General features: G+C 47.2%; 1 protein-coding gene across 1 annotated transcript; it reads left to right on the plus strand.

Moving 5' to 3' along the window:
* Window positions 1–3581: 3581 nt before the first annotated feature.
* Window positions 3582–35298, plus strand: LOC121005454 (homeobox protein NOBOX-like). Its single transcript, XM_040438226.1, has 8 exons — window positions 3582–4101; window positions 13750–13856; window positions 25927–26135; window positions 26366–26451; window positions 26788–27038; window positions 27237–27483; window positions 34365–34580; window positions 35267–35298. Exons 1-8 carry the CDS (start codon window positions 3582–3584, stop codon window positions 35296–35298), a joined length of 1668 nt encoding a protein of 555 aa, XP_040294160.1.
* The last annotated feature ends 36791 nt before the right edge of the window (window positions 35299–72089 follow it).

The following is a 72089-nucleotide window of genomic DNA, read 5'->3' on the forward strand; positions in this document are numbered from 1 at the left end:
TTTTTTGACTGACAACGGTTCACGGACCCATTCAAGTCAATGGGTCCATGAAAGAACACGGATGCACACAAGATTGGCATCCGTGATCTGTGGCCGTAGGTTACTTTCATACAGACGGATCCGAAGATCCGTCTGCATAAAAGCTTTTTCAGAGCTGAGTTTTCACTTTGTGAAAACTCATATCCGACAGTATATTCTAACACAGAGGCGTTCCCATAATGATGGGGACGCTTCTAGTTAGAATATACTACGAACTGTGTACATGACTGCTGCCTGGCAGCACCCGATCTCTTACAGGGGGCTGTGATCCGCACAATTAACCCCTCAGGTGCTGCACCTACAGGGTTAATTGTGCATATCATAGCCCCCTATAAGAGATCAGGGGCTGCCAGGCAGCAGGGGGCAGACCCCCCTTCCTCCCCAATTTTAATTTCATTGGTGGCCAGTGCGGCCCCCCCTCCCTCCCTCTATTGTATTATTTTCATTGGTGGCACAGTGTGCGGCCCCCCCTCCCTCCCTCTATTGTATTATTTTCATTGGTGGCACAGTGTGCGGCCCCCCCTCCCTCTATTGTATTATTTTCATTGGTGGCACAGTGTGCGGCCCCCCCTCCCTCCCTCTATTGTATTATTTTCATTGGTGGCCAGTGTGCGGCCTCCCCTTACTTAGCAATATTAGAAGCATCATACTTACCTGCTGCGCTGTCTGTGACCGGCCGGGAGCTCCTCCTACTGGTAAGTGACAGATCATTAAGCAATGCGCCGCACAGACCTGTCACTTACCAGTAGGAGGAGCTCCCGGCCGGTCACAGACAGCGCAGCAGGTAAGTATGATGCTTATAATATTGCTAAGTAACCATGGCAACCAGGACTGCAGTAGCGTCCTGGTTGCCATGGTTACCGATCGGAGCCCCAGCGATTTAAACTGGGACTCCGATCGGAACTCTCCACTGCCACCAATGATCGGGGATGGGGGGGGGAGAGGGGAGGCCGCACACTGTGCCACCAATAAAAATAATACAATAGAGGGAGGGAGGGAGGGGGGGCCTGGGGGGGCCGCACACTGTGCCACCAATGAAAATAATACAATAGAGAGAGGGAGGGGGGGCCGCACACTGGCCACCAATGAAAATAATACAATAGAGGGAGGGAGGGGGGGCCGCACACTGGCCACCAATAAAAATAATACAATAGAAGGAGGGAGGGGGGGCCGGGGGGGCCCACACTGGCCACCAATTAAATTAATACAAGGGAGGGAGGGGGGGCCGAGGAGGTCTGCCCCCTGCTGCCTGGCAGCCCCTGATCTCTTACAGGGGGCTATGATACGCACAATTAACCCCTTCAGGTGCGGCACCTGAGGGGTTAATTGTGCGGATCACAGCCCCCTGTAAGAGATCGGGTGCTGCCAGGCAGCAGGGGGCAGTCATGTACACAGTTCTTAGTATATTCTAACTTGAAGCGTCCCCATCACCATGGGAACGCCTCTGTGTTAGAATATACTGTCGGATCTGAGTTTCACGATCTAACTCATATCCGACAGTATATTCTAACATAGAGGCGTTCCCATGGTGATGGGGACGCTTCAAGTTAAAATATACCATCGGATTGGAGAAAACACCGATCCGATGGTATAATAGGGACTCCTGACTTTACATTGAAAGTCAATGGGGGACGGATCCGTTTGCAATTGCACCATATTGTGTCAACGTCAAACGGATCCGTCCCCATTGACTTGCATTGTAAGTCCGCACTGATCCGTTTGGGTCCGCACGGCCAGGCGGACACCAAAACGACTTTTTTTTCATGTCCGTGCATCCTCCAAAAATCAAGGAAGACCCACGGACGAAAAAATGGTCACGGATCACGGACCTACGGACCCCGTTTTTGCGGACCTTAAAAAAAAAACGGTCGTGTGCATGAGGCCTAAGACGCACCTAGGTTTTAGAGGAGAACAATAAGAAAAAAATATTTTTCATTACACCTCAGGTCAGACCAGCAATCAGACCCCCAATAATAATCAGACCTCAGATCAGACCCCCAATGGCTCAGATCAACCCACAAACCTTTAGCCATCTATCAGCCCCCCATGTCAGCCATAAGCCCCCCCAATGTCAGCCATAAGCCCTCCCCCCAATGTCAGCCATAAGCCCTCCCCCCGTGTCAGCCATAAGCCCTCCCCCCGTGTCAGCCATAAGCCCTCCCCCCGTGTCAGCCATAAGCCCTCCCCCCGTGTCAGCCATAAGCCCTCCCCCCGTGTCAGCCATAAGCCCTCCCCCCGTGTCAGCCATAAGCCCTCCCCCCGTGTCAGCCATAAGCCCTCCCCCCGTGTCAGCCATAAGCCCTCCCCCCGTGTCAGCCATAAGCCCTCCCCCCGTGTCAGCCATAAGCCCTCCCCCCGTGTCAGCCATAAGCCCTCCCCCCGTGTCAGCCATAAGCCCTCCCCCCATGTCAGCCATAAGCCCTCCCCCGTGTCAGCCATATGTCAGCCCCCCGTGTCAGCCATATGTCAGCCCCCCATGTCTGCCCCTCGTGTCTGCCATATGTCCCCCAGGTCAGCCCCCAGCCCAAATAAAATAAAATAAAAAAAACACTTACCTCTCCTGCTCCTGGTCACCATCGCGATCCTCTTCATTCTGCTGTCGGCTGTGTATAGCGGGGCACAGTGTGAGGTCACAGAGCGACCTCACGCCGTGCGCAGCCCTGCACAGCCGATAGCCGAGCCGTGGACCAGGAAGCGGTGAGTACAGATCCTTCACCGCTTCCTGGTCCTTCTGTACTAATGAAGCGCTTCATTAGTACAGAGTTAAAGACTGTCCTGATCGCCGCGGCCCGGCAAACCATCTTCCAGGGCCCAGTCCTGGGCTGCGGCCCAGCGGTTGGGGACCGCTGCTGTACAAGACTGAGCCCCCAGCTAGAGTGAGTTCTGTTACAGCGCCACCTAGTGGTAGAGAGTATGTATGTATACACAGGTTTCTGCTATGGTATGACCATGACGTGTGCATAGACCCTTACAGGAGGGATAATTCACTCATCCTGCAGATAGCAGCAGCCCACGGTTATACTGCCTCCTGCTCATAGGGGTGGGATGAGGTCGGGTATGGCTGCACTGGAGGGGGCACATGGGGGTGGGGGGGAACGGCTATTGCTATAAGATGTGGTATGCCTGAGGCTTCGTTTGCATTCTGTAGCTCCTTAAAAGATGGAAATCTAAAATTCGCCCCAGTACACTTGCAGGCTTGTGTTAAACACCGTTTCATATCCTCTGTTTGCTACATTTGAGAAAACCCGCCTGCTACAAACGTGGGACCACTGACGTTGAATACGTGCCCCTGGATGCTGTCATGAGCCACGTATGAGGTGTCAATCATGTGGAAGGTTTGAGCTGTCCGTAGACCTGAATGACCGCGGATTCGTATGCTGCAAATCTGCAGCAGTTTTCAGTAGCAGAAAAGTGGACGAGTTTTTATAAAATCTCTTCCACGCAATGCAAAAAAATATACACCACAATTTGATCTGTAGAAATCTGCTCCTAAATCCGCTCTGTGGCCATAAACCTGGCAGTGCAGTAAAGATACCAACATCATGGTCAACTCTTGTTCTCTAGATTCAAAGGAAGAGCCGTCTCTGCTGTGCACAGAGCAGGAAGGAGAAGAGTCGTCCGACTACAACACAGTGATTGTAACCGGACAGAGGGATCCCCTGGAGTCATCAGACCCTGGAGAATTCATCCTCCACGCCCCACAGAGGTTAGCAGCTGATGGCGGACACTGTCAGCGGAGCCTCCTGGCGGTATATGGGACGCTGCCTGATGCCTCCTCGGGTGGATATTATAGTAACTACAGTAGAGCGGCTCCTCAGGAGCCTCGGTTCTTTACTACAAGAGAACAGTACCAGCCAGTCAACCTGAAAATGGCGGGTGCCTTCCCGACAATGGCTCCCATGCCACGGCGCTCTACTCGGTGTGCAGCCTCCTGTAAACTGCCAGCATTTGTATGTGACACAGGACTGGAAGGAGAGCGACCGAAGACCGAATGTCTTGGAGAAAGTTTTGATGAGATAGCAGAACCGAGCAAGAAGAAAAGTCGTACCCTATACAATATCGGTGAGCCCTGTAGATGTAACTTACACTAGAACCTAGTATAATACATAACTATATACATTTATATAACTACTATAATACATGAATATATACACTTGTATAACTACTATAATACTGCTCCTATGTACAAGAATGTAACTGCTATAATACTGCTCCTATGTATAAGAATATAACTACTATAATACTTCTCCTATGTACAAGAATATAACTACTATAATACTGCTCCTATGTACAAGAATATAACTACTATAATACTGCTCCTATGTACAAGAATACAACTACAATAATACTGCTCCTATGTACAAGAATATAACTACTATAATACTGCTACTATGTACAAGAATATATCTACTATAATACTGCTCCTATGTACAAGAATATAACTACTATAATACTGCTCCTATGTACAAGAATGTAACTGCTATAATACTGCCCCTATATACAAGAATATAACTACTATAATACTGCTCCTATGTACAAGAATATATCTACTATAATACTGCTCCTATGTACAAGAATATAACTACTATAATACTCCTCCTTTATACAAGAATATAACTACTATAATACTGCCTCCTATGTACAAGAATATAACTACTATAATACTGCTCCTATGTACAAGAATATAACTACTATAATACTGCTCCTATGTACAAGAATATAACTACTATAATACTCCTCCTTTATACAAGAATATAACTACTATAATACTGCCTCCTATGTACAAGAATATAACTACTATAATACTGCTTCTATGTACAAGAATATAACTACTATAATACTGCTCCTATGTACAAGAATATAACTACTATAATACTGCCTCCTATGTACAAGAATATAACTACTATAATACTGCTCCTATGTACAAGAATATAACTACTATAATACTGCTCCTATGTACAAGAATATAAATACTATAATACTGCTCCTATGTACAGGAATATAACTACTATAATACTCCTCCTTTATACAAGAATATAACTACTATAATACTCCTCCTATATACAAGAATATAACTACTATAATACTGCTCCTAGGTGCAAGAATATAACTACTATAATACTCCTCCTTTATACAAGAATATAACTACTATAATACTGCTCCTATGTACAAGAATATAAATACTATAATACTGCTCCTATGTACAAGAATATAACTACTATAATACTGCTGCTATGTACAAGAATATAACTACTATAGTACTGCCTTCTATGTACAAGAATATAACTACTATAATACTCCTCCTTTATACAAGAATATAACTACTATAATACTGCTCCTATGTACAAGAATATAACTACTATAATACTGCCTCCTATGTACAAGAATATAACTACTATAATACTGCTCCTATGTACAAGAATATAACTACTATAATACTGCTCCTATGTACAAGAATATAACTACTATAATACTGCTCCTATGTACAGGAATATAACTACTATAATACTGCTCCTATGTACAAGACTATAACTACTATAATACTGCTTCTATGTACAGGAATATAACTACTATAATACTGCTCCTATGTACAAGAATATAACTACTATAATACTGCTCCTATGTACAAGAATATAACTACTATAATACTGCTCCTATGTACAAGAATATAACTACTATAATACTGCCTCCTATGTACAAGAATATAACTACTATAATACTGCTCCTATGTACAGGAATATAACTACTATAATACTGCTCCTATGTACAAGAATATAACTACTATAATACTGCTCCTATGTACAGGAATATAACTACTATAATACTGCTCCTATGTACAATAATATAACTACTATAATACTGCTCCTATGTACAAGAATATAACTACTATAGGCAGACCTAGCAGGACACATGTAGGAGAGCTCTCCTCCTTACCACTCTGCTAACTGGTAAATTCAGCGGTCTAATTTGCTCAAGAATGGGAAAAGTCGGTAGATATATACCCAGAGAGAAACCTGAAGTCAGCAAACCGGAGCGCGGTGCCTCAGATATGGATAAATATCTCAACAAGAAAACTACAGCTCCTGTGCCGGCCGGTCCTAAGATGGTGCTGCCGGAACTAGATGTCTGGGGCAGGGATTCGGAGGGAGAAGATGAAGCTGCTGCAGAGCACACAGCAGGCCCCACATCACAAAGTGCTGCCCCGATATCCAGGCAGTTCCTGCAGCAAGCTCTATCAGCAGCCCTGGCCCCAGTGATTCAGGATCTGCAGGAGATTAAAGCTGACCTGAAGCATATCGGCACGAGGGTGGAAACACTGGAAAGTAACCAGGCGTCCATCTCGAATTACATCAGAGCTGCAAGCAATCACACCATGGCTCTGGCAGCCTCACTGGACACTGCATACTCCCTCATAGAAGACCAGGAGAATCGGAATAGGAGGAAAAACCTCCGGATCCGCGGCCTGCCTGAAAGCACCCCACATGAAGGCTTACCAGAAGCTGCCGGCGCCATCTTCTCCCTGCTCCTGGGAAGCTCCAGAGCGGCCGAGATTCAAATAGAAAGAATCCATAGAGCGCTCAGGCCGAAGCCAAAAGAGAAGGAGAACCCCAGAGACGTGGTATGCGGTCTCCTGAGGTATGTGGACACCGCTGCCCTAATGCAAGCTGCCAGAAATATGAAGGAGATCATATATGAGGGGGCTAAAATCTCTATCTACCAGGACCTGGCATCCTCCACATTGAATAAAAGGAGGGCGCTGCGGCCCCTCACTGACCATCTGCGCCATCACAAGGTGCCATATAAATGGCTATTCCCCTTCGGCCTCACATTTGCTGTAGATGGGAAGCGCTGCACCATTCGCCTGCCACAAGATCTCCAGGCGGCCTGGGAGCTGCTGCAAACAGATCCACTAGATGTACCATCATGGCTGCCGTCTGCAGAGATGGGAACACAGCTGCCAGATCTCCCAGAGGCCTCAGGATGGCTTAAAGCTCCACAGAAGAAGAGGAACCAGCACAGATCTAGAGACACTTGAAGTCCTAGAGACTATACAGAGGAGTTATCTTACCTCAGATGAAGTTCTCCACAGACATCATAGAGGGACAGGTTCTTACTTGATTATATCACATCTTAAGTCTGCAAGTATACCTGTCTGTCATGAGTCCTGAATTGTTCCCGTTCTTGTTGTAATCTGCAGAGCAGACATTCTGCTTTGCAATGTTATTTTACTGCATTCAACCTAGACCATAATATGTAAGGTGCTATCCCGCACCAGTTCAGCAGGTGGCGCAATGTGGACACCATTATGAAGATATGGTTCCACTGTGTACCCCCCCTACCTACCAGGGTTATCTTGGCACAGACCTGGTACATGTGCCTGATTAAATGGCTGTTCATGCCCGCTTCACTGCAGCTAAGTGACCTGCTGCGGTGTTGCTGGCATGGGAGCCATTGCACTGTTATACTTGTCATGTTGACAGAAACTTTAGTTGTGATGTTACTTGTTCACTCCCTAGATACGGTCGATGTGAATAACTGGAGTTCTCCGGCTCCAAAGTCACCCCATTTTCTCAATGATGTCGTCAATTAAATGTACAACGTATAATGTAAGGGGCTTTAACACCCCACAAAAGCGCTCTCAGGTCATCCGTCTGCTAAAAAAGAACAATACAGATATTTGCTTCTTTCAGGAGCTGCATTTTAGAGAAACAAATGTACCTAAAATTCAGAACCCATACTTCCAACACTGGTATTTCAGTGCCTTTGAGAAAGCAAAAAGAGGAGTGGGTATTGCAATTTCTAGAAAAGTACCATTTACATTGATATCTACCCTGACGGACCCTGAGGGCCGCTTCATTTTCGTGAAAGGCCTCATAGGTACACAAAAAGTCACACTCGCTAGTTTGTACAGCCCTAACCGTGGCCAGAAACAATGGATCAAGATCACACTAAGTAAACTAGATCTGTTTGCAGAGGGGATTAGATTGATTGGGGGAGACCTCAATGTCACACTGAATCCTTTGATTGATTCTTCTGACGGCTCCTCCCAATTGACCCAATCAGCACTGGGGTGCATCAATAGGTACATATCAGACATGAATCTGCTGGACGTCTGGCGACTAGCCCACCCAGATACTAGGGACTTCACCTTCTTCTCGGCCCCACACAAATCATATAAAAGATTAGACTATATCCTACTGTCAAGCAATGCCGTGGATATGGTGGACTCGGCTGACATAGGTGTTGTGTCCGTCTCTGACCACGCCCCAGTCTCTGCTGCCCTCAGATTTTCCAGCTTGCCTGCCTCAGTTAGACAGTGGCGCTTAAACGAGACGCTGCTAGATAGACAAGCAGATACCTCAATCCTGGAGCAGAAACTAAAGGACTTCTTTATAGATAATGCGACACCAGGTATGCCCCAGACGACACTGTGGGAGACGCACAAGGTGGTTATCCGGGGAGAGTTAATAGCCTTAGGTAGTAGGGTTAAAAAAGAGAAACAAAAGATCCTACACGATCTCTTGGTTCAGATAGCAGATAAAGAAGCGGTCCATAAACGGTCTAGAGCAATAAAAGTCCAGACTGAACTGACCCAGCTAAGATCACAACTAAAAGACCATTTAAACATTCAAAACGCAAAGGCTTATCAATATGCCCAATTTAAACACTACTCACACGGGGATAAAGGTTCTAAACTGACGTCCTCCCTTATTAAACAAAGGAAAGAGTCCATGTTCATACCCAATATCAAATCCAGTACTGGAAATATGCTGCATAAAACAGCTGACATTGCAGAAGAATTTCAAAAATTCTATAAGCAACTATACGGCCTGTCAGACCCTAATCACCCAGATCCATCAATACCAGAAGCAACAGACTTGTTTTTGAAAGGCCTCAATCTACCCCAGATAACCTCCCAAGAAAGTGACACATTATTAGAGCCAGTCACCGAACTAGAAGTGAAAAAGTTACTAGCCTCTATGCCCATGGGTAAAAGTCCTGGCCCAGATGGCTTTCCAGTGGGCTATTATAAAAAATTCTCAGATATATTAATACCCCACCTGGTAACGTGGTGCAATGCACTCCTAAATGGTGAAACCCTTCATAAACAATCACTGGAGGCCACGGTAACCATCCTCCCCAAACCGGGGAAAGATCCCCTTCTCTGCGGTAGTTTTAGGCCAATCTCGTTACTTAACGTAGATATAAAAATATGGGCCAAACTTCTGGCGACACGTCTGGGAAATCTACTTCCTAAACTTATCCACCCTGACCAATCTGGCTTTGTTCCAGGGAGGGAAGGGAATCATAATTCCTGTAGGTTAATCACAGCAATACAGTGGGCCAAAAAGAAAAACCTCCCCTTGGCGCTGCTCAGTGTGGATGCGGAGAAGGCCTTCGACCGGGTGAGCTGGGACTTTATGAGGAGGACTCTACTGAGGTTTGGAATCCCGACGAGATTTCAGGAGGCAGTCATGTCGTTGTACAAGGATCCGAGTGCTAGAATCAGGGTCAATGGCACATTGTCCCCATCCTTCCCTATTCGCAACGGGACACGTCAGGGCTGCCCCCTATCTCCTGCCTTATATATATTGGTCATGGAGACCCTTCTTCAGGCCATTAGAGACCATGTAAATATACGTGGTGTGAAAACAGAAAATGACGCCATAGAATACATTAACGTGGCATATGCTGACGATCTACTGATCATGGTTTCTAACCCGGTCGAGGCCTTCCCGCATCTTTTGACACTGTTTGAAGAGTATGGTAGGCTATCAAACTACAAAATGAATTATACCAAGTCAGAAGCTTTAAACGTTAATGCTCCGGCGAGCTCCATAGCCATTTTGAAATCAAATACACCATTTAAATGGCAGTCCTCCTGTGTTTCCTACCTAGGAGTTAAGATTTCCGCCTGCACGGAAGATTTATTCCGGCTTAATTATACTCCCCTAATATCAGAGGTCCAAAACCTGCTCCAATCGCTACGCCTCCCTTATTCCTCTTGGATGGGAAGGAAGAATATACTAAAAGCGTTTGTCCTCCCAAAAATTATGTACGTACTACAGATGTTGCCAATATTTTTACCTAACTCATATTTTACAAGGATTCGCAGGCTTTTTATGACTTACCTATGGGGCGGCAAGAAGGCTAGGGCTCCTCACCAGAGGCTGATACTGGGGCGTGGTCATGGAGGTATAGCACTGCCGGATGTCCAGACATATTACAGGGCCATACACCTGAGGAGGTGGTTGCAGCTTTATTCCCCTGTCTACCGCACATTGGGCACGGAACTGGAACTAATGCAGCTCACCCAACCACAGAAAGCAGCACTATGGGGTCAGGCAAATGCATCACTCCATTCACATGTCCTCTTAAAGGGCACTAGCCTGGTCATTAAACAGCTCAACAAGACACATGGGCTCCTACAGAACCCCCCTAGTATAATGCCAGCAGATCTCATACCACACTCGATTCAGCCTCCAGGATCTCAGGTCTCGCAGATTTGGCACAGATTAAGAGATTTCTCCACAGCTGACTTTATAGGAAAGGTAAACGGCACTTTACCGGATCAACATCCCCTTAGCTTAGCCTGGAGTACATTTAACTTTCTAGACCTAATAACTATAAAATCTGCTGGGAAACAACTAACTACTCAGAAGTCATGTGTAATGACCCCGACATGGTTGGAAAAATTAGCAACCCCCCCTTCCCCTCAACGCAAATTGATATCCACTATATATTTGGCCTTGATCTCACCACAACGTCGCATTACTCCACAATATGTCCACACCTGGGCTAATGACCTTAAGGTTACCTTTTCGGAGACAGATATTCTCCGTATGCACGCACACTCGCATGGCTTCTCCCGCTGCGTGAAGATCCAAGAGCACTCATATAAGGTCCTCACACAGTGGTACCTCACCCCTAAACAACTATTTCTTAGTGGTCTGAGTGATCACGACAGGTGTTGGAGGTGTGGGGAAGAGAGTGGCACTCTTCTACACATTTTTTGGTCCTGTTCTAAAATAAGAGGATACTGGGATGACGTCTCTCGGACCATTAATGAAATTCTAAACACTAACCTGACATTAACCCCAGAGTTGGTTCTTTTATGGCTTCCAACAAAAGAACTATCGCCATCAAGGAACAAACTTGTTATACACTTGATTCAAGCTGCCCGTCTACTTATCCCCCAAAAGTGGCTGAGTAAAGAACCCCCCACCACCTCTCAGTGGTTAAGCAAACTAGATCACGTTCATCGTATGGAAGAGCTAGCGGGCTGGGAACTTAGGGCACATGAGAAGCACAAAAAGCTATGGGCCCCATGGATTACATATAGATATGCGAATGGTACACCAACATCTTAAACAATTTTCAACAGACAAACAACTTTGAAAATGTCCCCCCAGATAGGAACGACACATTAGTGAGAATAGAGGGTGCTAAACCTTCTTCCTCCCTTTGGAATCATCAAAGGTTATCTTAACAGCCTCAGACCGTATCTGTCCAGTTCTAAGGACACCCCCCCCCCCCCCCCCGTCCCCCATCCTCCCCCCCCCCTTTTTATATGTTTGTTTGATCTACCTACATCAGGTCACACACCAAATGTCAATTAGTTGGTTCTAGATGACCTTGCTCTGAAGACATGCACTTTATATATGTCATATGTATACTATGCACTATACTGTCAAAGTACGCTTTAGACTTGTCTGTAATAACTCTGATTTGTGCATCAATGTATGTAAACATCTCTTTTGATATGCGTTTCAATAAAAAGACAATTGACAAAGAATATAACTACTATAATACTGCTCCTATGTACAGGAATATAACTACTATAATACTGCTCCTATGTACAATAATATAACTACTATAATACTGCTCCTATGTACAGGAATATAACTACTATAATACTGCTCCTATGTACAAGAATATAACTACTATAATACTGCCTCCTATGTACAAGAATATAACTACTATAATACTGCTCCTATGTACAAGAATATAACTACTATAATACTGCTCCTATGTACAAGAATATAACTACTATAATACTGCTCCTATGTACAAGAATATAACTACTATAATACTGCTCCTATGTACAAGAATATAACTACTATAATACTGCTCCTATGTACAAGAATATAACTACTATAATACTGCTCCTATGTACAAGAATATAACTACTATAATACTGCTCCTATGTACAAGAATAATTTTTTGAAAAGGAAAAACTAAAATATCACATGGACATAAGTAATCAACCCCTTTACTCAGGCAGCCTCGGGTCTTCTTAAAGGGAACCTGTCACCTGGATTTTGGGTATAGAGCTGAGGACATGGATTTCTAGATGGCCGCTAGCACATCCGCAATACCCAGTCCCCATAGCTCTGTGTGCTTTATTGTGTAAAGAAAAACTGATTTCATACATATGCAAATTAACCTGAAATGAGTCAGAGCTTGAAAATATGACTCTTCTCTGGTCACACAAGTAAGATATGACTCTTTTATGTTAATTTGCATATGTATTAAACCGTTTTATTTACACAATAAAAGCACACAGAGCTATGGGGACTGGATATTGCGGATGTGCTAGTGGGCATTTAGCAACCCATGTCCTCAGCTCTATACCCAAAATCCTGGTGACAGGTTCCCTTTAAGGATGATGCCACAAGGTTTGCACACCTTCTCTCCATCTGCCAGGTTGGATGGGGGGCCGTCATCCAAGTATGATGCTGATGTGAGTCAAACCCAGGATTGGAGCCTCCACAGACATAAGGTATAAGGGAAAGATCCTGCACCTGTTCTGTGTTTAGAGCCGCACCTGGTTTTGGCTCAAAATCACTGATGGAAATCACTGACCAAAACACTGACGTGTGAATGAGGCTTTACTGAGGAGAAGCTTTTTCTGGACACTGCCATAAAGCCCAGATTGATGGAGGCTGCAGTGATGGTCGACCTTCTGGAAGTTTCTTCCATCTGCACACAGAATACTTGGAGCTCAGCCAGAGTGACCATTGGGTTCTTGGTCACCTCTTACCAAGGCCCTTTGCCCCCAATTACTTGGTGGAGCGGCAGCTTTAGGAAGAGTCCTGGTTGTTCCAAACTTCTTCCATGTAATAATTATGGAGGCCTCTATGTTCTTGGGAACTTACAGTGGAGCAGAAATATTTTTTTTTATCCCCTTCTCCAGATCTGTTCCTCCTGTCTCTGATCTCTACAGGCAGTTCTTTCCTCCTCATGGCTCGGTCTTTGCTCTGATCTGCACTGTTAGGTCTTGTATAGACAGGGCTGTGTCTTTCCAAATCATGTCCAATCCGCTGAATTTACCACAGGTGACTCCACTCAAGGTGTAGAAACATCTCAAAGATGATGAAGAGAAATGGGAGGCCTCAGAGCTAAATGTCAAGTGCCAGAGCAAAAGGTCTGAATACTTATGTTCATTTGAATTGTTAGTTATTTTCTGTTTAATAAATTAGCAAAAATTTCTAAAATTCTGTTCTCACTTTCTCATTACGGAGTATCGAGTGTAGATTGACGGGGGAAACGTCATTTTTTATTTTAGCAAAAGGAGCAACATAAACAAAAAGTGAGAAAAGTAAAAGGGTCTGAAGACTTTCTGAATGTATTGTAGAACCTGTGTCATTTCTCCACTAATGTCTCTCCATCTTTATCATTCTGTCCATTCTCTGGACCATCGTGTAGATCAGGTGCAGGAGCTGGAGCGAATATTTATGGAGGACCATTACCCGGACACTGAGAAGAGAAGAGAAATTGCTGACATTATTGGGGTCACTCCACAGAGAATAATGGTAACTGTCATGCTTGATTACACTGATTGCAGGGGGGAGGGGATGCTTATACTTTATTTTTTTTCCAGGCTATCCCCCTACATCATGTCCTACCCTGGCTGCGTCTTACAAATTTGCAAATAGTGTTTATTAGAGAGCCACTACCGTTTTGTGTTTGCAGCTTTATGTAGACTCATGTGTCTCCATGGTTACAGACTACAAACTGTGTAGTCTGATCCTGCAGCCATGTGCTGCTCTTCTGTTTTTTATGAGGAAGGAGGCCGACCAAATGGAGCAACACAAGACTGCAGCATCAGACACAGGGCTTTGTTTGCACTCTGTAACCTTAACCCCTTCAACCGCGGGCCTGTTTTCACCTTCCTGCCCAGGCCATTTTTAGAAAATCTGACATGTGTGACTTTATGTGGTAATAACTTTAAAACGCTTTTACTTATACAGGCCATTCTGAGATTGTTTTCTCGTCACATATCGTACTTCATGACACTGGTGAAATGGAGTCCAAATTATTATTTTTTATTTATAAAAAAATACCAAATTGACCAAAAATTTTGAATAATTAGCAAATTTCCAAATTTTAATTTCTCTCCTTTTATAATAGATAGTAATACCTCCAAAAATAGTCATTACTTTACATTCCCCATATGTCTACTTCATGTTTGGATCATTTTATATTTTTGGGACGTTAGAAGTTTAGAAGCAAATCATAACATTTTTAACAATATTTCCAAAACCCAAATCTTTCAGGATCAGTTCAGTTATGAAGTCACTTTCTGGGGGTTACATATTAGAAACCACCCATAAATCACCCCATTTTAGAAACTACACCCCTCAAGGTATTTAAAACAGATTTTACAAACTATGTTAACCCTTTAGGTGTTCCACAAGAGTGAATGGCAAATGGAGATGAAATTTCAGAATTTCACTTTTTTAGCAGATTTTTCATTTTAATCCATTTGTTCCAGTAGCAAAGCAAGGGTTAACAGCCAAACAAAACTCAAAATCTATTACCCTGAATCTGGGGTTTACAGAAACACCCCATGTGTGCTCAAGAACTGATGTATGGGCGCACAGCAGGCTTCAGAGTGGAAGGAGCGCCATATGGCTTTTGGAGAGCGGATTTAGCTGGAATGGTAATTGGGAGCTATGTCGCACGTGGCCCTACAGTGGAAACCACCCAAAAATCACCCCATTCTGGAAACTACACCTCTCAAGGAATATTTCAAGGTGTGTAGTGAGCACTTTGACCCATCGGGCGTTTCACAGAATTAGGAAACGCTTGGCTGTGAAGTAGCGCCATAGGGCTTTTGGAGGACAGATTTTGCAGAATTGGCTTTTGGGAACTATGTTGCATATAAAGACACCCTGAGGTACCCCTACAGTTGAAATCCCCCCAAAATGACCTCATTCTGGAAACTACACCCTGCAAGGAATATTTCAAGATGTGTAGTGAGAACTTTGTCCTCAAAGGTAAAACATGGAATTGGCTGTGAAAATGAAAAATTTCAATTTTTTTTCAAGAAAAATGGACTTTAGCCTCAAATTTTTCCCTTTCAAAAGGGGGAACTGGAGAAAATGTACCCCCTAATTTATTGCCCATTTTCTCCTGCTTACAGCAAAACCCCCATATGTGCTTGTATACTGCTATATGGGCGTACCACAGGGGTCAGAAGGAAAGGAGCACCAAATGGCTTCTGGAAGGCAGATTTCACCGGAATAATTCACAGGCGCCATCTTGCAATTGAACAGACCCTGAGGTACCCCTAGAGTGGAAACCCCCAAAAAGTGACCCCATTCTGGAAACAACACCCCTCAAGGAATATTCCAAGGTGTGGAGTGAGCACTTTGACCCATTGAGTGTTTCACAGAATTAGGAAACGCTTGGCTGTGAAAATAAAAAATTATTTTTTTTTCTCCAGAAAAAGTAGCTTTAGGCCTCTTTCACACGGGCGTTGCGGGAATTTTTCAGCGCGAGTGCAAAACATTGTAATGCGTTTTGCACTCGCGTGAGAAAAATCGCGCGTGTTTGGTACCCAAACCAGAACTTCTTCACAGAAGTTCGGGCTTGGGATCGGTGTTCTGTAGATTGTATTATTTTCCCTTATAACATGGTTATAGGGGGAAAATAATAGCATTCTGAATACAGAATGCATAGTACAATAGCGCTGGAGGGGTTAAAAAAAAAAAAATGTAACTCACCTTTGTCCACTTGTTTGCGCAGCCGACATCTCCTTCTGTCTTCTTTGCTGAACAGGACCTGTGGTGACGTCATTCCAGTCATCACATGATCCATCACATGATCCATCACCATGGTAAAAGATCATGTGATGGACCATGTGATGACTGGAATGACGTCACCACAGGTCCTGTTCAGCAAAGAAGACAGAAGAGATGCCGGGCTGCGCGAACAAATGGACTAAGGTGAGTTAAATTATAATTTATTTATTTTTTAACCCCTCCAGCGCTATTTTAGTATGCATTCTGTATTCAGTCTCCATCCCGATCGTCTCCTATCAACCGTGCGTGAAAATAGCACCGCATCCGCACTTGCTTGCGGATGCTTGCGATTTTTCACGCAACCCCATTCATTTCTATGGGGCCTGCGTTACGTGAAAAACACACAAAGAGGAGCATGCTGCGATTTTCACGCAACGCACAAGTGATGCGTGAAAATCACCGCTCATGTGAACAGCCCCATAGAAATGAATGGGTCGGGATTCAGTGCGGGTGCAATGCGTTCAACTCGCGCATCGCATCCGTGCGGAATACTCGCCCGTGTGAAAGGGGCCTTACACCCACATTTTTCACTTTCACAAGGGGTAGCAGGACAAAATGCACCCCACATTTTGTTCCCCATTTCCCCCCGAATACGCCAACACCCAATATGTGCTCATAAAATGATGTATGGACGCATGGCAGGGTTCTAGAGTCAAACAGATAAATATGGATTTTGCTGACCTGAATGGGCAGACATGGATTTTAGCTGCCATGTCACATTAAAAAAAATTCCAGAGGACCCCAGAAATGAAAAATCACAAAAAGTGACCCCATTTCGGAAAGAGCACCCCCGTACGAACATTTTAAGTGGTGGAAAGGGTACTTTTTACCAAACAGGTGTCTCACAGAAAAGATTATGTAGTGGTTGTTGGAAAGTGGGTATGCAAGTGAGGTGGACTAAATCAGAGATATGGAAATATTACAGGGAGCATAAAGGATGAAATTAAAAATCCATGGATGAGTGGTAGGTTCGGAAGCCTTCTTTCATGCAGAGGCCTGGTTTATCAGGGCAGGTGTCGCACTGATAAATGGTGTCCTTTCGTATTCCCCTTTTGTAACAAACCCGACATCTTTTTTGGGTCTTTTCCCTCTTTGCTGTTTGTGGGGCTTCACCAGGGAAATGTTGTCCTGGTACAACACGGGCACCATGACCTCCTGAAGTACTCGGGCCCTCCCCTTCCTGACTTTGGAAAGTTAGGGCCTTGATTACCGCCTCTTGGAACTGAAGGAAAGTTCCTGTCTGGCCTGCAGTTCTATGTAAAATGTACGCATTGTACATTGCCATCTGTACAATGTATACGGCAAGCTTTTTGTACCACACCTTAGTTTTACGCATGGCACTGTAGGGCTTTAGAACTTGATCGGACAGATCCACCCCTCCCATGTGCCTGTTGTAATCAAGGATGCAGTCAGGCTTGTTGACAGGGGTAGTGGTACCTCCAACTTGGGCAGGAGAACTGGTGTTGGTGTGAATGGTGGTTAGTACAAGGACATCCCTCTTGTCCTTGTACTTAACCGCCAGCATGTTCTCATGGCGGAGAGCCTTACTGTCGCCTTTTCTGAGTAGTTGCCCTACTAGGGATCTAGGGAGCCCTCTCTGATTTTTTCGCACTGTGCCGCAAGCCACAGTACCTCAGGCTTTTAGGGACATGAATAGGGGTATGCTGGTGTAATAGTTATCTACATAGAGGTGATAACCCTTATCCAGCAGTGGGTGCAGTAAGTCCCACACAATCTTGCCTGTAACTCCTAGGACGGGGGGGCATTCAGGGGGTTGTATCCGGGAATCTTTCCCCTCATAAACCCGGAACCTGTAGGTGTACCCGGAGGTACTCTCGCACAGCTTGTACATTTTTATTCCGTATCGTGCCCGCTTGCTGGGCAGGTACTGGCAAAATTTAACCCTTCCTTTAAAATGTACAAGGGACTCGTCTATGCTAATTTCTTTTTCTGGGGTGAACACCTCTGTAAATTTTGAGTTGAGGTGCTCCAGAAGGGGTCTTATTTTAAATAGATTTGGGTCATTTGGGGGGGGGGGGGGGGGGGAAGGGTGTCACTGTGCATTATCATTGTAATGTAGGAATTTCAAAATGGATTTAAATCTTGAGCGGGACATGGTCATATTGTAAATTGGAGTGTGGTACAAGACCTCTGAACTCCAATATTGTCTCATTTCAGGTTTTTTACAAGGCCCATATGCAGCAACAGCCCCCAAAACTTCATAATGTCTGCTGCATTTACAGGGGTCCAACCTAGGGGTCTAGCATATGTCGGGTTTTGAGAAATAAACTGCTGGGCGTACAAATTTGTTTGGGTCACCATCAAATTTATGAGATCGTCAGAGAAATAGATTTTGAAAAAATCTATTTCTGTGAAGCCCGTGCAGTCAATCTGGATTCCAGAGTTTCCCAGAGGGTCCCTCATCACCGGATGACGATGATGATTAAGGAGTTGAGGAGAAGAGGAATGTGGCATCCTCTTCTCCCTCACTTGCAGACTCCGTTTCAGAGGCAAGGATGGCGTATGCCTCTTCAGCGGAGTACATTCTCTGGGATGAATGGGACATTTTTATTTTTATTGGTGTATGTAAAGTGAAAAGTGTCAGGGGGGTGTATGTAGTGATTTAACACGTGAGGGGACTTGTAATGAATTAATTAAAATAAAATTTATGATAAAGAAAAAAAAAAAGAGAAAGAACAGATAAAAAGATAATTGAAAGAATTAGATAAAAATTTTGAAAAAAAAGGCTCCAAAAAAAAAAAAGCCCCTTAACCTGAGCAGTCAGTAATTGACAGTACTGACCGGCGCTCAGCAGGTGCAGGACCCACGCACGCAGACTGCACGTGTGTGGGTTCAAAAATCTAAACTAGTACTAACTAAAAGTGACATATATATATACACGGCTCAAAAAAATAAAGGGAACACAACAATAACACATCCTAGATCTGAATTAATTAAATATTCTTCTGAAATACTTTGTTCTTTACATAGTTGAATGTGCTGACAACAAAATCACACAAAAATTAAAAATGGAAATCAAATTGTTCAACCCATGGAGGTCTGGATTTGGAGTCACACTCAAAAATAAAGTGGAAAAACACACTACAGGCTGATCCAAGTTTGATGTAATGTCCTTAAAACAAGTCAAAATGAGGCTCAGTAGTGTGTGTGGCCTCCACGTGCCTGTATGACCTCCCTACAACGCCTGTGCATGCTCCTGATGAGGTGGCGGACGGTCTCCTGAGGAAACTCCTCCCAGACCTGGACTAAAGCATCTGCCAACTCCTGGACAGTCTGTGGTGCAACGTGACGTTGGTGGATAGAGCGAGACATGATGTCCCAGATGTGCTCAATTGGATTCAGGTCTGGGGAACGGGCGGGCCAGTCCATAGCATCAATGCCTTCGTCTTGCAGGAACTGCTGGCACACTCCAGCCACATGAGGTCTAGCATTGTCTTGCATTAGGAGGAACCCAGGGCCAACCGCACCAGCATATGGTCTCACAAGGGGTCTGAGGATCTCATCTCGGTACCTAATGGCAGTCAGGCTACCTCTGGTGAGCACATGGAGGGCTGTGCGGTCCTCCAAAGAAATGCCACCCCACACCATTACTGACCCAATGCCAAACCGGTCATGCTGGAGGATGTTGCAGGCAGCAGAACGTTCTCCACGGCGTCTCCAGACTCTGTCACGTCTGTCACATGTGCTCAGTGTGAACCTGCTTTCATCTGTGAAGAGCACAGGGCGCCAGTGGCGAATTTGCCAATCTTGGTGTTCTCTGGCAAATGCCAAACGTCCTGCACGGTGTTGGGTGGAAGCACAACCCCCACCTGTGGACGTCGGGCCCTCATATCACCCTCATGGAGTCTGTTTCTGACCGTTTGAGCAGACACATGCATATTTGTGGCCTGCTGGAGGTCATTTTGCAGGGCTCTGGCAGTGCTCCTCCTGTTCCTCCTTGCACAAAGGCAGAGGTAGTGGTCCTGCTGCTGGGTTGTTGCCCTCCTACGGCCTCCTCCAAGTCTCCTGATGTACTGGCCTGTCTCCTGGTAGCGCCTCCATGCTCTGGACACTACGCTGACAGACACAGCAAACCTTCTTGCCACAGCTCGCATTGATGTGCCATCCTGGATAAGCTGCACTACCTGAGCCACTTGTGTGGGTTGTAGACTCCGTCTCATGCTACCACTAGAGTGAAAGCACCGCCAGCATTCAAAAGTGACCAAAACATCAGCCAGGAAGCATAGGAACTGAGAAGTGGTCTGTGGTCACCACCTGCAGAACCACTCCTTTATTGGGGGTGTCTTGCTAATTGCCTATAATTTCCACCTGTTGTCTATCCCATTTTCACAACAGCATGTGAAATTGATTGTCACTCAGTGTTGCTTCCTAAGTGGACAGTTTGATTTCACAGAAGTGTGATTGACTTGGAGTTACATTGTGTTGTTTAAGTGTTCCCTTTATTTTTTTGAGCAGTGTATATACGTGTGTGTGTATACATACAGTGCTGCCCATAATTATTCATACCCCTGGCAAATTTTTAATTAAAGTTACTTTTATTCAACCAGCAAGTAATTTTTTGACGGGAAATGACATAGGTGTTAGTGATGAGCGGGAGGTGCCATATTCGATTTAGACGAAATTAGCGATATTCGCTAGAATATTTGTCTCATATTCGTCTAAATCGAATATTCGTCATTATTCTAGTTATCCCGATTAATATGCGATTTAAATAATCGCGTATTGCGATTTTAACTTAAGGTAACTTTCCTATTGGTTTGATATCTATAATTAGCGAAGAAGACGAATATGACTAATGTATTCGTCATATTCCTCAAAACGAAGATAACGAAGTATTCTCCATCTTCGTTTTAGCTCCATATTCGTCAACTTCGCTAATTCTAGCAATCAAATAGGAAGGTTGACTATAGAGACAGCTGTGTTTAATTTGCTATGCGATTATATTACTTAATTTTTTTTTTATAAGTAGAATCATTATAATAATCAAGTATTTAACTATTCAATTTTTTTTTAAAAAAAACAAAGTATTATAATCGCATAGGGAATTAAACTAAGCTGTCTCTATAGTCAACTTTCCTATTTGATTGCTAGAATTAGCGAAGTTGACGAATATGGAGCTAAAATGAAGATGGAGAATACTTCGTTATCTTCATTTTGAGGAATATGATGAATACATTCATCATATTCGTCACCTTCGCTAATTCTACCAAGCCAACCATAATAAACCATAACTTGAAGTAATCGCATTGCAATTTCAACTAGCTCCAGACGCAGTCAGTAATTGACAGTACTGACTGGCGCTCAGCAGTGTGGGTTCAAAAATCAAAAATACTACTAACTAAAAGTGACATATACAGTACAGACCAAAAGTTTGGACACACCTTCTCATTCAAAGAGTTTTCTTTATTTTCATGACTATGAAAATTGTATATTCACACTGAATTCATCAAAACTATGCATTAACACATGTTTGTTATGTATATAATTCCACAAGTGTGAAACAACTGAAAATATGTCATATTCTAGGTTCTTCAAAGTAGCCACCTTTTGCTTCGATTACTGCTTTGCACACTCTTGGCATTCTCTTGATGAGCTTCAAGAGGTAGTCCCCTGAAATGGTCTTCACTTCACAGGTGTGCCCTGTAAGGTTTAATAAGTGGGATTTCTTGCCTTATAAATGAGGTTGGGACAATCAGTTGCGTTGAGGAGAAGTCAGGTGGATACACAGCTGATAGTCCTACTGAATAGACTGTTGGAATTTGTATTATGGCAAGAAAAAAGCAGCTAAGTAAAGAAAAACGAGTGGCCATCATTACTTTAAGAAATGAAGGTCAGTCAGTCAGCCGAAAAATTGGGAAAACTTTGAAAGTAAGGGCTATTTGACCATGAAGGAGAGTGATGGGGTGCTGCGCCAGATGACCTGGCCTTCACAGTCACCGGATCTGAACCCAATCGAGATGGTTTGGGGTGAGCTGGACCGCAGAGTGAAGGCAAAAGGGCCAACAAGTGCCAAGCATCTCTGGAAACTCCTTCAAGACTGTTGGAAGACCATTTCAGGGGACTACCTCTTGAAGCTCATCAAGAGAATGCCAAGAGTGTGCAAAGCAGTAATCGAAGCAAAAGGTGGCTACTTTGAAGAACCTAGAATATGACATATTTTCAGTTGTTTCACACTTGTTTGTTATGTATATAATTCCACATGTGTTAATTCATAGTTTTGATGCCTTCATAGTCATGAAAATAAAGAAAACTTTGAATGAGAAGGTGTGTCCAAACTTTTGGTCTGTACTGTATATATATATATAGCTAGCTAGCCCCAAAAAAACACAAGTGCTGATCAGCACTTGCCAGTCACAGCTCGCACACTGAAAAAGTGGTGCAGAGCCCAAAAAAAGCCAACCAAAAGCCAAAAAATGCCAAAACCCCCCCCAAAAAAAAGGACGGAGAGGGGGGTTAATGGGGAAGGGGGAGGGCGGGACAGGGAATGGGGATCTGAAACAGCTGCAGATGAGCCAAAGATCACTACAGAAACATATAGAAACATAGAATGTGTCGGCAGATAAGAACCATTTGGCCCATCTAGTCTGCCCAATATACTGAATACTATGGATAGCCCCTGGCCCTATCTTATATGAAGGATGGCCTTATGCCTATCCCATGCATGCTTAAACCCCTTCACTGTATTTGCAGCTACCACTTCTGCAGGAAGGCTATTCCATGCATCCACTACTCTCTCAGTAAAGTAATACTTCCTTATATTACTTTTAAACCTTTGCCCCTCTAATTTAAAACTGTGTCCTCTTGTGGTAGTTTTTCTTCTTTTAAATATGCTCTCTTCCTTTACCGAGTTGATTCCCTTTATGTATTTAAAAGTTTCTATCATATCCCCTCTGTCTCTTCTTTCTTCCAAGCTATACATATTAAGGTCCTTTAACCTTTCCTGGTAAGTTTTATCCTGCAATCCATGTACTAGTTTAGTAGCTCTTCTCTGAACTCTCTCTAGAGTATCTATATCCTTCTGGAGATATGGCCTCCAGTACTGCGCACAATACTCCAAGTGAGGTCTCACCAGTGTTCTGTACAGCGGCATAAGCACTTCACTCTTTCTACTGCTTATACCTCTCCCTATACATCCAAGCATTCTGCTGGCATTTCGTGCTGCTCTATTACATTGTCTTCCCACCTTTAAGTCTTCTGAAATAATTACTCCTAAATCCCTTTCCTCAGATACTGAGGTCAGGACTGTGTCAAATATTCTATATTCTGCCCTTGGGTTTTTACGCCCCAGGTGCATTATCTTGCACTTATCCACATTAAATTTCAGTTGCCAGAGTTCTGACCATTCTTCTAGTTTTCCTAAATCCTTTTCCATTTGGCGTTTCCCTCCAGGAACATCAACCCTGTTACCTATCTTTGTGTCATCAGCAAAAAGACAAACCTTACCAGCGAGGCCTTTTGCAATATCACTTATGAAGATATTAAACAAAATCGGTCCCAGTACAGATCCCTGTGGAACCCCACTGGTAACATGACCTTGTTTTGAATGTTCTCCATTGACTACAACCCTCTGTTGTCTGTCACTCAGCCACTGCCTAATCCACTCAACAATATGGGAGTCCATGCTCAATGACTGCAGTTTATTGATAAGTCTTCTATGAGGGACAGTGTCAAAAGCCTTACTAAAATCTAGATATGCGATGTCTACTGCACCTCCACCGTCTATTATTTTATTCACCCAGTCAAAAAAATCTATAAGATTTGTTTGACATGATCTCCCTGAAGTAAACCCATGTTGTTTTTCATCTTGCAATCCATGGGATTTTAGATGTTCCACAATCCTATCCTTTAATAGGGTTTCCATTAATTTGCCTACTATTGATGTCAGACTCACTGGTCTATAGTTGCTCGATTCCTCCCTACTACCTTTCTTGTGAATGGGCACGACATTAGCCAATTTCCAATCTTCCGGGACGACTCCTGTTACTAATGATTGGTTAAATAAATCTGTTAACGGTTTTGCCAGCTCACCACTAAGCTCTTTTAATAATTTTGGGTGTATCTCATCAGGCCCCTGTGACTTATTTGTCTTCACCTTAGACAGCAAACTTAGAACATCTTCCTCTGTAAAGCTGTTCCAGATGTTGTTCTTTTTCTTCTTCTTCTTCTGAAAAGCTCTGAATGGAAAGCAGGGATTTATGTGGTAGTACCACAAGTCCCAGCCGACAACGAGCAGCACAGAAGGGCACAGGTCCTCTCTGCAAGCAGTCACCAAGCTAGAATGGCTGCCTGCAGAGAGGCGCCAATGGTTCCTTCTGCTGCATAGCGCTGCCATTGGCTGGAGCGTTGTTCCAGCCAATCGCAGTGCTGGGAGGGGACATCAGTGTCTGATGTCCCCTCCCTGACCTCGGAGGTGACATGGGCTGATGTATTAAGCCCCAATCACCTCCGTCCCAGCGACCAGCAGCACCACAGATTGGCTAATACTTGTATAGCGCTGCCATAGGCTGGAGCGTTGCTCCAGACAATCGCAGCGCTGGGAAGGGACACCTGTGTCTGGTGTCCCCTCCCTGACCTAGGAGGAGACATGGGCTGATGTCATCAGCCCCCTCCCACCTCTAGCCGAGTACCCCTGCAGCTCCAATGGGCCCGCCTTCACTAGCCAGCCAATCGCAGCGATCGGGAGTGCAGGGGGGCGGAAAAACTCCTCCTCACCTTCATCTAAGATGGCTGATTGCCGATTAGTGCAGTCAGCTTACTCCGGTCACCGCGCGATTCGCCGCGGTGACTGGAGTTATCCATGACGTACTATTACATCACGATGCGGTAAGTCCCCGACTTTCATGACGTACTAGTACGTCATGTGTCGGGAAGGGGTTAAAGGCTATGTACACATTCAGATGTTATTTTTGTTTATGATTTCATTTTAATCCTTTTGGGCTAAAAAAACATTTTTTCAATTGTTCCTGGAACCTTGGAACCGAACCAGAGTTCGGGAAATGATTTTTCACAGTATAAATCAATTTCTGAAGTTACTATGCAAAGTCTTGCGAGACTTCACGAAGTAAAAACTTCGGCTCATCGGAGCCAATACATTCTAATACTGCACGGAGCTCCTGCTTCGCACAGTAGTCAAACGAAGTATTATGCGAATGCGATCATTATGCGATGAAACATCCAAAGTCGATTGGCTCAATATTTTTAATAGGGATGAGCAAATCTGTCACAAAGAGGTAACTGTTTCTAGCTGTGTGACTGGTACTTTCACTGAATCTCTAACTTACTAAGACGTCATAAACACTTATTTAAGCCACATTCTTCTCAGTAGGATAAGAACTAAGCTCTAATGAGTGTTTAGAATGTCAGAGAGCAGAAATAAGGAGCCCGTCAGCTCCCCGACTGACGGAAAAGAGAGAAAATCCAAAGGCTGCTGCTAGAGCATCTGAGCTCTGTACAGAAAAGAGGACTTTGTATTTTTAATAACGACCAATTGAAAAAAAGAGTTTTTTAGCTTAAAATGAGTACAATGTAATAATAAAAAAAAGTTGACCCCAAAGGTGTACACAGCCTTTAACAATACATTCTGTTCTGTGGCTTTCATATCTGTTTTTGGAAAAATTGGGTGATGGACAATGTGGCTGCCGTGGAGTTTTGTGACTCTGAAGTCTGTATGTTCTACCCATGTCTGGCCCCAGTGGGTGTGAGATTTGGGGGTTTTGTCTAGTATTTTTCAGCATATTTTCTCAGTTTCCTTGTTTAATTTCTGCTCTCGTTCTAGGTTTGGTTTCAGAACCGACGAGCCAAATGGCGCAAAAACGAAAAACCCTCAGTTAAAGGTGGCAAGAAGACATTCTCCGGCTCTGTGGGGATGTCTCACCCGCAGAGTGCCACACTCTCTTCATCTGCACTTTCCCGGCCAGAAGCTGTTTCACTTGCAGTCACTTCTGGTCATCACCCCTATGGTCCACTATCAGGCATCAGAAATGGGTGAGGGTATTACATGGTGTCTGAAGTACTCTGTGCTGCTGTGGAAAGATTCTCCATCCAATTCTTTTATTGCATGCACTATCCGCAAGTGTACATCTCTCCTGAAATACTCTGTTCTGCTGGAGCCCCCTGCTCTTCACACTCGCGTTCATTCCTCCTCCTGCCACCTACGGCCTGACCTCACTAACACTCGCTGCCTCCTCTCAGCTCTCTCCGTCTCTCTCTTCTAGGTTGTCTCTGGCGCCTAGCGCACTTCTTCAGCGGTCTCAGTCGGCGGCGATCTCCTCTCAGCACAGTTCTTCTTGCACTTCAAACAGCAGCAGCTCCGGTGGGTGCACACGGCACAAACTGTAGGTACCTGCCGAGTCCTTGGACAGTGCAGGGCACATGTAGGTTTTGTATAAACTCAGGGGAGTCCTGGAGACTCAGCTGTAGCTTTGGCGGCAGCTGCCTGACACTGGTTGCTAATAAGATCCTGGGGAGCGTCACAAGGGGCATAGACGGACATGAAGACGGAGTGGGTTCAGAGGTGGGTGTCTGAGGTAGTACCTGGAATGGGAGGGAAAAGATCAGAATAATCAGGATTAGAAAATAGTTGTACTTCTTCTGATCTGTTTTGCATAGTAATTAACGAATGCCCTTCTTTCTGCAGGGTCCGGTCTGGGGTCACCAGGGGGCATCTGCTTACCGCCCTCCCAGGAGTATCCGCCCACATTCCACAGCCCACCCCCGCTGAGGCGCATTGGCCTACCCATGTCTATGACCTTTAACCCCAGCAGTCACATGGTTCCTTTGATGCTGGACACCCCAGAAAGCACCTGCACACCACCCCCATCCTCCGAGGGCGACATGTTCTCCTATAATATTCAGGAGTATGTACATAACGTTATAGTATTATTACAGGCGAGCTATAGGGGTCATTTCTGGTAATATCTGTTTCCGGAAAAGCTGGGTCACCCATGATCATTATGGCCACCGTTACGGGCGCAGATTACGGTGTAACTATGGAAAGGAATGACCAAGGTGTAATGTCAGGACAATATTAAAACTTTAATTGTGTGATTAGGCTGTTGTTCTGTGTGCAGGTCCCCGATACCAGAGACCATGTCGGCATCTATGAGATATGCTCCTCAGTACTTTCACCAAATTAACCCACGAGGACCTTTCCAGATGCCCCAGTACTCCCAGTACCAGCGTCTTCCAGTGCACAGCCTCACGCCAACCTCTCCTGATGACGCGGCTTTCCTCGCCGTATCTACCAACAACACTGGCATGCTGGCGTACGGAAACCCAGGAGGCTACCTGCAGGGGCGTCCGGCCGGCCATATTATGTTCCAGTCAGGCACAGGTAATTAATCGGTATGAAACTGGTGTAGCTCCCCCTAGTGGAGCCTATGGACACACAACCCTGGATATTCACACATAGGTGCAGCCTATAAACAGAGGGGGAGGCAGGGGCTCTCGCCATTCCACCTCACCACCCATCATTTTTTCAACCCATTCCCTCTAGGCCGGTTCTTCCAGTCTCTCGTCTGTGGCCGCACAATAAAATCCCTTTAAAAAAGAAAATGTTTTTGCATCACGGCTTCCCAAGACCCATGACTTCTTTATGTTCCATTCTACAGAGCTGTGTGCAGATTTCATTTTTGCGAAATGACTTGTAGTTTTTATTGGTATCGATTTTGGGTATATAACAATCTTTGCCTTTTATTTCATTTTTTGGTGGCGGATAAGCCCCCCCCCCCCCCCCCCCCCCCCCCCAAAAAAAAAAACAGCAATTCTAGTGTTCTAGTTTATTTCTTATTACTTGATAATATGTGGAGGAGAGTTTATTTTTGCAATTTTTTTTCCATTGAAAAGGTGTATTTTTTTAACTTTGAGATTTTTTTAATACCTCTTATTTTGCTCTCCGCTGCATGGGAGTCCTGCTTAGACTAGGCTGCTGTAAAAAGCCTTCCTTAGCGACCACCATAATAAGTTGTATTGGTGGTCACTAATGGGTTAGGAAGATAGACATCTTTTCATTATATGATAGTTAAAGGGGTTTTCCAAGACTTATATACTGATGACCTATCCTCTGGTCTGACACCCAGGACCCCCGCTGATCAGCTGTTTGAGAAGGCCCCTGAACTCACAGAAGAGCTGTGACCTTCTCACAGCTTTCCGTTAGACATCTGCGGTCACAGGGAGGTGTGCCGTGTCCAGCGGGAGCGGTCAGGCAGTAATAGACGCTTGTAGCATCCAGCTACAAGCGTCTATTACATTGTAAAATCTAAAAGCCGTCAGGGAGCACTTTTTGTTAGGTAAGAGCGCCACCTGCTGGCTTTAAAATGCAATGTCAGCCTGCAGGCCGGGAATTAAACTCTTCCTGCCTTGACTGTGGCAGAAAGGGGTTAATTCACTTTAAAAAAGTAAATTAAAAAAAAATTAATAAAAACACAAACCCTTAAAATGTCCAAATTTTCCCCAGATGAATAACATTAAAAAAAAATCACTTTGAAGGCGCTAGTTGTGCTTTGGTGCAGTGCAAGATTTTTCTGGCAGAACGGTGCTATAGAACCAGCAATAGAAAAATAGGCCGCCAAAATCCAAAATGCGCTCCAATCTGATGAAGTCTTACGGCGGGCCCAGCCAGTAGATAAATTACATAAATGGCGTCCATTTTCAGGGTACAAACGTATGGGAATGGTTTTAGAAATGTTTTATCTTGAAACCTTTTGTAATAGTTAGAAAAAAAAATTCTGAGGAAGCAAAAAAAATTTTTTTCATAATTTTCACAGTTTTTCCTTAAATATATATATATTTTTTATATTATATCCATCATCTAATGGCACAAAAGAAATCTCTAAGGTGTCCTGTGAAAAATAATATCACATACATGTAGGCTGGCTCAGAAATTAATCAGTTATTTGCAGTTAGATAGACGCATTGCTGCAACTGAAAAACTGGCCTGGTAATGAAGTGGTTCAATGCTAAGTACACCTTTGGAGGCAAATGTTTTTTAATGATTACATTTTATTCATTTTGGGCTAAAAAACTTTTTTTTATTGGTATTTATTAAAAAATATTGAGCTGTTCTGTCATAAAGGTTTAACTGTCTAGCTGTGTGAATTGTACTTTTTACTTTCACTTTGTGCCGGTCATCTACAAACCCTTATCTGTAAATTACTAAGATGTTATAAACAGGGAACCTGTCACCAGTTTTATGGTTTCCTAACTAAGGGCAACATAAATAAGTGACTGATTCTCTTAGCACAATGCTGGGTCATTTTCTTTAATTGACCCAGTCAATCTGCCAACATCTTGTATTGAAAAGCTCCAGCTGATAATGATGAGTCATGAATATTTATGAGCTCCTGACTCTCCCCGCCCACCTGCTGCTGATTGACAGTTATTTCCCATAGGAATCAGCAGCAGGTGGGCAGGGGAGTGGCTATATCTCTGAATTAAATAAACGCTGGACTCAATGACATCACGCTGGACTCAAATCAGCTCATTAGCATGCGGCATCTTTGTGTGTATATTATGAGGTAACCATCTGTCACACCAGTAAGTGGATACATCTAAGGTACTTTTTAGTAGTTAATGATTGTATATAATTAGTTAGATTATAATCAAATATCCACATGACAGGTTCCCTTTAAGCTGCATTCTTATCAGTAAGATAAGAACTGCGCTATAATGAGTGCTTATAATGTCAGATTACTGCATGACGGAGCAGAGAGAAAATTCAGATCCCTCTATCAGAGCATCTCAGCCCTGTACAGAAAAAGGGCTCCATACAGGGAGTGCAGAATTATTAGGCAAGTTGTATTTTTGAGGATTAATTTTATTATTGAACAACAACCATGTTCTCAATGAACCCAAAAAACTCATTAATATCAAAGCTGAATATTTTTGGAAGTAGTTTTTAGTTTGTTTTTAGTTTTAGCTATTTTAGGGAGATATCTGTGTGTGCAGGTGACTATTACTGTGCATAATTATTAGGCAACTTAAGAAAAAACAAATATATACCCATTTCAATTATTTATTTTTACCAGTGAAACCAATATAACATCTCAACATTCACAAATATACATTTCTGACATTCAAAAACAAAACAAAAACAAATCAGTGACCAATATAGCCACCTTTCTTTGCAAGTACACTCAAAAGCCTACCATCCATGGATTCTGTCAGTGTTTTGATCTGTTCACCATCAACATTGCGTGCAGCAGCAACCACAGCCTCCCAGACACTGTTCAGAGAGGTGTACTGTTTTCCCTCCTTGTAAATCTCACATTTGATGATGGACCACAGGTTCTCAATGGGGTTCAGATCAGGTGAACAAGGAGGCCATGTCATTAGATTTTCTTCTTTTAAACCTTTTCTTGCCAGCCACGCTGTGGAGTACTTGGACGCGTGTGATGGAGGATTGTCCTGCATGAAAATCATGTTTTTCTTGAAGGATGCAGACTTCTTCCTGTACCACTGCTTGAAGAAGGTGTCTTCCAGAAACTGGCAGTAGGACTGGGAGTTGAGCTTGACTCCATCCTCAACCCGAAAAGGCCCCACAAGCTCATCTTTGATGATACCAGCCCAAACCAGTACTCCACCTCCACCTTGTCGGACTGGAGCTCTCTGCCCTTTACCAATCCAGCCACGGGCCCATACATCTGGCCCATCAAGACTCACTTTCATTTCATCAGTCCATAAAACCTTAGAAAAATCAGTCTTGAGATATTTCTTGGCCCAGTCTTGACGTTTCAGCTTGTGTGTCTTGTTCAGTGGTGGTCGTCTTTCAGCCTTTCTTACCTTGGCCATGTCTCTGAGTATTGCACACCTTGTGCTTTTGGGCACTCCAGTGATGTTGCAGCTCTGAAATATGGCCAAACTGGTGGCAAGTGGCATCTTGGCAGCTGCACGCTTGACTTTTCTCAGTTCATGGGCAGTTATTTTGCGCCTTGGTTTTTCCACACGCTTCTTGCGACCCTGTTGACTATTTTGAATGAAACGCTTGATTGTTCGATGATCACGCTTCAGAAGCTTTGCAATTTTAAGAGTGCTGCATCCCTCTGCAAGATATCTCACTATTTTTGACTTTTCTGAGCCTGTCAAGTCGTTCTTTTGACCCATTTTGCCAAAGGAAAGGAAGTTGCCTAATAATTATGCACACCTAATATAGGGTGTTTATGTCATTAGACCACACCCCTTCTCATTACAGAGATGCACATCACCTAATATGCTTAATTGGTAGTAGGCTTTCGAGCCTATACAGCTTGGAGTAAGACAACATGCATAAAGAGGATGATGTGGTCAAAATACTCATTTGCCTAATAATTCTGCACGCAGTGTATTTGTAATAAAGACCAATTTAAAAAATGGTTTTTAGCTCAAAATGAGTACAGTGCATTAAAAAAAATGCCCCCATAGGGGTACATAGCCTCTAAAGGGGTTGTCAGAGTTCAGAGCTGAACTCAGACATACCCACAATTTTACCCATCCAGCTCCCCCCTGACTTGAGCAGTTCATGCTCCGATGCTCTTCTTTGCCCTGCGCTAAATTGCGCAGGGTGGAAGCTTTCGCCCGGCAGTGTGTTCGGTGACGTCACCAGGTCTGATGGGTGGGCTTTAGCGCTGCCTTAGCCATTTTACTGGCTATGGCAGCGCTAAAGCCCGCCCATCAGTGCCGGTGACATCATCGGGCTTCCTGGCAGCCCCATGGAGAGCCCGGTACGTTACCGGATCTCCAAAAAATGCCTTTGCCCTGCGCGATTTAACGCAGGGCAAAGGAGAGCATCGAGAGCGATGCCAAATATATAGAGTTCGGCTACTTTCACATCAGTGTTTTTGCTGACCGGTTTGGAGATCTGGCATGGGATCTCAAAACCACAGCAAAACGCATCCGTTTTAATAATACATCTGGCTGCATCAGTTCAGAACGGATCCGCTTGTATTATATTGAAAATGAAGAAACCAGTTTTTTCGTGTTTTTTGGTGCTGGATCCGGATTCTTCAGTTTCCCGTGTCACACACAATAACACATGCCGGTTAACATGGCAGTCTGGCGTGGGAATGCAACAAACCGGACCGGAATGCATTCTGTTCAGTTTTGTCCCCAATGAAATTGAATGGGGACAAACTGAAGTGTTGTGCTGCTATTCTGAGAGCCTCCAAACCGGACAGCACAACGCAGATGTGAAAGTAGCCTTATTTTTACGCTTTTGCACAATAAAATCCGTTTAAAAAAGAAAATGTTTTTGCATCACGGCTTCCCAAGACCCATGACTTCTTTATGTTCCATTCTACAGAGCTGTGTGCAGACTTGATTTTTGCGAGACGACTTGTAGTTTTTATTGGTATCATTTTTTTTGGTGGCGGATAAGCAAAAAACCCAGCAATTCTATTTTTTTTTGTTTTGTTGTTTTTTTGTTCTTTAATGATGTTCACCGTACTGGATAATTACTTGATAGTATGTGGAGGAGAGTTTATTTTTTCCATTTTCTTTTCCATTGAAAACGTGTATTTTTGTAACTTGGAGACTAGGCTGCTGTCAAAAGGCAGCAGCCTAGTCTAAGGCCCCTCAGCGACCACCGTAATAAGTTGTATTGGTGGTCACTAATGGGTTAGGAAGATAGACATCTTTTCATTATATGATAGTTAAAGGGGTTTTCCAAGACTTATATACTGATGACCTATCCTCTGGATATGTCTTCAGTATCTGATCGGTGGGGTCTGACACCTAGGACCCCCGCTGATCGGCTGTTCTGAAAGGTACCTAAACTCGCAGTAGCCAAGCCAAGTGACGCCACGTTCACCGGTCACATAGCCTAGGCACGGATCAGCCCCATAGAAGTGAATAGGGCAGAGCTGTGATACCAAGCACAACCACTATACAATGTACGGTGCTGTGCTTGGTGAGCACGGAGAAGACCTCGATGTGGAGCACTGGTGCCTTCTCAAACAGCGGATTGGCCAGGGTCCCTGTTGTCGGACCCCCACCGATCAGATACTGATGACTTATCCTGAGGACAGGTCATTAGTATTTAAGTTTCAAATTTGGAAACCCCCTTTCATATTTCCCCGTACCTCCTCCACTCAGCCAGTGCCTCCTCTGCCTCTCGCAGACAATAGCCGATTGTCCTCACGGAGCAGCAGATCCCTCCATGATCAGTGTTGATGTGTCTAACTGGCCCCGTCACAACATGTGCAGACACTTCCTGCATCTCGACTGCGGCACAATAAGAATCGGTGCAGGAAGTGTCTGGAGCAATACCAAAAATACTAAGCAAATATTAATCTATAAATATCGTATTTTATTAAAGTGAACATCCATAAGCTTCATATGTCAGTGACGTATCGACAGGTTTTCATCAGTGAGGGTCTGAATGCTGAGACCCCGCTAATGGCTAAAACGAGGAGTTGGAAGCATTCCCACAGAGCGCGGTCTCTCCTCGCTGCTGAAGATGGGTTCATAGACCTTCTATTGAGTTTGTCTTCAGCAGTGAGGAGACTGTGCTGTGTGTGACTGCATCTAGCAATCTGTGGGGTCTCAGCGCTCAGACCCCCAACAATCAACACTATTCTGAAACTACAGCAGAACCTTAAAGGAGTTCTGCAGTTCTTTTAAACTGATGATCTATCCTCTGGATAGGTCATCAGTATCTGATCGGCTGGGGGCCGACACCCGGGACCCCCACAGATCAGCTGCTGGAGAATGCAGCAGCGCTGGCAGTAGTGCCCCGGCCTTCTGTCAGTTTACCGCAGGCCCAGTGACGTCACGACTAGTATCACTGGCCTCGGAGCGGCTAAACTCCATTCAAGGGAACAGAGCTTAGCCGCCCCCAGGCCAGTGATACTGGTCGTGACGTCACTGGGCCTGAGGGAAACAGAGAGAAGGCCGCTGCGCTACTGCCAAGATCGGGGCCACGCTCCAGAAATGCGAATGCGGAGAGCATTCGCATCCACTCCATCCCCGTAGAGACTGAATAGGTCGGCAAACGTTCCGCAATTTGCGGAACTGATGCGGACCCATTATACAGACGTGTGATATGTGTCAGATTCGCCATAGGTAAATCCAACATGTGAGAACCTGCAGAAGGGTGAACGTGCCGGGTGTAGAGTTTAACATCAGTACAAGAGAAGTGTTTGTAGAATGACAATGTTACGCTCTGGATTATCAGATGACGGGATGGCGTACTGCTGGAATGTGATATATGACGTGTGTGTTTCACTGCCCGCTCCTCAGCAGGTGGACTTGCCTTTCACCCCTCTCCATGGAATGATATGTACATACAAGGTGCTCCATATACCTGTTCTCGACCCCAGACGGGAAGTGTCCGTGGCATACCTGAGCAGCACCAGTACCCCCAGTATAAATCGTGTGTTCTGCAATACCCTCAGAAGCCCACACCAGCAAACCAGGAGGAAATCGAGACAGTTGAAGATGCTGAAAATGAGACGCATGGTATTTACAATATTTACTCCTATGGTTCTCTGGAGAAAGTGAATGTGGGCTGTGTAAGACTGTGATCTAAATCCCCCCAGAAAGTAAGCAAGAGGCCATAGTGCTCCCCCGCCCAGATGGTAGGCGAGAGGCCAGAGTGCTCCCCCCCAGATAGTAAGCAAGAGGCCAGAGTGCCCCCCCCCCCCCAGATAGTAAGCAAGAGGCCAGAGTGCCCACCCAGGATGGTAAGTGAATAGACAGACCTCATAATGACAACCAGAGTGCCCCCTTAAAGTAAGCAGCCAGGGAGACCACACAGTGACAACCAAAATCGGGCAGTGAATAATTTTGTCCTATCCTTTTGTTTTTCCGGGAGATAATCCGAACATGTATGTGGGAGTCGGGAGGGATAGCTATTGGCTGAACGATTGTTCGCTCGATATCTATTGAATGTGTACGGCCGCCTTAGATAAACTGAACTGGAGAGAATCCAGGGTCAGGGAGGCAACCGCTGTCTCCGGCCTTCTGGTCTCATTGCAGATCCTAATTTTTTATTCCCTTCCACTCTTGTCCCAGCCAGCGCTAGCAGAGGTTTGTCCCGGGGACATCTTATATTTACAATGCAAAATGTAATCATCCTGGGTTTTCAGCACCAGAGAGGAAGGAGGTCTATCGTGCTTGATGTCCTATATCTTGCTTTCTTCTAGCTCTTGACAAAGACTCCTCATCCACCCTATGATGTCCGCGACTGGATCTTGGATAGTTTTGGCGCACAGCGATGTGAGGCAGCCTCGCCGTATAAGATGACAGCTGACGTCTGTAGGAATGGTTTATTTGTCACTTTTTTTCTTTATCTTGTGTTTGAAAGGCATCTAAATAAAGATAGGATTTGTTGGCGTTTTGTGAATCCACTTCTATTACCTTTGTTCTACCTCTTCTGAGACACTAGGAGAGTGTTACCGAGACTAAAGGAGTCACCCACAGCAGTAGCCAACTTTGGTGAACAGTGAGAGAACTCCCCCCCAACTTGTGTCCAGTAATGGCTGGACTGGGGGGGGCAGAGCCCTTAGGGGAGGCCACATGATGGGGGTTTTGGTTAGTGAGACCCCAGGGGATAAGGATAGGTCAGGGAAGTTGGTTGGGATGGGCTAGGTAATTCATGGGGGGAGGGGGGGGGGGGATTGGCCAGTTTGAGTGTAGGGGCAGAGAGTTAGGGGTAAAAAGGGGGAAAGTGGGGAAGAAGGTAGCCCATTTAGAAGACGTTAGATAGCATTAGCTAGCTGTTATACGATCTGCTAATTATGGACCAACTAGAAGTGGCCATCAGGGAATTGAGGGCAGCAGCGGAGATCCGCGGCACCGACTGGGTCCAGGACCAGGTGCAGCTGCTGTTGAGGAGGGCGGCTGAGGCTCCTGTTCCCCCCCCAGCCATCGGTAACCTGGCCGCGTCTGGCAAGGCCTCTGGCGCGCTTTACACCACCTTAATCTATCCCCCCCCCCGGGCTCAGCGGTGGATTCGGAGCCCTTCTCAGGACCCTTTATGTCGGGGCGCAGAAAAAGTTTCCTCCCGCATGCCCCTACGTGGAAGGAATTTACTGTGTAGGCAGAGCCCCCGAGGTGGCCGGGCTCGGTCACCTCGTGCTACAGGAAGAGGCGGCGTGGGTTCTGGACCAGGCACGGCGGGCACCTCCACAAACCTGGATGAGGAAGGTGCCCCCCAGCATGAGCTTGATATCCTGAGGCACAGGGCTGCTGCAAGTCCGGAGGCAGATTGCAGCAGGCCCCCTTCACTGAGGCAAGGAAGACACTCCGGCCCCTGTGAGCGATCCATCGAAGAAACCTGTTCCATAGTCCCTGGCATGGGCACTACCAGGAGACAGTGTGAAGACACACCTGCTTCAGAATCCGGAGGGTCGTCGCTGAGGAGCAGTCATCTGGAGTCAGGATCTGTGGCTGATGGAGACACAGCACCCAGGCAGCCAGGTGAGATTGCGCTGGGACCTTTGGGGATGGGTATGGTTAATGGTGGGGGTGGGGGGCCCCAGATAGATTTAGGTAGGGGTTTGGGTCAGCTTCTGGAGGGACTGGCGGGCTTATTAGCAGGATGTGGTATGGGAGGGGTATTCTCATTGCCAGCGTGGGGTGTGGTGGGAGTTCCTGGGAGGATCTGGGACTGTGGGGGGAGGTATGCTGGAGGTGACCAGTAACGTGGCGTCGGTACAAACGCAGGCGGGCGGTGAGGCAGAGGAAGAAACAGTGAGGTTACATGATAAGTCTAAGGGTGAGGTATATATCTGTTTTGAAGGTCCATTGGGGGCTCATTTGAAGCAAGAGGTAAAAGAGCGAATATGGAAAGGGGAGTATGTGGAGATTTTTTCGCTGCTTCCGGTGGAGAGATTTAACCTGGATAGGGCACGGAGGGAAGAGGGAAGAAAAGTGAAGATTTCGATTAATACCACAAACGTTTGCTAATTGGTTGCAGGCGTTTGCTATATTGGCCAGTGTGATTGGGGAGAAGGCCCCCGATTGTTGTTCAGGGCTATTTTGCTATTTGGATACGATTGGCGAGGCGTATCTGGTGTATGGGGGGATCGCTTGGCTGCACTATGACGAACAGTTCCGTCAGCGGAAGGTGGTTCGCCCGGAGATGAGATGGAACCACAAGGATATAGCGTTGTGGTTAAAGGTGACGGCGCCGGTTAGATCGGGTCAGTCCTTTCGAGGGGAGTCTGAAGGTGGGAGTTTATCCCATCTCGCGACTGCGTCCGCGAAGGGACTGTGTTTCTCGTTTAACGAGGGTGGCTGTAAATTTGGCGCAAAATGTAAGTTCAAGCATGAGTGCTCAGTATGTGGGGGATTACATGGAGCGGCACGATGCTTTAAGAGCGGTAGACAGAGGGGGGGGAATATCAATAGCAATACGTCTTGAAAAGATGGAGCCGTACCTCGGTAGATATCCGGATAAAGGGGCCGCGGCGTTGATTAGGGAGGGGTTTTTGTGGGGTTTCAAAATTCCGTTCATTCCAGGGGATGGGGTGTTGTTAAAACAAAACTTGCGATCGGCTAGGGAGCATCCGGAGGTGGTGGCGGAAAAACTTTACAAAGAGGTCATGCTGGGGCGGATGGCTGGCCCGTTCGCGGAACCACCATTCAGTAATTTGCGGGTGTCACCGCTGGGGGTAGTCCCAAAGAAGGAGGTGAATAATTTTTGCCTGATTCATCACCTGTCTTTTCCAAAAGGATCGTTGGTCAATGACGGTATTGACCCTGCCTTGTGTTCGGTGGTCTACTCTATATACCTCATTTGATGCGGCAGTGACGTGGGTTAAAAAGTTGGGAAGCGGAGCGTTACTAGCAAAGACGGATGTTGTTGCAGCGTTTCGGTTATTGCCAGTGCACCCGGGTTGTCTGCACTTGTTGGGGTGCTTTTGGGATGGGTTTTTTTTCGTGGATCGCTGACTGCCGATGGGTTGTTCCCTGTCGTGCGCATATTTCGAGATGTTTAGCTCTTTTTTGAAATGGGCGGTGGTGGACGCGTCAGGCTGTGAATCTATTATTCACTACCTGGACGATTTTCTGTGTATTGGCCTTCCTGAGTCGCAGGTTTGCGCATTGTTGTTGCATACCCTGGGTACGTTGTTTGATGCGTATGGGGTTCCTTTGGCAACTGAGAAGACGATGGGGCCGGCCACGGAATGGAGATTCTTGGGGATAGTGATTGATACGATCAGGATGGAATGTAGATTGCTTAGCGACAAGTTGGAGGACTGAAAGAGGAAAGTAGCAAAGGCACAGCGGTTAAAGAAGATACAATTTGCGTTAACTTCATTCACTGTTAGGAAAACTTAATCTTGCGTGCCGGATTATGCCCATGGGGAGGGTTTTAAGCAGAAGATTGGCAGGAGCAACGACGGGCGTAGTTGCACCACACCACTACATTCGTTTGGGTAAAGAACTGCGAGCGGACCTACAAGTTTGGAGCTCCATTTTGGGGAAGTAACACGGTTGCTCGTTATTCATGGAGGAAGTGGTGGACTCATTTGTTTTCGAGCTGTTCACTGACGCGGCGGGGAGTTGCGGTTTTGGGGTTTTATGCGGGGGCCAATGGTGTGCTGGCAGTTTGCCAGTTAGTTGGGTTGAAAAAGGCTGGGTAAGAAATTTGGCATTGCTGGAACTCTTTCCTATAGTAGTGGCTGTTATGTTATGGGGGGAGGTTTTTCGGGATAGGAAGGTTCGCTTTCACTGTGATAGTTTGGGGGTGGTTGAGGCAATAAACGGATTGTCGGCCTCGTCGCCATTAGTGGTACAGCTGCTACAGCGGCTGGTTTTGGAGTGCTTGTCGCTCAATACCTGGGTGGTGGCGGTGCATGTGCTGGGGGTCGATAATTGTGTTTCTAATGCTGATGCGCTCTGTCGTTCACAGTGCAAGCGGTTTCGGCAGCTTGCTCCGGAGGTGGAGGAAGTCGGGCTGCCTTGCCCAGCTTGTCTGTGGGTTCTCCTGGAGGGACCGTAGCAGGGCTTATTCAGGCTTCATTGGCGCCCCGTACGTGGGCTACTTATTTGACAGCTTGGCAGTGTTGGGAGGATTGGTGTAGTAGGCTGGAGGTGGGGAATGAGGATTTTCTTTGTTAATGTTTATAGGTCATTGGAGGGATGAGGGCTGGTCAGTAAGCAAAATAAATAGATATATTGCGGGGTTGGCGTTTCGGTTTAAGTTGAGGAAAATGACGGACTTTACAAAACCGTTTCTGGTCATTCGGGCGTTGAAGGGTTGGCGGAGGTTAAGGGCAGGGGAGGACACTAGGAGACCAGTGTCTTTTGCATTACTGTTAGAGTTGGGGAGGCAGGTAATAGGTGTATGCAGTTCGGCGTGGGAGGTGCGTCTCTTTAGATTAGCTTTTTCCTTAGCATTCTTTGGAGCGTTACGTTTAGGGGAGCTGGTTTGTCCGACAGTGAGACGGCAGGGAGGGTTGTTGAGGGATGACATGGATTTATTCCATGATAGGGTAGAATTTGTTATACGCTGTTCAAAGACGGATGTGGAGGGGAAGGGACGGAGGGTGGTTTTGTTTGCTATTCCGGATTGTGTAATGTGTCAAGTCCATTGTATGCGGGAGTATGGGGTGGAATTGAAAGTTGGGGGTATGGCCGTTGTTAGTGCACGCCGATGGATCCTTTTTATCCCGTTTTCAGTTTTCAGCAGTTCTTGCACGGTGTTTAGATAGGTTGGGGTTGGGTCAGGCAGTGTATTCGAGCCATTCGTTCAGAATCGGCACAGCGACAGATGCAGCTAAGTGGGGGTTGGGTGATGAGCTCATAAAGCGCATTGGGCGTTGGGAATCTGCTCGTTTTAAGTCCTATATTCGGTTGAATCGTTTGTAGTTAAGGAAGATGGGGAAGATGATGGTTTCCTTGCAGATGTTGTTAGCAGTATTGTTTTTTGCGTCAATTTCTCATTACAGGTGCAGTACCCGCTCTGGTGTGGATATTACGACATTCTTACGTTTTTTGGGGGGGGCGTCTGGGCAGCGGTTCGTCCGGATGGTCAGCAGCTGGGTTTCGATCGATCAGCGGCTGTGGTAAGGTGGCTGGGTCGTAGGGGTATGGTGTGGAGTGGGATGCTACCGGAGTGCACCATTTCGTTAAGCAGGATAGGGCACCAGATGTGTTAGTGGTGCACGCGGGTGGGAATGATTTAGCGGCGCGGCCATTTCGAGAGCTGGTGAGGAACATAAAATTCGACTTGTTGAGGTTGTGGGCGCAAGTTAGTGACGGTCTGGTCGGACATAGTCCAGAGGATAGTTTAGAGGGGCGCTAGGTCGGTGGATGCTGTCAATAGGGCCAGAGTTAAAATTAATAGGGCGATAGGTCGTTTTATGGCCAGGAATGGGGAGGTGGCAGTTAAACATGTGGAGCTGGAGAAGGGCGTTGGGGTTTTTTGGAGGTCCGACGGAGTGCATCTCAATGCAGTCGGGTTAGATATGTGGAGTTTGGTGTTGCAGGAGGGAATCGAGACTGCCTTGAGAATATGGAGGGACGCACAGAATTAAGGGTCAAATCTGTGTGTTAGTAGCGGTGGGGGGGTCCTTGAAGTTAATGATATTCGCAGGTGAGGATATTGGGAGGGCTCCACGGTTGGGCCTGGACTCACATGGTGGGCCAGCAGTTGTGGCGGAAGTAAAGGGGGCCATTCAATGGTGCTTCCGAGCTGGCGGGCAACGGCTGGAGGCAAGATGGCTCACCCCGGTGGGGCAACTCAGTTTTGGGGCTTCAAGGACCTCCCCCGGAAGTAATGGTTATGTTTATGTTTTAATAACTAAGGCTACTTTCACACCTGCGTTAGGTGTGGATCCGTCTGGTATCTGCACAGACTGATCCCCACCTATAAATGCAAACTATGGTATCCGTTCAGAACGGATCTGTCTGCATGCTATGTAAAAAAAAAAAGTCTAAGTCTAATTGTTAGTCAGACGGATCCGTCCTGACTTTACACTGAAAGTCAATGGGGGACGGATCCGTTTGCAATTGCACCATATTGTGTCAACGTCAAACGGATCCGTCCCCATTGACTTGCATTGTAAGTCTGGACGGATCCATTTGGCTCCGCACGGCCAGGCGGACACCAAAATGCTGCAAGCTGCGTTTTGGTGTCCGCCTCCAGAGCGGAATGGAGGCGTAACGGAGCCAAACTGATGCATTCTGAACGGATCCATTCAGAATGCATTGGGGATGAATGGATCCATTCGGGGCCGCTTGTGAGAGCCCTCAAACGGATCTCACAAGCGGAACCCCAAACGCAAGTGTGAAAGTAGCCTAAGTGGTTATGGTTATTTATGTTTATTTATATAATTTATGCTAATAAACGGCTGCGGTGGGCAATTTATTCCGGCTTGTTGTCCGAGTTTTATTAACGGATGGATGGGGGGTAAAACGCCGGATTGGAAATCTATTGGGGGGTAAGGGGTTAATAAGTGGAAAAGAGGTATACAGGGGACAAATGGGAATAACCAATACCCTCGTTATGGCCAGAGAGTGCACTCCACAGCCTCCGCCCAGCATGTGTCCTGTGCCCGCTGAGCCTGTGTCTTAGCCACATATTATCCCCCTCAGAGCTTCAGTAAAGGTGCCCATATAAGTGGTGGTTTTTCCACGTAGTTGGATTATGCCATAAATCAGCCTGGTTTTGCTTTGCGGTGTTAGGCCTCAGAAAGGTGAAGCATTACAACCCCCATTGTGTCTAATTCTGCCAGGAAAAAAAAAGGAAATTCGGCACAGATTGGGCAGATATGCCAAATTTATCAAACAACGTGAGGAAATTACTCCCAAGGACTCTCCACCTGATAAATGTGCCCCTGTAGCTTCAGGGTGCTTAGGGTACTTTCACACATTCAGCGTTATTCTTTTCCGGCATTGAGTTCCGTCCTCGTGGCTCAATACCGGAAAAGAACTGATCAGATTTATCCTAATGCATTCTGAATGGAGAGCGATCAGTTCAGTATGGCCGGACTAGGGCGCAGCTAAGGGTAGGCCAGCATGATTAGGTTTAGTTGTGAGGGTCAGGGAGGTTAGGGGTTAAGGGATTTGAAATTGATGCTGAGAAGTGGGGCGTTGCACAGGTAGGGAGGAGTCCGGGGGGCTATATATGGGGGTGGTTCAAAGTGAGGGGTGCCATTTTGTTTGCAAAGGAAAACTGGTAAGATGTCCCGGGCACTTACCATTGAAGACATGCTGTCTAGGTTGAGGGAGGCAGCGGCGGAGCGGGGCCATGGTTGAGCTCCCAGATGGATGGCATGTTGAGGGGGGAGGCGGTGGGTGCTGTCAGCTCACCGCCTGAAGGAAGACGGACGCGGCGGGTACGGCCGCCGGTGCGTCTAAGTCCTACTGAGACCCCCCGGGTTCGGCGCCGTGTCAGGAGCCCCTCCGGGGACCGTCCGCCTCGGGAGAATGCAGGGCAGCTTCCATCCTCGTCCTCCCGGCGTGGGAGGAATCCGATTAGCAGGCGGAACCCAGCGCAGGGCAGGAGGACCCTCCCCCTGCCCTCTCCAGCAAGCAGCGGATCCTTCCCTGCCATTGGGGACGGGAGGCCTGCTCAGCGCGGGAGGGACAGGAGACATGAGGCACACGGGGCTGCGCAGCAGCAAGATGGTGGAGAGCGCAGGCCCCAGGAGGAAGAGGTGCCGGGAAGATCTGCGTCTCTCCAGCGCCCCCTGGTGGCCAGAAGTGAGGAGAGGAGAGCACCCAGCATGGAGCCTGCTGGGGTGCAGAGTACCAGCGCCAGTCAAGTCCCAAGACGGAGTGTGGTGGCCCAGATGGATGAATGACGTCAGGATGCAGGAATTTACGCTGCAGGGTTCACAGCGCCCGGGCAGCAAGATGAGAACCCGTGGGGATCCCTTAATTCTCTGTTTAGCACCCAAGGGGGGAGCGGGCTGGGGGGTGGGCAGGGGGAGTTAGTTGGTGGTTTAGGACAGTTTTTGGGTAGCCTGGCGGGGTTGGTTGCCGGGTTAGGGAGTGGGGGTAGGGCCCCGTTGCAGGGATGGGGGGTCGGGGCAGGGAGCGTTAGTGGGGCTGGCGAAGTGGCGACGCGGAATGGCGGGTCGGTTTCTGTGCAGACGCAGGCGGGGGGTGAAGAGGTGGGGGAGAAGGTGGGTGATGCTGCCCAGGGGGAGGTATATGTGTGTTTTGAAGGGCCGTTAGGGGCGCAATTGAAACAAGAGGTGCGGGATAGGATTTGGAAAGGGGAATACGTGGAGATTTTTTCTCTCCTCCCACTGGAGCAGTTTAATCTGGACAGGGAGCGGAAGGACGAGAAGAAGAAAGATGAGGATGAGAAATGGCGGTACAGATTGATACCGCGTACTTTTGGGAATTGGTTGCAAGCGTTTGCAATTTTGGCGAGCGTGATAGGCGAAAAGAATCCGGAGTGCTGCTCGGCGTTATTCTGTTATATGGATGCGATAGGGGAAGCTTACCGCGTGTACGGGGTGTTGGTTGGTTAAGTTATGACGAGCAGTTTAGGCAGAGGAAAGCGGTCCGCCCAAATATGCGGTGGGACCATAAGGATATTGGCTTATGGATGAAGGTGACGGCGCCGGGGAGACAAGCGCAGCCCTTTCGGGGGGAAGCAGGGGGGTCTGGGCAGTTTACTCTGGCGTCCGCAAAGGGACAGTGCTTCCTGTTTAACGAGGGGGGATGTAAGTTCGGCGCGAAGTGCAGATTCAAGCATGAATGTGCCAATTGCGGGGGGAATCACGGCGCAAACAGGTGTTTTAGGGGGGCTAAGCAAAGAGGGGGTGCGGAGGGTGCTGGAAAAGGGTCGGACGTCGGTGCGGGTGGAAAGGATGGGTCCGTTCTTAGATAAATGCCCTAATCAGGAGGTGGCGGAATGGTTGCGGGAGGGGTTTACGGTTGGGTTTATAATTCCGTCGGATCCTTTGCCTGCGGTTTGGGGGGGAAAGAATTTGCGTTCGGCGTTCGAACACGCCCAAGTAGTGGCGGATAAATTGGCAGGGGAGGTTCGGTTAGAAAGGATGGACGGGCCATTTGATGCACCTCCGTTACAGAATTTACGGGTTTCGCCGTTACACCATCTTCGGCTGATGCACCATCTTTCCGTCTGTTAATGACGGTATTGACCCCGCCATTTGTTCGGTGATTTATACGTCGTTTGATGCGGCTGTGAGCTGGGTGCGGAAGTTGGGTCCTGGGACGCTATTGGCTAAAACGGACATTGAGGTAGAGTTTCGCCTTATGCCGGTTAGTCTAGATAGCCTTCATTTGTTGGGATGTTGTTGGGAAGGGAAGTTTTTCGTGGATCGCTGTTTACCTATTGGTTGTTCGGTATCTTGCACGTATTTTGAAAGGTTTAGCCCTTTTTGCAATGGGTTTTGGTGGATGTGGCGGGTTGTTCGTCCATCATTCACTATTTAGATTATTTTTTGTGTTTGGGTACGGCGAATTCGCGGGTGTGTGCGTTACTGTTGGCAATTTTTTCATCGTTTAGGGTTCCGTTAGCGGAGGATAAAACGGTTGGTCCTACGACCGAACTCAGTTTTTGGGGAATCACTATTGATACGGTTAAGATGGAATGTAGACTCCCTGACGATAAGGTACGGGATTTGCGGGTTGCGGTGGAACGGGCGGGAAGGGCGAAGAAGATATGGTTGAAGGATCTGCAATCGTTGTTGGGGAAGTTGAACTTCGCCTGCCGCATTATGCCGATGGGCAGAATTTTTTGTAGGCGGTTGGAGGTGGCAACGGCGGGTATGACGGCTCTGCACCATTTTGTTAGGTTAGGGAGGGGAGTTGAAGATGGATTTGGAGGTGTGGGACGGGTTTTTACAACATTTTAATGGCAGGGCATTGGTCCTGCTGGAGGTGATTGATAATTTTGATTTTGAGCTATTTTCGGACGCCGCAGGGGGGGTGGGATTTGGGGTGTATTGCCAGGGGCATCGGTGTGTGGGCAGGTGGCGTGAGTCATGGGTGGGTAAGGGATGGGTGCAGAACTTGGCGTTGCTGGAGCTCTTCCCGATAGGGTTAGCGGTGGTGTTGTGGGGTGATGAGTTTCGGGATAAGAAAATACGCTTTCATTGTGACAACTTAGGGGTGGTGCAGGCGATCAATTCATTGACCGATTCCTCCCCTTCTGTGGTGCGGTTGTTGCAACATATGGTGTTACAGTATCTGTCTATTAATGCATGGGTGGTGGCGTGTCATGTCCCGGGGGTGTCTAATTCAATTGCTGATGCTCTTTCTCGTTCGCAGTGGAAGCGGTTCCGGCAGTTGGCACCGGAGGCGGACCTGGAAGGTTTGGTTTGTCCGGCGTCAATGTGGGAAATCTTGGAGGTACTGTAGCGGGACTGTTTAGGGCATCTCTGAGTGACGGGACATGGGCGGCATATGAGAAGGCTTGGGCTGGTTGGGAGCGGTGGTGTGCAGGATTAGGGGTGGGGGTTGATGGGGGAGAGGTTCCTTTGTTGTTATTTTTAGGGCAAATGAAGGAGGAGGGGTGGTCGGTGGCGCAGGTTAACAGGTGCGTGGCAGGATTGGCTTTCGGGTTTAAGTTCAGGGGTTTAGCGGACATGTCAAAAACCTTTTTGGTTAAACAGGTTTTGAGGGGTTGGAGGTGGGGTAGGCGGTATCAGGACGGCAGGAAGCCAATATCGTTTGAGTTACTGTTGGGTATTGGGAGGCAGGTTGACTTGGTATGTTTTTCGTTGTGGGAACGACGGCTGTTTAAACTGGCCTTCTCGTTAGCGTTTTTTGGTGATTTTCGGTTGGACGAAATGGTGGGCAGGAGTGTGCGGTGTTCGGGAGGTTTGTCTGTGGAGTACGTAGATGTGGGTTGGGACAGGGTGGAAATCCGGTTGAGGGGGTCCAAGAAGGATATGGAAGGCAGGGGTTGTAGGGTTACTTTGTTTTCAGTACGTGGGTGCATGTTGTGTCCGGTGGCCTCCCTGGTGGACTTTAAGAGGTGTGCTAGTTTTGTGGAAGGCCCCTTGCTCAGGCACGAGGATGGATCGTTGTGGCGGTGTTGAAAAAATGTTTGGCGGTTTTGGGGGTGGATTCTGCGAGGTATACGGGGCATTCCTTTAGGATCGGGGCTGCGACTGAAGCAGCTAGGTTGGGGCGAGGAGTGATGAGCAGATTATGAGGATAGGTAGATGGGAATCTGTCAGGTTTAGATCGTACGTCAGGTTGGATCATTTGGTGTGAGCGGGGTTAGTGGGGCAGGATGCTTAATGTTTTTTTGTTGTTTCAGGTTCCTCGGCGGCTCTTGTTTGGATCCTAGGCCACTCCTTCGTGTGGTGGGGAGCACTTAGGGCGGACGTGAGAAGGCATGGTCGACAGTTGGGGTTGTCAGAGGAAGTGGCGGTGGTAAGGTGGTTGGGGTTTAGGGGCATGTTATGGGGGGGTGTTACGTGAAATACATAGATTTGTGCGTTTGGATCGGGCCCCAGATGTGCTGGTGGTGCATTGTGGGGGTAATGATTTGGGAGTCACGCCGATGCGTAACTTGATTCGAGACGTTAAATTTGATTTATTGAGGCTTTGGTCGCTGTTTCCAGGAATAGTGGTGGTGTGGTCTGACATTGTGCCTCGTAGGAAGTGGAGGAATACACGGTCGGTCGATAGGATCAACAAGGCTCGGATTAAAGTTAATAGGGCTATCTGGAAATTTGTGGCGAGACACGGGGCGGTTGCAGTGAGGCATAGGGAGTTGGAGGACGGTGTGGGGAATTCTGGAGGAAGGATGGAGTTCACTTGAACGCAGTGGGCATTGACTTATGGTCACTGGGGTTGTAGGATGGAATTGAAAGAGCCTTGGGTGTGTGGCGGAACGCGCAAGCTTGAGGTGGGTGGGGGTCAAGTTGCGCGTTGTTGGAGGCAGGAGGTACTGGAAGCTGGGACTATGGATCGGGATTTGAGGTTGAGAGGGCCCCTTATGGTGGGGGCTGGACTCTCATGGTGGGGCTTACCTGTTCGGTTTGGTGAGGTGTCCACCACCGGGTGTCTCCGAGCTAGTATACTGCGGCTGGAGGCAAGGTGGATTTGCCGTGTGGTTGTGTAGGTGGACAATTTGGGGGCTTCCAGGACCTCCTTCGTCTGTGGTTATGTTATATATATGTTATGTATTTATGCTAATAATAAATGGCTGCTGTGGCCAATAAAATCCATTTGAGGAGTTGTGTGGTTATTTTAGGGATGATGGTGGGTGGACCGGTATGAGGACAGGTGGGGTCATGGTGGATAAAAGGAGGTGTGGTAAGACCCGGTATATCAACCAATACCTTAATCAAGTCACTCCTACGGTATTTGGCCCGAGAAAATACCGCAGCATGCTACGGTATTTTCTCCGTACAAAATTCCGGAACACTTGCCAGAATGCCGTATCCGGCATTATTTTCCATTAAAATGCATTAATGCTGGATCCAGCACCAAGTGTTCCTGAAAAAACGGATCCGGCATTCCCCAGCCAGGACCAAACCACCTGCACTGGAGGGTGTGTCGTGTGCCCCGTGTGTGATGGTACACTGGGTATCCCCGGGCTGGCAGCTTTCTCAACTCTTCACTTCCCTTGGATAGCTGACTGTTTCCATCGTATGGGTATTAGACTGATGGCACACGGTCACAGGAGACGGAGTCCTCCCCCGGCACAGAATGGAACCGTCCAAAAAGTTTGCACAAAGTTGCAACCTAGTGCAAAATGAAGGTAAAAGTGCAAAGAGGTGAAGAGATGGAGAAGATGGAAGAAGAGGAAGGAGGAGGAGGAGGGTTGGAGGAAAAGGAGCAGAGCCGGCCCTGCGCCCCGGGTAATATCCTCAGCAATTATCAGCGTCATTATCGTATTTATTGTATTATTGTATTGCTCATTACTGCTGATTGAGGGAAATGCAAAGTAATAAAAAGCAGATCAATGAGGAGTCAGCCTGCAGAGCCTATGACTACTCCCCCCCGTGCTGCCTGCAGATCCTATGACTACTTCCCCCCACCCCCCGTGCTGCCTGCAGAGCCCCCCACTGCCCCCAATGTGCTGCCTGCAGAGCCCCCCACTGCCCCCCATGTGCTGCCTGCAGAGCCCCTCACTGCACCCCATGTGCTGCCTGCAGAGCCCCTCACCGCCCCCCATGTGCTGCCTGCAGAGCCCCTCACTGCCCCATGTGCTACCTGCAGAGCCCCTCACTGCCCCCCATGTGCTGCCTGCAGAGCCCCTCACTGCCCCCCATGTGCTGCCTGCAGAGCCCCTCACTGCCCCCTAGTGTTGGCTGCAGAGCCCCTCACTGCCCCCATGTGCTACCTGCAGAGCCCCTCACTGCCCCCCATGTGCTGCCTGCAGAGCCCCTCACTGCCCCCCATGTGCTGCCTGCAGAGCCCCTCACTGCCCCCCCAGTGTTGGTTGCAGAGCCCCTCACTGCCCCCCATGTGCTGCCTGCAGAGCCCCTCACTGCCCCCATGTGCTGCCTGCAGAGCCCCTCACTGCCCCCCATGTGCTGCCTACAGAGCCCCTCACTGCCCCCCATGTGCTGCCTGCAGAGCCCCTCACCGCCCCCCATGTGCTGCCTGCAGAGCCCCTCACCGCCCCCCATGTGCTGCCTGCAGAGCCCCTCACTGCCCCCCATGTGGTGCCTGCAGAGCCCCTCACTGCCCCCCATGTGGTGCCTGCAGAGCCCCTCACTGCCCCCCATGTGCTGCCTGCAGAGCCCCTCACTGCCCCCCATGTGCTGCCTGCAGAGCCCCTCACTGCCCCCCATGTGCTGCCTGCAGAGCCCCTCACTGCCCCCCATGTGGTGCCTGCAGAGCCCCTCACTGCCCCATGTGCTGCCTGCAGAGCCCCTCACTGCCCCATGTGCTGCCTGCAGAGCCCATGGCTACTCCCCTTTAAGCGCAGAATATCCGTTGCAATTCAGATGAAATGTAAACACTTTCCAAAAATGAGGCAGATTTCCTATGGATAGATAATCAAAGCAAATGATTGCACGTGATTTAGGCCTAATTCACACATATATTCTGATGTTCTATATGATTTCCGTGTTGCGTTCGTTTTTTGCAGATCCATTGACTTCAATGGGTCTGTATCTTTCAGCTAAGAATAGGACATGTTTTATCTTTTGTGGAACATACATGGATCCGGAAAACTGACGGACGATCTGTGTGTCTTCCGCATCCGTAGGTCCGTTCCACAAAGGATAGAAGATGTTGTAGTCTAAGGCTACCTTCACACTCTCGTTTGGTGCGGATCCGTCATGGATCTGCACAGACGGATCCGTTCAGAAAATACAAATGTCTGCATCCGTTCTGAACTGATCTCCGTTTGTATTATCTGTAACACGGCCAAGACGGATCCATCATGAACACCACTGAAAGTCAATGGAGGACGGATCCGTTTTCTATTGTGCCAGATTGTGTCAGTTTCATCAGACGGACAGCAAAACGCTGCAAGCAGCGTTTTAGTGTCCATCTCCAAAGTGGAACGGAGACTGAACTGATGCAAACTGATCCGTTTTGGACCGATTGTGAGAGCCCTGAACGGATCTCACAAACGGAAAGCCAAAACACGATAAGTGTGAAAGTAGACTTAAGGATTTTGACATAATATGTGCTGATATCCTGATCAAATCTGCTAATGATCCGCGTCCAGTTTCCGTGAATGGAGATTCTGTAGCCCCATTTACACGCCAACAAGGTATATTTGCAGATGGAAAAGCTGTCAGAGTAGCCGGATGTAGATGAGTTCCATTAAAAAGGATTAATACTCCTGCAGATTGGTGGCATATTTCACTGCACATCTACAGCAGAAGTCTGAGGGTCAGCCTCCGGTTTCTACTTCACATCTTCTAGTAAGGGTCCATTCAGATGTCCGTAGTGCACTGCGGAGCCGAAATACATGCGGCCAGCACCCCCATAGAACTGTCTATTCTTGTCCGCAATTGCGGACAAGAATAGGACATGTTCTATTTTTTTCCCGGGCCGCGGACCGGAAGATCGGGGGGGCACGCTCCCGAAATGCGGAGAGCACATAGTGTGCTCTCTGCATCCATTCCGTAGAGAATGATGTTGTTGTATTATGCTTTTTATGCCTTATATAGCCTGTCTTAAAGGGAACCTGTCACCAGGATTTTGTGTATAGAGCTGAGGACATGGGTTGCTAGATGGCCGCTAGCACCTCCGCAATACCCAGTCCCCATAGCTCTGTGTGATTTTATTGTGTAAAAAAAAACGATTTGATACATCTAGCAACCCATGTCCTCAGCTCTATACACAGAATCCCGGTGACAGGTTCCCTTTAAACTGCAATACATTTTGGTGCATAATCCCTGCTAACAGGTGTATTAGAATGCATTTACGCTGAGTTTACCACTAGGGGGAGATAATACCTCCCATATATATAGTTCAGCTCAGGCCTAGCCAGTTCAGTCTAGTTTCCAGATCTAGTTCCAGTGGCAGTTGAGAGACCAGTTGTGTCAAGTGCTGTCTGCAATCTTTATCCCTCAGCCAAATTTCAGCCCAGAGCTGAAGTGCTTTACATACTCAGAGAATACTAAAGGAAGGAAACCCCCAAAGGGTTATAGTCACATCCTATTAGTGCCTTAGGACCTTTGGATTTTCAAGTGAAGGAGTCACCAGCCTGAACCAGGATCACCAGGACCATTCCTGAAGTCCTCTATCAGTAAGGCTACAATTTCATTACATTTAATATCTAGAGAGGGACATTTACACCTGTCAGCAGAGGACCTGCAGCAGTGTTATCTCTGTACCAAGAGACTGTCTTAATACTTTGGATGTACTGTTGTCAGAAGTCATCTTCAGTAAAGTTCCACCTTGAGTTTCATCTTGCTTGCCTCAGTCTCAAGTTCCTCAATTAACCCTATAGTAAATGGTTGTACCTCCATACAAAAGGTACCAGCGTCACGACTACAAGGGACCTGAATACAGACCACCAAGGGCACCTCGAACCACCATCTGGCCCGTGTCCCTTACACCAGAGTGTGCCCCAGAGAATCCTTGTGCCGTTCTCCTCTTCTCTTATGCGAGCCTGCCCAGGGACGACAAACCGTGAGTAACCAGAACTGTATTTACCTCGGCCCACCTATTGCTCACACCAGGGCCTCACACATAATTCCCCTGCAAGGTCTGGCATACCGCATAAAATAAATTGGCGTCACCACGAACAGGATAAATATCCTTTGTGTCTTATAGAACAGGATGTCTGATAAATTCCTATGTGCCTTTAATGAACTGTGAGAACAGGACTTCCAAAACCCTCCTTTACTGTGGACTGCCTATTGTGAATGAGCCCCAACTGTTTATTGCTTCTATTGGGCCAAGGAACTGTTCAATCTGCTTAGAGACTGCCTGCATGTATTGCGCTATTCTTCTACTACAAAACCGCATCGTTAAAACTGCAAAATTGTGGATTTTTGAAAAGTCAGTAGCGCTGCTTGCTGTATTTGACTGGACTGTTTTGCATTCAAAATTGCCGCCTAACGGACTTGTAGTTATTTGCTGTGCCGTCACAGAGCAGCCTGGCGGGAAAATTCTAATTGCACCCCCTTCCAGTGCAGAGAACGTTAGCGCACCGCCCCATATGTAAAGTGATTATTTAAAGTGCCGCCTACCACTCCTGTAACGGTCCGGGGAGGCCGGGCCGTATGTAAAGAGTGGGACCGCCCCCTCTGCTGTGGAATCGCGTTGAAGAGACGCCGCGCACGAGACTTGCGTGTGAAGTACTCACGTGCATCGCGAGATTTGGTGCGGACAGGAGTAAAGGAGGATCGAGACTGCCAGCCAGCCTCCACAGGAAAATAAGATTTAAGTCCTCAATTTGTACAGGAGCCTCTTAGTAATAAGGGGACAGTTAATAACAATTTTTTCTCTGCAATAACCTCCGGCCTGTACCGATCGTTTCTTAAAGGGCCATACACCCGCAACGGTTGCCCATAGCAACCCCAGTCAAAAAAAAGTGTACAAAGTCAAATTTAGCCTGCAGCACTTAAATTAACTGTCATTGCCATGTCTGTTCAGGAGGAAGCCGCGCAGCCTGACCTCAGCGGATCTCCTGCAGCAGCCGCAGCTGGCCCCAGTACACCGCCAGCCGCTGCAGCAGCCGGCATGATGCCACTAACCATGCCCTACTACTTTGGGGCCCCTTGGTTCCCCTGATACTCTGGGGAAACTCACACCCTAAGAGACTTTAAAGAGAAAATGTGTGCCTTGTTCAGGTTGTACCCTGTCTCCACAGAGCAGCAAATGGAAATACTCCTAGCCCAATTAGAGGGAGCCGCACTCCGGGAGGTGAAGTCCTGGCCTAGCTCTGAGAGAAGAACCCTGGGACAGATCTTTGAGAGACTCTACACCACCTTTGAACCCAAGACCGTTTCAGAAGTCAAAATTAGGTTCTTCAGCACGAAACAACAAACCGGTGAGTCATTCAAAGACTTTGCATTGTCTTTACAAGAAGCCCTTAGAGCTGTGGTTCAGGTAGACCCCCGTGAGGCAGAGAACCAAGACAAAACTTTAAAGGAACAATTCATTGAAAGGTGTTAGCACTGACAACCTAAAAAGCCAGTTGAGAATGTTAGCTGCACAACAACCAAGTGTCACCTTCCTGGATTTTAAAGAGCTAGCCATTAGCATTCTGGGAAAAAGTCCACAGCCAGAGCCTGCTAAAATTGCTGAAACTCTTGTCCACACGCCTGCTACCCCTTCCACGTGTTGTCTAATAGCCAGTCAGACAGCTCAAACTCCGGTCCCTGATGCCGTAGCAGCTTTGACAGAACAGGTTAACTTTTTGACCAAAAGCCTGGAGGATGAGAGACCTGTACGAAAATAACTCCTGACTACAAAGATATATATCCCAGAAGTCCTGGCGGGCGCCCAAATGATGGCTCCAACGCCCGCAGGCGACGTATTTGTACCTACTGTCATAAGATAGGACATACAGAAACCATGTGCTGGCGGTTAAAAGAGAAACCCTCGAGGCTGAGGACCGCCCCTCGAGAGGTAAACCAATAGGTCCACAAGATCTTAACTGGATGCCCAGATATGTAGGATCCCATCCAGAAGTAGCAATCCGAATTAACGGAATTCCTTTTGTCGCCCTACTGGACACTGGATCTCAGGTCACTACCATCCTACGGCCTGTATTTGATAAATACTGGGACCAGAACCAACTTAGACAACCACCAGAATCCTGGTTGGATCTCACAGCCAGCAACGGGAAACCCGTGCCAATACATGGTTATTGGGAGCCAACTCTGCAAGTAGGAGAAAGCACCCTACCTAGACAAGGTGTTATTGTTATAAAAGAAAAAGGTGGTTCTGCAGTGATCCTAGGAATGAATGTCCTTAGGAATTATTACACCGAAATGCTTGAGGCATTACACCAATCTATGCCTACTGCGTCACCTGCCTCCAAAAGGGGCATACAACAGACCATCCGTGTGCTATGCGCACAACAGAAATTCGCCAATGACAAAGGAGAAATCTGCTGTGTCCGCATCCGAGGTAACCAGCCTGTGATCCTTAAGCCAAATACAGAGACACTCTTATGGTGCCGTGCCACCCTGGGAATTCAAGGTCAAGACTACCAAGCCATGGTAGAGCCCTTAGCGCTAGATGATCAACCTCTAGTCAGAGCCGCCAGGAGCTTAGTGACTGTTTCCCAATGAAAAGTGCCTGTCCGTCTCATGAACTTGAATGATCACCATGTTGCCCTCCATAAACATTATCCTGTTGCTCAGTTATTGCAAGTTTCTTTCCAGGATGTTATCAGTGTGCCTACAACTAAAATAGGACAATCTGCGCAGAGCTCCAGTACTCCAGAACATACTCCGCCTGCATCATGGTGGGAAGAACTCACATTGGGAGACAACTCTACGCCCAAAAACCAAATTGAAAGAGTTTTGAACATTGTGAAGGAACATCATCAAGCCTTCAGTAAGCACTCTACGGATTATGGGGAAGTCCGTGGGATCAAACACACTGTCCCTACCGGTTCTCACCCCCCAATAAAAGAAAGGTACCGGCCTATACCACCAACAATGTACCAATCTGCGAAACAAATGATCCGAGACATGAAGGATTCCAATATTATCCAAGACAGCCATAGTCCATGGGCTGCACCCTTAGTTCTTGTCCGGAAAATAGATGGCAACATCAGATTCTGCGTGGACTACAGAAAACTCAATCAAATCACCTACAAGGATGTCTATCTCTTTACCCAGAATTGAAGAATCCCTGACAGCACTGGGGTCATCAGCCTATTTCTCTACTCTTGACCTGACCAGTGGATACTGGCAAGTACCCATGGCTCCTGAAGACCGAGACATAACAGCTTTTACCACCCCCATGGGCCTATTAGAGTTCAATTCCATGCCTTTTGGACTTTGTAATGCACCAGGAACATTTCAATGACTAATGGAACGCTAATTAGGCCATAGAAACATTGAGACTGTCGTACTCTACCTGGACGATGTCATTATTTATTCCAAATCCTACGAAGACCACTTGAAACACCTTGCAGAAGTCTTCCAAGTCCTCATTAAACATGGACTTAAGATCAAACCATCTAAGTGCTAACTGCTGAAGCTAGAAGTCAAGTACCTGGGACATGTTGTCAGTGGAGAAGGTGTTAAACCAGATCCAGAAAAGTTAGCTGCAGTCCGGAATTGGCCTACTCCTACCACAGTAAAGGAGGTGAGAAGTTTCCTTAGTTTTGCAGGATACTACAGACGCTTCATCCCTCACCTCGCCCAGATTGCTGAGCCAATTCAGGAACTCCTAAGAGGACACCCAAAGAAGTATCAGAAGACGCAGATACCTGTGGAGTGGAATGAAGACAGGGAAGTTGCCTTCCAGCTCTTGAAAAAGAAGCTGACCGAACCACCTGTCTTGGGATATCCAGATTACCAACAGCCCTTCCATCTCTACACTGATGCCAGCCAGAAAGGCCTGGGAGCTGTCCTGTCTCAAGTGCAAGAAGGTAAAGAGAGAGTAATTGCTTATGCTAGCAGATCCCTGAAAGGAATGACAGGAACTACAGCTATTTCATGTTAGAGTTCCTCGCACTTGTGTGGGCTTTCACCGAAAAATTTAAGGACTTCCTTGCAGCAACTCCCTTCATAGCTTTCACCGATAACAACCCACTGGCGCATCTCAACACAGCCAAGCTAGGTGCCTTAGAACAAAGAGGGGCCTCACGCCTTGCTAACTACAACTTCACTGTAAAATACAGAACAGGCAAGTCCAACGATAATGCAGATGCCTTATCTCGCCTGCCTACCAAAGAAGACCCTACTGCACCCATAGATGTCTGGGAAGAAGTGGAGATGCTTAATTTCTACAAAAATTTCGCCAAACAAAGCATCCGCTCCATCAAAAACAAAGAGTCCTAAATCCCCATCTACAGAACAATCCAGAATCTCAACTTGAAAAAGGAGAGATGGATCAAACTTCAGTGAGAAAGTAGAGTAATCGGAGAACTACATGACTTCCTCACCAGTAGAAGAACATCGGAGAGAATCTGCAGAAGAAATGCAGACCCAGAACTGTTGAAGCTGTGGAGACATTGAAAACAACTGTTTCTGCAGAAGGGCCTACTATTGAGAAGAAGCCTGGATCCAGTTACTTATGTGACAGGGTATACCAAATCCTAATACCCCGCCGGGATGCAAGCATAATTCTTGAGATGTACCATGACAAATCCGGACACTTTGGCTTGCAGAAGACAGAAGCTACCGTCCGTAGACGATTCTATTGGATTGGAATGCGAGAAGACATTGAGAAGTGGTGTCGAGAGTGTTACGCCTGTGCTATTGGACGAGGTGAAAAGCATGACCAAAAAGCACCCTTACATTCTGTTGTAAGCCAAAAACCATTGGAAATCGTTGCAATTGACCATGTGAAGCTGGAACCAAGTCGCTCAGGTTACACATACGCTATGACCATCATTGACCACTACACCAAATTCGTTGTAGCCGTACCTGTTAAGGACTTGACCGCTAAAACAACTGCAGATGCCTTCTGGAAACATTTCCTGTTACCATACGGATGTCCAGAGAAAATCCTTACAGATCAAGGATCTGCCTTTGAGTCGCAACTCTTCAAAGAACTGTGTTCACTTCACAATTGCCAGAAAATCAGAACGACAGCTTACCATCCCCAAGGTAATGGACTTTGTGAAAAGATGAATCAAACCTTAATAGAAATGCTTTGAGCTGTGCCACCTGCTACCAGGAATGATTGGCCTACTCTTCTACCTCAGCTGATGTATACCTATAATAATACCATTCACTGTTCCACGGGGTATACACATTACTATCTCATGTTTGGCCGACAAGGTAAACTACCTGCTGACCATACTTTGGACGTACAAGTGCCTGATGCCATCAATCCATTGCCAAAAACTGATTAGGTGAGTGAGCACCAAAGACGTCTAGCTGATGCACAAGAAATTGTTCACCAACGCATGAAACATGCTCACAAAAAGCAACAAAATGATTATGACCAATCTGCCAAAGCAGAGCCTCTTGAAATTGGTGATTATGTGTGACTAAAGAACAATCGTCGCACCAGCAAGTTGGACAGTAAGTGGGAAAGAGTTCCCTACATCACCTCAAATAGTTCATCGCAATCGCTTGAAACTGTGCAACAAAGTGAAATATACTCCAAGAGGAATCCTTCCAGGTGAGATTGTTACAGAGGAACATCAACCTCCAATTCAAGTGCCTAAACTACCAGTTAAGTCAGTAAAGCCTATGCAAACTGTTGAAAAACTAATGACAGAAACAGATCCTCTAAAATGGTTCCTTACACCCTGGTTAAACATTGCTGTGCCTGCACCAGTCAGGACAGTGTCACATCAGCCAGTGGAGCAACCTCAAGAAGAAGTTTCAATAGAGCAAGAAACTCCAGATGTACAGGGTGGGCCATTTATATGGATACACCTTAATAAAATGGGAATGGTTGGTGATATTAACTTCCTGTTTGTGGCACATTAGTATATGTGAGGGGGGAAACTTTTTTAAGATGGGTGGTGACCATGGCGGCCATTTTGAAGTCGGCCATTTTGAATCCAACTTTAGTTTTTTCAATAGGATGTGACACATCAAACTTATTGGGAATTTCACAAGAAAAACAATGGTGTGCTTGGTTTTAACGCAACTTTATTCTTTCATGAGTTATTTACAAGTTTCTCTTTGTTCACAGCCATTGACATGTCGCTGAGGTTAACAAGTGAGGAGCGGATAGAAATTGTGTTGATGTCTGGTGAACGCAGTAACCGGGTCATTGAAGCAGATTTCAATGCAAGACACCCTACGAGATCACCCATCTCCCATGCTACAGTTAGCAAACTGCTTGCTAAGTTTCGTGAAACTGGTTCAGTGTTGGATTTGCCAAAATGTGGACGCATGAAATCTGTCTCTAATGAAGAAACATCAGTGGCTGTCCTAGCTTCATTCAGCAAGAGCCCACAGCGTAGCACTCGCCGCATGTCACTGGAGAGTGGCATTAGTCGAACATCCCTTCGGCGGATATTGGCTACTTACAAATGGCACCCTTACAAACTCCAGCTACTGCAGCATCTCAACGAGGACGACCCAGATCGGCGCACTGAATTTGCAGAATGGGAAAAACAAAAATTGGAACAGGACCCTCAGTTTACGCAGAAGATTTTGTTCAGTGATGAGGCAAACTTTTATGTGATTGGTGAAGCTAACAAACAAAACCACCGCTATTGGTCTGACACTAACTTACATTGGATAGATCCCTCCAAGACTGTTGGAACAAAAAAATTGATGGTATGGTGTGGTATATGGGGTACAAAGATAGTGGGGCCATTCTTCATCAATGGAAACCTCAAGGCCACTGGATATGCGAAATTGCTACATGATGATGTGTTTCCCTCTTTATGCACTGAAGCTGGCACGTTCCCTGAGTTTTTCCAGCAAGATGGTGCACCACCACATTATGGGTGTCAGGTCCGAGCATTCCTAGATGAACAGTTTCCTGGAAAGTGGATTGGTCGTCGTGGGCCAGTTGAATGGCCCCCATGGTCTCCCGATCTGACCCCCTTAGACGTTTATCTTTAGGGTCATCTGAAGGCAATTGTCTATGCTGTGAAGATACGAGATGTGCAGCACCTGAAACTACGGATACTGGAAGCTTGTGCTAGCATTTCTCCTGCGGTGTTGCTATCAGTGTGTGAAGAGTGGGAGAAGAGGGTTGCATTGACAATCCAACACAATGGGCAGCACATTGAACACATTTTTTAAGTGGTCAGAAACTTGTAAATAACTCATGAAAGAATAAAGTTGCGTTAAAACCAAGCACACCATTGTTTTTCTTGTGAAATTCCCAATAAGTTTGATGAGTCACATGACCCTCTTCCTATTGAAAAACAAAAGTTGGATTCAAAATGGCCAACTTCAAAATGGCCGCCATGGTCACCACCCATCTTGAAAAGTTTCCCCCCTCACATATACTAATGTGCCACAAACAGGAAGTTAATATCACCAACCATTCCCATTTTATTAAGGTGTATCCATATAAATGGCCCACCCTGTACCAAGTCCCCTTGAGCGAAGGTCAGAAGAAGGACCGCCATTCGCAGATCCAGTCGGATTACAAAGAGACAACCACCTTCTCGTTATAGGGAGTATTTAATTTAGAATCAGTGGAAAGACCTTCCAGATACCCCAGTTTAATGTGGAATACAATTTCACTTTTTGGTGAGACTACAGAGCCTGAGTAAGAGACTTCTTGACTTTTGTTGACGCAATGTTCAAGCCTGTGCCCGGAGATAGACTCAAACGGATCTGAGCCTCTGTGTTGTTTATCATCTTTACTTACCCTATGCTCAGGGAACAGACTCGTGCCCTGTGAGCCTCCTGATTTTCACCCATGTTCATTATTTCCCCATTATGGACTATCCTGATATTATTGTTCCGCTGTACCAGGTCAGCGGCCCTGTTCATCAGTCTTCAGAGAGGAAAGAAACGACGCCCCTTTTCACTTGTTTATCACTATGCTTGATGTATTGCCTGATATTTACAATTGTGCCTAACCAATTGCTTTTCAGATTTCAAGAAAAAGTATTGATATGGATTATGGTACTGTTCTTCATGCCTGCAGGATTGTTCTCTTTTTGTATTTTCCAGGAGACCTTCATCTTCGTGGGCGACACAGGTTAAACAAGAGGTGTATGCAGCGTCCCACTACCCTAGTGGGTACTGCAAAGTTGTTGTATTATGCTTTTTATGCCTTATATAGCCTGTCTTAAGCTGCAATACATTTTGGTGCATAATCCCTGCTAACAGGTGTATTAGAATGCATTTACACTGAGTTTACCACTAGGGGGAGATAATACCTCCCATATATATAGTTCAGCTCAGGCCTAGCCAGTTCAGTCTAGTTTCCAGATCTAGTTCCAGTGGCAGTTGAGAGACCAGTTGTGTCAAGTGCTGTCTGGAATCTTTATCCCTCAGCCAAATTTCAGCCCAGAGCTGAAGTGCTTTACATACTCAGAGAATACTAAAGGAAGGAAACCCCCAAAGGGTTATGGTCACATCCTATTAGTGCCTTAGGACCTTTGGATTTTTAAGTGAAGGAATCACCAGCCTCTGGCAACTTCACCAGCCTGAACCAGGATCACCAGGACCATTCCTGAAGTCCTCTATCAGTAAGGCTACAATTTCATTACATTTAATATCTAGAGAGGGACATTTACACCTGTCAGCAGAGGACTTGCAGCAGTGTTCTCTTTGTACCAAGAGACTGTCTTAATACTTTAGATGTACTGTTGTCACGCCTTGCCCTGTGAACGTGCAGAGATCTGTCAGACTGGCTGCACATGTCTGACTTCTTGGTTTGGTTTGATTTGGGTTTGAACTGGATCCATCTTCCCTCAGGTGTTCTGGGTTTCATTGTTAGTGAGGCTATTTATCCCTTCTTCCCCCAATGGCCTGTGCAGGTTATAGTTATTTCCTGGGAGCTCTTGATTTGTGGTGGATCGTCTGCTCCAGCTCTGCTCAAGATAAGTCCTCTCCTTCATTTCCCTTTGTGTGTTTTATCTAGGCCTCTAGGGAGACACTTGCTTCCTCCTGGTTTGAAGAAGCAGGTAGCCTCTTCCCTTTTCCCTGCTGCATACAATTGATTCTCCCGAAGGATCAACAACACCTGTCTCATGTGATCCTGATGGGTCTCCTAAGCAGCAGGCTGAACGATTGTTCGCGCGATATCTATTGAATGTGTACGGCCGCCTTAGATAAACTGAACTGGAGAGAATCCAGGGTCAGGGAGGCAACCGCTGTCTCCGGCCTTCTGGTCTCATTGCAAATCCTAATTTTTCATTCCCTTCCACTCTTGTCCCAGCCAGCGCTAGCAGAGGTTTGTCCCGGGGGCATCTTATCTTTACAATGCAAAATGTAATCATCCAGTAAGGCCGGACTAGAGGCAAAGCCTTTGGGGGAGGCCGGCATGACGGGGGGGTGGTTAAGGGAAGCATGATGGATAGTGAGTGGTGGATTTAAATGAGGAGGTGGAGCAGGCTGAATGGGGGTGGGGGTTCGGATTAAAAGGGAGGCAAGGGAAAGAGTGAGGTGCCATTTTGGATATTAAAGGGGACAATCCACACCTGCCCTGTAATACTTTGTACCCATCCCTTTACCTTTCATCCATGGCTGACTTGGAAGCTTTGTTTCAGCAGCTGCAGTCAGCAGCTGAATCCCCGGGTCCTGAGTGGCTTCTGGGGCAGATGGAGAGTGTGCTGGGGGCTGCTGCGGTGGATGCCTCCCCGTAGCAGGTAGCGAGACGGCTGTGGAGGGCACGGCCTCCGGCACGCCTGAGCCCTGATGTGACCTCCAGGGTCCGGCACCGGATTATGAGCCCCTCCAGGGACCCTCCGCGTCGGGGGGCTAGGGGCCAACCTTCTTCTAGGCCTCACCGGCGTGGGAGGAATCCTGTTGTGCGGCGGGACCCAGGGAGGGGGGGGGCTCCCCCTTCAGAGCAGCAGGCATCGATGGTGCAGAAGCTGGAGAGGCAGTTTTTCCAACTTCTGTGGGGCCTGCCTGGCATTGGAGTGACATTGGCACCACTTCTGCAAGGATCCAAGCAGGAGGTGGTAAGGAGGTTTCAGGCATAGCAGTTGGGAACGGGCAGCACGGGGCTGGCCTGGCTCAGCCTGCACTGATAGATGTGCATTTCTTTGGTAACAGCGTCACCTGCTGTCCAGGAGCAGGAGGGCAGCCTTCTCAAGTTCATCTTTATGGAGCCCATTCCTTCAGCGTTGGACCTTAATTCCCTGAGACGACTTTGCAATGTCAGGTCCGCGTAAGTTCAAGATCATCTGACCGTTCCGCTGCGGGTGGAGAAGTTGGCGGCCCGTCGCGTCCGGATTCTGGAGTTGCGGCTGTGGGGTTCACTGCTCGTGCAGCTTGGTGAGTACGCAATGTGTCAATTTTCGCAGTTGGCGGCCGGTCTGGGTGGTAGTGGGGCGGGAATGCTGTCTGGAGAATTGGGGAGAGGGTTAGGTCAGTTGTTGGGGGATTTATTGGGCTTGTTAACAGGGGCTGGGGTCGTTCAGCCATAGCCCAGTCAGGCATGGGGTGCTGGAGGATCTTGTGGGACCAGATTGATGGGTGGGGGTACTGAGGTGTCCCTGGGGTCAGCTTTGCGGGATGCTGTGGCAACAACAGCGAGGGAGGCTGTGCCTGTGCAGATGCAAGCGGGGGGTACCGCAGATGAGGGTCTGCGCTTGGATGATGCGGCAAGGGGTGAAGTATATGTCTGTTTCGAGGGGCCGTTAGGGGCGCACTTGAAACAAGAAGTGAGGGAGCGGGTTTGGAAAGGGGAGTATGTGGATATATTTTCCCTGCTGCCGCTGGAGCTGTTTAGTTTGGATAGGGTAAAGAAGGATGAGAGCAAGAAGGATGAGGAGGATAAGATGCGATATTGTTTAATTCCTCGCACCTTCTCGAATTGGCTTCAGGCGTTTGCTATTTTTGCTACCATAGTGGGGGAGAAAGCGCCGGAAAATTGTTCGGCTCGGTTTTGTTATTTGGACGTTATTGGGGAGGCTTATAGGGTTTATGGGGGGCAGGCTTGGTTGCATTATGATGAGCAATTCAGGCAGCGGAAGGCGGTGCGCCCGAGTATTAGGTGGGACCACAAGGATATTGCTTTGTGGCTGAAGGTGACCGCGCCAGTTAGGTTGGGGCAGTCCTTTTGTTCAGAGGGTGGCAGATCGGGTCAATCCAGTTTTGCAGCAGCATCTTCAAAAGGGTTATGTTTCCTATTCAATGAAGGGGGGTGTAAATTTGGGGCAAAGTGCAAGTTCAGGCACGAGTGCTCCACTTGCGGGGGCAGTCATGGCGACAATAGATGCTTTAAAGGGGGAAAGCAGAAATGGGGTGACTCTGCTGCAAAAGGGAATGACGCCAGTGCGGCTGGAAAAGATGGAGCCGTTCCTAAGTAGATATCCCGATTAGGAAGCGGCGGTGTTATTGCGGGAGGGTTTTTAGTTTGGGTTCCGGATTCCGTTCGTTCCGGCAGGGGCAGTTTTGGGCACTAGGAATTTACCGTCAGCAAGGGACCATGCAGGGGTTGTTTCGGAAAAGTTAGTAAAGGAAGTGCTTTTGGGTAGGATGGCGGGACCGTTTACTTTGCCTCCATTTGAGGGTGTATCCTTTTGGGTGTTGTGCCAAATAAGGACACAAATACATTTTGACTCATTGATCATTTGTCATTTCCAAAGGGTACGTCGGTCAATGATGGTATAGACCCTGAGCTTTGTTCGGTGGTTTACACCTCGTTTGGCGCGGCAGTAGAATGGGTCAGGCAGTTGGGGGTCGGGGCTTTGTTGGCAAGAACAGATGGTAAGGCGGCGTTTCATTTGCTTCCGGTGCACCCGGAAAGTTTACATCTATTGGGTTGTTACTGGGAGGGGGGGTATTATGTGGACCGGTGCCTTCCTATGAGGTGTTCATTGTCCTGCGTGTACTTTAAAACGTTTAGCACGTTTCTGGAATGGGTAGTGTCCGATGTTTCGGGTTGTTCATCCATCATGCATTACTTGGTTGACTTTTTGTGTTTGGGCCCTCCGGATTCTGGGGTGTGTTCCTTATTGTTGCATTCTTTGGAGTCGGTGTTTAAGAGTTTTGGTGTTCCATTGGCGCTGGGAAAAACGGTTGGCCCGACCACAGAGCTCAGTTTTTTGGGGGATTGTTATCGACACGGAAAAAATGGAGTGTCGTTTACCGGAGGACAAGTTGTATGGGTTTCGGCAGGAAGTGGCGGGGCCGTTCGGAGGAGGAAGATTCGGTAACGGGAGTTACAGTCTCTTCTGGTTAAGCTAAATTTTGACTGTCGAAATATGCCAATGGGGAGAATTTTCTGCAGGAGATTACCTGTGGCTACTGCTGGGGTGGCTTCCACCCATCATTTTATTCGGTTAGGTAGGGAGTTGAGTGAGGATTTGTGGGTTTGGGCTTCATTTTTTTTTACTTTTAATGGGCTGGCATTGGTCATGGCTGGAGTTGTGGATTCATTTGATTTTGAGTTGTATTCAGATGCAGCTGGTGGGGTTTGGAGTGTTTTGTCAGGGTCAATGGTGTGCGGACTGCTGGCCCGACCAGTGGGTCTCAAGAGGTTGGGTGCGTAATTTGACGTTGCTTGAGCTGTTCCCGATTGTCGTGGCGGTCGTTCTTTGGGGTGAACTTTTTCGGGAGCGGAAGTGCCGTTTCCACTGTGACAATTTGGGTGTGGTTCAGGCAATTAACCAGTTATCTGCCTCATCTCCACCGGTGGTAAGATTGTTACAGCATTTAGTTTTGTCTTGTTTATCTATCAATGCGTGGGTGGTGGCGGTGCATGTGCCGGGAGTTCAAAATTGCATTGCTGACGCGCATTCTCCTCTCTCTTGCAGTGGGAGCTGTTCAGGCAGTTGGCACCAGAGGCGGATGACGTGGGTTTGGTATGTCCGAATTATCTGTGTGATCTGCTGGAAGAACTGTAGCCACTCTTATTAGATCGTCGTTAACGCCGGGCACGTGGGCCGCGTATTCATCGTCTTGGAGGTATAGGAAAGGTTGGTGTGATGCATTGGATGTGTCTGGGGGAGATTTAGAGATTCCTTTGCTGCTGTTTTTGGGCCAGTGCAGGGACGAAGGGTGGTAGGTTGCAAAATTGAACAGGTGCATGGCGGGTTTGGCGTTTGGGTTTAGGTTAAACAGATTCCCAGACATCACAAAATCGATTTTGGTGTCGTAGGCTATGAAAGGGTGGAGGCATTTGCGTTGAGGAGAAGATCATTGCAGGCCGGTTTGTATTCAGCTGTTGATGGATCTGGGGGTTAGGATGGCAGAGGTTTGTTTTTTGGATTTTGAAAGTAAGTTGTTCCGTTTGGCGTTTGCGCTGGCTTTGTTTAGGGCCATTAGGTTGGGAGAGTTAGTTAGTCATAGGGTGAATCGTCCGGGAGGTTTGTTTGGGGAGGATGTAGATTTTTACAGGGATCAGGTGGAGTTTCGGATTTGGAAGTCGAAGACCGATCCTGAAGGTAGAGGTTGCAGGGTGGTGCTTTTTTCAGTTCCAGGTTGCGATATGTGTCCTCTAAAGTGTTTAACGGACTATTGGACAGTGGAGCTTAGGGATACTCTTCCTTTATTGATTCACAGGGATGGGACATGTTTGTCCCGTTTCCAGTTTATTGCTGTCTTCCTGCGGTGTTTGCGGTTGTTGGGGATCGATCCGAAGGAGTACATGGGGCACTCGTTTAGGATAGGGGCAACTACCGAAGCTGCCCGCCTGGGCCTTGGGGAGGATGTGATTCGGAGAATAGGGCATTGGGAGTCAGTAAGGTTCCGGTCCTATGTTCAAATGGGCGGGTCACAGAATGTGGGTGCAGTTTAGGATGCTTGTTGGCAGTGCATTTTCAGTGGTTGGTGTGTTTTTTCTTGTTTGTTTTCTCTTTTCAGGTTTTTCTCCGGCCCTTGTATGGATTTTAGGTCATTCCTTCGTGTTCTGGGGAGCTTTGAGGGCAGAAGTGCGGCCAGAGGGACGTCAGTTGGGGTTTTCCAGGGAGGAAGCGAGGCTGCATTGGTTGGGTCGGAGAGGTATGTTATGGAGTGCGGTTTTGCCAGAGGTACATAGATTTGTTAGGCTGTCAAGCCCGTGTCGTGAATTGATCAGGGACGTGAAGTTCGACTTGTTGCGTTTGTGGTCACGGTTTCCGGGGACGGTGATGGTATGGTCCGACATAGTGCCTTGGAAGGTATGGAGGGACGCTAGGTCGGTGGAGAGCATAAATAAAGCCATAATTAAAGTAAATTGAGCTGTGGGCAGTTTTTTGGCTAGGAATGGTGCTGTGGCAGTGCGGCATCGTGTGTTGGAGCAAAGGGTCAGTGAGTTTTGGAGGCAGGATCGGGTTCATCTGAATGCGGTAGGGACGGATTTATGGTGCTTGGGGTTGCAAGGTGGAATTTAGACAGCGTTGTCTATGTGGAAGGTGTCAAGGTGTCAAGCATGTGTGTTAGTGGCGGTGGGAGGTCCTTGGAGTTGCCTGGTTGCTGAGAAGGTGAGGGCTCCACGGTTGGGGCTGGACTCCCTTGGTTGGTGGCAGATTTGAGGCGTCCATCAGTTGGTTGTCTCCGAGCTGGTGATCAACGGCTGGAGGCAAGGTGGAGTTCCCCGCATGGAAATTTAAGTTAATTAATTATGTAGGCTCCGAGGACCTTCCTTCGTCGTTTGTGTTATTTATATTTTTGTATGTTTGAACTAAACGGCTGCTGTGGCCGATAAAATCCACTATAGTGTCTGAGTTTTATTTTAAAGTGGGTAGTGGAAGGTAACAAATGGTGTGGTTAGATGGCGGACCAGTAACCATTACCAACGTCATGGGTTTTCAGCACCAGAGAGGAAGGAGGTCTATCGTGCTTGATGTCCTATATCTTGCTTTCTTCAAGCTCTTGACAAAGACTCCTCATCCACCCTATGATGTCTGCGACTGGATCTTGGATATTGAGTTGTTTTGGCACACAGCGATGTGAGGCAGCCTCGCCGTATAAGATGACAGCCGACGTCTGTAGGAATGGTTTATTTGTCACTTTTTTTTCTTTATCTTGTGTTTGAAAGGCATCTAAATAAAGATAAGATTTGTTGGAGTTTTGATGTGAAACTGCTTCTATTACCTTTGTTCTACCTCTTCTGAGACACTAGGCCAGGTTCGATCATGGGCGGAATTCGGTGTGTATATCGCGGCGTCCCGCGTGGTAGCTGCACCGGGCCCTCGCTCCTGCTAACTTACGTGAGTGTCGAATATTTCATCAGAGGCACATATTAAGTCTTGGATAGTCTTGGAGATAGTTTTGGAACTTTCGACATCACAGTTCGAACCAACATATATCGACTTAATATGTGCCTCTGGTGAAATATTCAACACTCACGTAAGTTAGCAGGAGTGGGGGGCCCGGTGCAGCTACCACGCGGGACGCCGCGATAGACACACAGAATTCTGCCTATGATCGAACCTGGCTTGTGAGTATCACTACTGTGCAGAGGAAAATTTAAACTATCTGTTGGTTGTGGTGTTCGATTTTTCACATTTACACAAGTTGTTTTCAATATGAGAACTGATTAGATACGATTCTAAGACTATGTGATTTGGAATACCACGAACATTCCTGATACTACATTGTGGAAACGTATATACTTTTGATGCAAACATTATCTGAAAATTGCAATTATTATATCGATTGGATGGAAAAACTGCAGGGTGATTAGTTTTATAGTGGATTGAACGGATCCTTCTAATACTCTATATCTATTCCGCACAAGATATTATTTGAGTGGTTGCTGTATTTCAAAGTCTGGCCAGACCACTTACTGTATTGTACATATATAGAGTCTTTAAATGTTTTAGTATACTACTAATATTATTATTTATTAATAAAGTACCATTAATAAAGGTAATTGAGAGTGCCCAGCCTTTTCTTTATTAACGTGAGGAAATTACTCCCAAGGACTCTCCCCCTGATAAATTTGCCCCTGTAGCTTCAGCATGCTTAGGGCACTTTCACACTAGCGTTATTCTTTTCCGGCATTGAGTTCCGTCCTAGGGGCTCAATACCAGAAAAAAACTGTTCAGATTTATCCTAATGCATTCTGAATGGAGAGCAATCCGTTCAGGATGCATCAGTTCAGTCACTCTTACGGTATTTGGCCAGAGAAAATACCGCAGCATGCTACAGTATTATCTCCGTACAAAATTCCGAAACACTTGCCGGAAGGCCAGATCCGGCATTATTTTCCATTAAAATGCATTAATACTGGATACGGCACCAAGTGTTCAGGCACAGACCTTTAAAAATGTGAAAAATAAATACCGGATCCATTTTTCTGGATGACACCAGAGAGACTGATCCGGTATTGCAATGCATTTGTGAGACGAATCCGGATCCGTCTACAAATGATATCCTGCCGGAATCCAACAACGCAAGTGTGAAAGTACCCTTAGAGTTGATATTATAAGTGCAGGACAATAGCCCCGAGGGCGGACCGATGCGCACAGCATCATATTAACCTATGATGATGTGCGCTCCCGTGCGCACGATGTATGCCGTGTGCATGAGCCTTAATTCAGATTTTTCTGCTTTCTTACCTCCAGGCCTCTCTGACCTCAGATTCCTAATTCCAGTGATACTGGAATAGTTATTCACTTCTCTTTGTTCCCAAGTGTCCTCATACAGCGGCGCAGACACAAAACAACATTTTGAAAGCAGAGTATCGGACTTGCCCAGTTATCAGATATTATGTTTATCTTCGGGTTCTTTTGAATGCACTTCATCAGACAAATTTACAACATCCACGGCTTTAAGCATTTCCTACAAACGCATCCTTTAAGGCAGAATTATCCTTTGAACTTCATCTAAAGGTCTGGACATCATTTCTGCTGCAAAATTCCTCTGCAAGTGAGCCAGCAGTCTAGCCGTACCCAAAGGCCATTACCCCACTCTGGCATTCCTAATCTGGGACGTGCGTTATAACACCTTGGAAGGCCCCTGGTGTAGTACCCTGCGCACGCTGCAATTGGCGTCACAAACAAATACAGACTATTATCAATCTGTTACTGTTCACTGCATAAGTGGTGTCACGAACAGGATCGGGTTGTGTGCCTATCATCATCAAGGCCTAAGAATTGTGTTAAAACCCTGAAAATTGACTTTATTGCCTTTATTGCGGTGTCAGACAGCGCTAAACCGTGCGCACCAGCACTTCAGGGGTTAATTCACCATATTTTTGTAATGTCGCTGCTTCTTCATACCCTTTGGAAGCGGGAAAACACAGGAACGCCCTCTCAGGAGCGTGAAAATTATGACTACGCCCTCCTAGAAGCGGAAAAACTCAAGCCTGCCCACCAAGAACTTTGCAATGTGAGCCGAGGGAGTGAAGACTCCTCCCCATGGGCTCCACCCTCGCTTCCTGCCTTGATCCTGACCGAGCATCCGAGGAAGATGGCGCTCCCAAAGCCCAAATGGGACCAAATGTCTGTGCAAGGAGAGCCCGTTTATGTGACTCACCCACCGGAGATCCGGGTCTCCCAACTTGTGAGGAGAGCTTGCCCCAGCACCTTCCCGGAGGCAATGGATTCCTCGACTGGTGGTGAAACGGGCGCCGCTGCTGAAGTAAAGATGGCCGCCGTACTCGAACCCGCTCCCGCGGAAGATGACGTCGATACTACAGTCCGGATCCCTCCGCGACGGCTGAACTTACAGACCAGACATCCTCAAAGATGGCCGCCGCACTCAAGCCCGCTCCCGCAGAAGACCCCAACTGCCATGTCATTTAGACACTGGAAGTGTCTGCCCCACCAAGTGCCTCATCTCCAGCGACCGATGTCCCAGCTCCAGAGACAGCCACCGCTGAGCACCAGCAGGAGGCACCGGAACCGGCCGCGACATCAGGTGGTACCCCACTCGAGAATACTTGCCAAGCTCAGAGTCAGTGGGAGTATAAGACGGTGGTAAAAGAGTGGGTTAAACAGGTCCTGGATGACCCCCGCCCGGGGGACCCCAAACTTACCAGACGCACTGGAACTGTACTCTGGTTCTCAGTAGAGAGAGGCGTCGGGTTCCTCCAAGATAGCCACAGTGGGGAGGAAATGTTTGTGGGCCGTCGCTCCGTTAAGAGGAACTACTTGCCTCAGGTTCGACACAACCTGTATGTTGGGGACCAGGTTGAATATACCCCAATGCGGTCCATTCAAGGTCCCTTTGCTGCAGGAGTGACCCTTTTGGCCAAGCCACTATCCCCTGCTATAACCCCAGAGGACTGGCAGGAAGAACCAGGTGTTGTAGGTAGTCAGATGCCTGCATGAATCCCCAGATGGCAAGTTTCAGTTCAGGGAACAAGTCCGGCTTGGACCAGAGCCACTGATTCCTGACCTGGCTGCACCCCCAACACTACGGGTGGGCCAGATTAATAACTCAGTACTAACATTTAACCCCAGGGTGCAACTGTACGTTCTGCCATGGAAGCTCCCACAGGCACCCCCATTCTTTCAGAGCCTCTTCAGCCAGAGGTTTTGCCCACCTCTGCACCGGCAAGGGATTCCGGCTTGCAGCAGGTCACTGCAGCATTCACCAGGCTGACTGCTCAGCCAGTACCAAAAAAAAACACAAGAGGGCACTGGTGCACCACAACAGCAGCAACACTTAATTATCAAAAGCAGGAGCGCCCTCTAATGAGCTTCAGCAGCTCAAGCAGTGAGGAGGACATGCAAGTCCTTCTCTAAATGCCTCTTATCCTTTAAAATAAAGACTACTGGGAGCCACAACATGGACTGCATTTGATGGGTGAAGATCTGTTGGCCATTTGTTCTGTGTGTTGCCCTTGTATGCTCTTCACCTGGATGGCCACGTTTGTCAGGACTCCCCCCATCTTCTAAAACTGTTTACAGCCCAGGTTGCATTGTTTTATCCCCTTTCTCAGGTTACTTGAGAGCCTCATGGAACTATGGTTCTCACTTTTGATGCTATTTTATGTACTTTATCTACTTTTTTATGATGTTTCTTGTATTACAAGTACACCTTCTATTGGATTACAATTAACTCCATTGTTTCCCGTGGATTACAAGTGACTTTTGTGTGGTTCCAGAGGATTCCAACTTTTGAAGCGTATCATTAAATATTGATTGCACTAATAAATGCATAATGTTTTTGCACAGTTTTTCCCAACATGTTTACAGGTTAAGCAACGTTCAAGTACTTATGCCCATTGTGTGAATTCTTTTCTAGGTGCCGCAATGTGAATTTATGCACCGTTTGTGAAATTGCACTTAGCCAGATTAGTAGCACCTTGCTTATGTGTCACTTTGCTTTATAGCTCTGTTCTCTTTATACGGACTGCATTTGCGGACGCTTAATACTAATAGCCTACATCTGGTGTCCTATATCCCGGCTACCGAGGTAGGACAAGTGGTAACTCCAAGGCAGGTCCAACAACTACATGTAACAGTCCTGTACTGAGGCTCACCTGAGTCAGAGGACCGCTGGCTGGAGGTAGGAGTGGAGCCCAGTGGCAAGGACCGCAGGCAGGTAGTAGGTGCAGGAAGTCTGGCAGAGGCGTAGTCGGTAGGCAGGCAGTGGGTCAGGGCAGGCGGCAGTAAGCGTAGTCAGACAATCCGGATGGCAACGGTGGTAGCAGTTCAGTAGGTAGGGTCAAGCAGAAGAGTAGTCGGTAGGCAGGCGGTGGGTCAGGGCAGGCGGCAGTAAGCGTAGTCAGACAATCCGGATGGCAACGGTGGTAGCAGTTCAGTAGGTAGGGTCAAGCAGAAGAGTAGTCGGTAGGCAATTCCTGGTCAGCAGTGGACTTCCAGTTGTAGCAGGAGCAGCGGATGAGGAGAAGCTTGATCAAGGCTCAGGAGCTCAATAATCAGCAAACTGGAGTGCAAGGGGCTGGACTTAAATAGGGAAGTACCAGGTGTGGGGAATCAAGGGTAATGAGCAAGGCTTGGCAAGACTGAGGTTAACTAATAGGCTTCAGGGAGGAATGTCCAGAGAGGACGGTAGCCTAGTAAGCAGGGCTACCGCCTGGGATGTGGCTGGTCACGGGTTCGAATCCCGACAGTACTCCCCCCCTTCCAAGGTGACCTCCGGGCACCGCAGGGGCAGGCTTACCGGGGTGCCGTTGGTGGAACTCTTTTACCAGTCTGGGGGCGTGGACATTTTCTTCTCGCTCCCAGGAGTTATCCTCAGGAGGGTAACCCTTCCACCCAATTAGGTATTGTAGTCTTCCCCGGTGGATCCTGGAGTCGAGAATCTTTGCGACAACATATTCTTCTTCACCCTGTACCCTCACGGGTGGTGGAGGGGGAGAGTGGCGGCCTGTGAAGGTGTTCTCCACGTATGGCTTGAGGAGAGAGCAATGGAAGACAGGGTGCACCCTAATGGAGTCCGGAAGGTCGAGACGGAAAGTGACCTCGTTGATTTGTGCAGTGATCCGGAACGGACCCATGTATCTTTGGGCAAATTTTTTGGAGGGGACCTTCAATCTGAGGTTCCTGGTGGACAGCCACACCTTGTCTCCCACATGGAAGCCCGGGGTGGGTTTGCGACGTCTGTCTGCTCCCTGTTTAAAGCGCCTCTGGGCAAGCTGGAGGTTGTCAATAATGTTCTTTTGTGCCTCCTGTAGGGTTGTTAGGCGTTCGGCCACAGCTGGGAGGGTGGAGGCGACGGGTAGGTGGGGAATGAACACCGGGTGCGAGCCTGTGTTAGCAAAGAAGGGGCTGTGCTTGGTTGAGCTGTGCTCAGCATTGTTGTAGGCGAACTCGGCCGTGGGGAGATGATCCAGCCAGTCATCCTGCAGGTGGGAGCTGAAACAGCGTAGGTATTGCTCTAGGGTCTGATTAGTTCTCTCCGTCTGCCCGTTTGACTGAGGGTGGAAAGCAGAGGACAGGTTCACTTTAACCCCGAGCGCCAGGCAGAAGTTCTTCCAGAACTTTGAGGCAAATTGTACGCCTCGGTCGGAGACCACGTC

This window comes from Bufo bufo, chromosome 6, assembly GCF_905171765.1.
Source record: "Bufo bufo chromosome 6, aBufBuf1.1, whole genome shotgun sequence".
Lineage (NCBI taxonomy): Eukaryota > Metazoa > Chordata > Amphibia > Anura > Bufonidae > Bufo > Bufo bufo.

Excerpts from the sequence above, each read along its gene's own strand:
- LOC121005454 (XM_040438226.1), top strand. The coding sequence starts at position 3,582 with ATGGTCAACTCTTGTTCTCTAGATTCAAAGGAAGAGCCGTCTCTGCTG. Across the intron at positions 4,102-13,749 it reads TCGTACCCTATACAATATCG|ATCAGGTGCAGGAGCTGGAG; the intron begins GTGAGCCCTGTA and ends ACCATCGTGTAG. Across the intron at positions 34,581-35,266 it reads TGCTGAAAATGAGACGCATG|CTCTTGACAAAGACTCCTCA; the intron begins GTATTTACAATA and ends GCTTTCTTCTAG.